Source organism: Rosa rugosa, chromosome 7 (genome assembly GCF_958449725.1).
Source record: "Rosa rugosa chromosome 7, drRosRugo1.1, whole genome shotgun sequence".
In the NCBI taxonomy this organism is placed as follows: Eukaryota; Viridiplantae; Streptophyta; class Magnoliopsida; order Rosales; family Rosaceae; genus Rosa; species Rosa rugosa.
The window spans coordinates 10,859,952-10,920,899 of NC_084826.1; the positions used below are offsets into that span (position 1 = coordinate 10,859,952).

Below are 60,948 nucleotides of genomic sequence, written 5' to 3' on the forward strand. Positions count from 1 at the left end.
GGGAGGAGGAGAAGAAAATCATATTTTGGGTACCCATATTTGGGTGTCCAAATCAAATCGGGGAGTGAGGGAGAAAGAAGAAGGAGAAGGGTACCCATATTTGGGTATCTGTATCAGAGAAGAGAGATGAAAACTCAAAATTACTCTTTGAAAATTGAATAATTGCATAGGTTTAACGGTGTTATTGACGCCATGTACTAAAAGTGGGTCGGGATTGCAACTTCATGTACCGAAGTCAATTCTTTGAAACCTGATGCACCGAAATTCGGAATGGTCTATATGTCATGTACCATTCTGAAAATTTTTCCAAGAAATTAAACATAAGTGAAATTGACACTCTATTTTTTTGTCAAAAGACACCTCCCTCTTCTATTTTTTACGACTGTTTTGACAATGCACATGTGCATGAAAAAAAAAATAGTGGGAAAAAAAAAAGATGTCAATTCCCCTCCGAAAAAAAATGATCCGATATTCAAATTTTGGTTATCATTATATATAAGGAAGAATATCACAAACAGTCACTCAACTTTTATCTGTTCGTCACTTTGGTCACTCACTTTTTAAATATATCACTTTGGTCACTGAACTTTAACTCTGTTATTCACTTTAGTCACTCTGTTAATTGTTTTCATTAAAAAAATCTTCATTTGCCATAAATATCAATGATATTTTTGTCCAACCAATCGTGAAAAATTGATAAGTCTGAATTGGAATGATTGGGAGAAGTGAGTAAAGTGAGACAAAATACTCATTCGGTAACTAAAGTGATTGACAGAGTAACAGTTGAGTGACCAAAGTAATATATTTGAAAATTGAGTGACCAAAGTGTCGAATGAATCATAATTAAGTGACAATTTGTGAAATTCTCCCTATATATAAAATGAGAGACCATTTAGGATATGAAGTTATGAACAAAGGAAATATGGCCCTTGGGTTTAGCCCTAGTAGTGTGGGGAGAGGTTAAATGTTTTATTCTCTTCCAATGTGAAAAAAAAAATAAACAAAGGACATGACACCAATTTCATTAACAATTGAACATACTTGTTCACCGTCGATAGGTTTCAATATATCAACGACTTTACTGTCTGATATTATGTTTCATAATTCTATGTAGATTTCAAGATTTAATTAACGAATTGAACCTTCATGCTGTGGAACAGACATTTATGCAGCTAGCTGGCAAATCAGAAAGGTCCCATCAAAAGTGGAAAAGGACTTTGGAACCAAAAATAAAATCCATGTTATCTGAATATGGCCTTCCTGATGAAGTGAAAAAAAGCATCGTCCATGTGGTAAAAGAGAAAGATTTGGATGACCCAGATCTTCTTCTGGAGAATATGTTTTCAATTTTTACCTTCAAGCATGAAGTAGGTGACCAGACGCTAGCTGAACTAATTTCCATCAGACAGAGTCTCTTCTTGGAGAAGTTAAAGGCAGTAAGTTCCTTTGATTTTGGAGTATAAGTAAAATCCACACTCGTGTTTTTACAAACAGCACTCACAAATCCTTTAAAAGAAAATTATTTTGTCCTCTTAATTACTAATTCTGTTTCGTGCGTGCATGTACACTTCACCCTAGCTCCATCGCACAGGGACTTACATGAACGAAAGGGACGAAAGGGTGTTGAAGGAGATCTGTAAGCACCTTGATCCAGTGATCTATCCTAGGGGAAGCTATATTATCCAAGAGGGGGAGCCTCTTGATATGATGTTCTTCATCACCCAGGGTATTGCACTCAAGTACACCACTGCCCGCTCAAAAACCACTACGCGTCTTGAGAAAGGAGACTGCTACGGTGAAGATCTTCTGAGCTGGGCAGGAACTGCAACAACCTCCTTTTCCGACTTGCCTAACTCACGCAGTACTGTCAAGGCCCACAAAAATGTCGAACTCTTTGTTCTCCAGGCTGCCGATTTACAGAGAGTTTTGTCTCAGCCGTCGAACCAATATTCCAGCAATAAGGGCACCCATTCAACAGATAGTACGGTTCAACAGAGTTGTCTGTCACAATTGCGCGATATTTTAATTAAACCAGAATGGCTCACTCTTGGCTAAGACAATAAAAGTTTGCTGTACGTCTACGAACGCCGTCTATTGAGTATATCAGTATAATATCCTTCATTATCTATTTTGGTATTAGATAACGATTTAGTTGTAAACCGTTGTACAGTTTACCGTTGTCGAACAAGTAACTTATAACGGCTTTTTGAGGCAAAGTAACTAATTATATAAGGGTTTTCAGAAAACGTTGCACGGCAAGCAACTATAGCAGTTTTGAGTCTAAATTAATTTAACTTGAAATTTAGCTCACTATATTTAACTATAGCAGTTTGGAGCTGAACTAAAAAAACTAGCTAACTATATTTCACTTTTCAGCCAAATATAACTAATAAAATAGCTATGCCTATCACTGTTAGAGATGTTATCTGGTTTACGATAAAGGAATATAATCTCTAGCTTTTCCTTTCTTCCTTCTAATGGAACTGTGATGGCTTTGCAACCGTCTACTATCTTTGCTATAAAATATGAAGTAACCGCATTTACCATTGGGCCGGAGATGAACTTTTGTGATTTTTGGGCTACCCTTGAGTTCTTGACAAGCTATTGGAGATAGCTGATGTGGTATAGCAACAGCTTCTAACCTGACAAATCAAAACCTTAATATATAGTGGGGTTAGATTCTCAAATAATATTCTATCTTTGTACCTAAAATTGTTTATTGAAGAGTTTCATGATATCTATAATATCACGCGTTGTGGACTATTTTGTTATTTTTGTTTAATAATATGTCAAATGAATAAAACAATCTACATATCATTTTGTGATGTGTTCTTGAAGACAAAAAATAATGAATCCAGATCCTCTGCAGTGCAGAAGGTATGCAGTTATGTAAATTTACTAAAATCTAGCTGGAGCTTCCAAGTGATCTAATGTCTAAAACATAGTCACATCAGCTCATATCATTGAGTCTTTTTCTTCTCAACTTTCCTAACGCTGCCGTTAACTCCTTGAAGACGAAAAACAAAAAAAATCAGAACGAACGAAGAACTGACGAACTGGGATTTTCTTCCGATGCAGTTGCAGTAGAGAACAAAGAACATAAATGCTAATGATCACCCTTAATTCCTTAAATCGCTTCATGAAATATATTTAAATAGGACCTAATATAAAATTATAAATCATGGCAACCGCCCTAATTCTCATGCCATTTCAAAACAGATGTTGTTCATTACCATCTTCATTTTCCCAAATCCACGAACAATTATCGAAGTCCTAAATATTCATAATATGGGTAACAGACAGACTAACAGCAGCTTTAAACCAATAAGCTTCAGGTATATTTCAATGTCAAACCCCTCTAATACCTTTAGAGAGTTTTCATCTCATGAACGTTCAGGTCTTTTTCACATGCTAATACTTTGGTTCTGAAAGGCAGAGGAGGAAAAAGAAAGGAGAAGGAGAAAAAAGACGATAGTGGGGATAGATAGAATTCAGTTCGGATTTTGGGAGAATTTTATAAATTGTCACGCAACTATGACTCATTCGACACTTTAGTTTCTCAATTTTCAAATATATCACTTCGGTCACTCAATTATTACTCTATCCATCACTTTAGTCACCCAATGGGCATTTTATCTCACTTTAATCACTTCTCTCAATCATTCTAATACAGATTTCTCAATTTTTCACAATTGGTTTGATGAAAATATCATTAATATTGTGGCAAATAATTTTTTTTAATGAAAAAAATTAATGAAGTGACTAAAGTGAATAACAGAGTTAAAGTTGAGTTACCAAAATGATATATTTAAAATGTGAATGACCAAAGTGTTGAATAAGTAAAAGTTGAGTGACCATTTGTGATATTCTCCCTCAGATTTTAGGTTTTCTTTTTTCTTTTTTTCTTGTGAAATTGTGGTATTTTAACGACGTTAAGATTCATTTGAGAAGAAGAAAAGTCCAAAAAATATTGTTAGCTTATGTGGCACAATTAAATTCATTGGATTAGAAGAAGGATTAGGATTTTATGAAATTTAGGTAAATTAACTTTAGAGGATCTAAATCTAAAAAGAATAAGTCAAAACACTATGGTAAAGATGACAAACATAAAATGACAACCCCAATATATTTGTCTAGATGATTTATTCAACATATTTACTTAAATTTTTTTGGGACTCTTAATAACTCAGTCCTTCCTGCCTAATAGATATTTTTCCCCCAGCCGCTCTGATCTTGGTCAAAATCTTTTTGTACTCCTTGCATTTTGATATATATATATATATATATATATATATATATATATATATATATATATATATATATATATATATATATATATATATTTTTTTTTTTTTTTTTTTTTTTATGACAGAAAAAAGTTTACAAAACAAAACCACGAGAGACACCCATTCCCAGCTGATCTAGATGGAATGCTGGGGACACAGAACAGGGAATACAAGAAAACCAAACCTTAGGATGTACATGATTATATGCCAAAGAGGCTAGATGATCTGCAACAAAGTTCGCTTCTCGGTAAATATGCCTAAAGATAATAGACTGAAAAGTAGAAGCCAGCATTTTTATGTCTTTGACCAACACTTGAATTCTCCAAGGAACAGCAGCGTTTCCAGAAAGACAATCTATCAACAACTTGGAATCACCTTCAACAATAACTTTCGATAAATTCTGCAGCTGAGCTGTGTGAAGCCTTCACGAAGAGCTGTAGCCTCTGCAACCAAAGCATTAGCTGATCCAATATTTCTACAAGCTGCTACAAACGGATTTCCTTGAGAGTCCCTAATAATAAAACCTATAGAGGCTTGATTATTTTTAACCGAACCATCAAAGTTCAACTTATAAAAATCATCATGAGGAGGATGCCATTTAATGTGAAAAAACTTAGAAACTTTAACAAAAGGCTAGAAGGCTTTAAATTAGCTTGAGAATAAGACTTATGAAGAGTAATAGCTGCAAATAAAGTACGGGACGGAGAAGTAATTGTATTTCTGAAAATCAAATTATTACGATCCTTCCAAATAGATCACAAGATAACTAAGATAGATTCCAAAAGATCCTTGGAATTCTGAAGTTTAGAAATATGCTCTAACCAAGAAATTAGAGAAGTAGAGGAGTAATCAGGAATTGGGAGAGAAGAAAAGGACCATAACTGAGAAGCAAAAAGCAACGCAAAAAAAGATGATCTAGATTTTCAATATGATCGTTACAGAAAGGGCACGAAGGATTAATATTATGGTTAAAAATTGAAAGTGAATCTCTCGTTTTAAGCCTACCTCTAATAAGCATCCAACCAAAAATCTTAATTTTTGGAGGAACATTTAATGACCAAACTTTGGAAAGTAAAGATGCTTTGGAACAATCCGGTATACCATTATACTGAAGCCAGGACGCCGATTTGACTATAAACAGACCTGAACTGGAAGGGCCCCAAACAAAAGAGTCTGGATAATTATAAATTGGAAGAGGAATAGCCCAAATTTTGTCCACAACATCAGGAGGTAAAAGGGAAGAAAGTTTTATTTTGTCCCAAGTATGATTGTGAATAAACTCTGCAACTTTAAGGGAATAGTTTAACTGATTCCTATCCTCAATAAGTATAAGACTAGAAAGAGGAAAAGGAAAAACCCAATTATAAGACCAAAAAAGAATCGATTCCCCGTTTCCAACTATCCACCTAGGGCCTTGAGAAAGTAAATCTCTAGCATCCAAAATTCCTTTCCAAGCAACAGAATTAGAAGACTTCTTTCTAGTTTCCAGAAAAGTAGACCTCAGTAAGTATTTTTTGGATACCAGTTGGACCCACCAATTCTGCGGTTGAGTCAAAATCTTCCAACCTAATTTAGCTAAAGCAACTTTGTTAAAACAAGAAGCTGTACGAATTCCCAACCCACCTTTGGATTTAAGCAGGGACACTTGAGACCAAGCAATAGGTGATCTAGAATGACCCCAAAAGAAATTACTACATTCTTTATCAATTCTATTTGAAAGTTTATTAGGACACTTGAAGCAAGAGAGAATATGGTTCGACATGCCAGTAAGATTGGATTTAATAAGAGTGAGCTTACCTCTTCTATTAGAAAATCTATGTTTAAGAGAAGTAATTAGAATATCAGCAATTTGGGATTGGTCATTGGTCCAGTAACCAAGATCATTTTTGAGTTTAAGGATTTGATTTTTCTTTCGTCTTATAGTAGCATGAGTCTGAAAATATTTAGTATTCTTATCACCTAAAGAAAGTCATTTATCCTTAGAGCGTTGAGCCTAAAAAAGCTCCTCATCTCTAAACAGAGAGTCTAAAGTTGTGAATGTAAATCTTTCATCCGCTGAAACAAATTACCAAAGACAGTGTAATTCAACATCCTTAGAGCGTTAAGCCCAAAGCTCCTTATCGGTAGAGTATAGTTGAGAATGTAAAGCTTGTTGTGTTTTGATATTTCTTAATTTTGATTACGCAAATCATTCTAACATCAAACTGACAAACATAATATAATGCAAAATTCAAAATACAAAGTTGCAAATCATGATATGAAGTAGGAATTCGATTAACCATGAACCTTTGCCCAAAATAAAATAAAGTTTATTTACACCATCGCTTCTATGTGACAAAAGGAAAAGAGCGGGTGTATCTTCATCCTTTCGGTCACCGTCATATCCCATTATCATCAAATAGAGTAACGCAGCTCCCTCGCCATTCCCCCAAACCTTTCATTCGCCGGACGGTAATGGCGGTGCGAGCCGTCAGCACCTGCTCAATCTTCCGCTCCGCCTCTTCCCCTACTCTCTTCGCCTTCCGCTGCTGCCACTTCCAATTCCGCCGCTTCTCCAAATTAGGCATCCGCTTCCCGCTGTTTTGGTCCGAGAAGCTGAGTCCCGGCCATGGCGGCGCTCAGAGAAGCTCCGTCCACAGCCTCGTCGATAGCGTCATGGAAGAGCTCCAATACTTGCGCACAAAAAGAGTTCGCGCCTCCGCCAAGTTGGTTCCCTCTCTCTCTCTCTCTCTCTCCATTTCTTCAATTTTTATTGCAATTGATGAGCTTGAATTGATGCAATTAGGAGCTTTTTTTGGTTGGTGAGAACTTCATAGTTTAGTTAGAGGCAAAAAAAAAAAAAAAAAAAAAAAAGGCCAAATGGCAATGTCACTGCTCTCAGTGAAGTAGCTTTTTGAGTTTATATCGGAATTTCTATGAAGAAGAATTGTAATTTTCCTTGATTACGTGCCGTTTGGTTGCTTAGAACTTTTAGGTGAGGAGACAGGGTTAGAGTTTGAGAAAAAGAAAAAGGATTTATATAGTTGACTAGTTTTCCAAGCTTAATTTGCTTGGAGATTGAGACTCCAAATTGTATGGGACAGACAGTAATAGGCTTAATGTGAAGATCAAAACCGCTAAGAATGCGTATTAAGGTTATACGTGTAATATAATAGTATAGTAATGGTGCAGGGTGGAACTCACAAGCAGTGGAGAGATACTAGAGGATAAGCTTGTGAACCGAACACTGCAGAAAGGGGTGCTGCTTGAGTTCAAGAAGGATGCTGAACGAGTATTGCTGGCTGTTGCTCAGAAACCCGATGGCAAGAAGAACTGGATGGTGTCCGATCAGGTTCTACTAGAAACAACTAATGCGGCATATTAATAGGTTGCTAGGTGTTGGAACTCACTGTTCTTTTTTACCTTATGGCATGCTTTCCTGCTGGGTTAATTATTTTATTGGTATTTATCTTACCTATTTCAGAATGGTGTTACATCATCCATCAAACCACAACAAATTACATATATTGTTCCCGGTGTTGAAAATTTTGACCATGCAGAGATTTCAGACTTTATTCAGAAAGCTCAGGAAAACTTGGTTCGTTCCTACCCAATCAGTTACAGATGTGGATATCTTCTCCCATCTGGTGGTTTGTGTGTTTGTTAAAGAATTTTCTTTTGATCTGGTGCAGGATCCAGCACTGCTAGAATTCGCTTGGGTTGAACTCCTTGAAAAGAATAAGCGGGTGAAGGTAGAAGAACTAGCAGAGGTACTAAACTCTCTGAGCTAAATATATATTTATATTATATATACTGTTGCTCCTCAAAATGACCATAGCTCATTCCACAGATGATATTTGGTAGTGTGGAGTCCCTAGAATGCTACTGCGCTCATCTTTTGCTTTCAGGAGACGAAATATACTTCACTGTCCTAGAGACGAAAGGTTCTCGCTCTGTATATGGACCTCGACCTGCTGAGCAGGTACATCTATTCTTTGGTTTACCATTGTCTTCTTATAGTTGGTTTCCAAGAAATGGATCGTTTAACATTTCAACATTTTAACATGCTCTGGTCATCCTAGAAAGGCTTGTGCATGTTGGCATTTAACATTTTCTTCTTTTCGTTTGTTTTATGCATTTTTATTTATTTGAATCCTATTATTTCCATGTTCTTATTCTTCCTCTGATATTCTTTGCATATATAAGGACAAAATGACAATTTGAGTAGTGAGCTGAGTAACTCAGATGTTGGCAACAGTGATTGCCTCCTTTTCTAATAATTTAACATGGAATTCTCTTTTTGTCTGAGAAACTAGGTTGAGGAACTTCTACGTAGGAAGCTTGCAAAGGAGGCTGCTGAGAAAGAGCAGCAGGAGTTTGTAACCCTGCTGAAATCTGCGAAGGCTATGCCTTTAGATGCTAAACCTCCTAAATCTTCTTGGATGGTTGAAGAGAAAATCAAACACAGAATTGAGTCTCTTGAATGTTATGCTATTGATGACTGCAAAACCGATGACCAAAGGAAAACAGCTGGAACAGTAAGCAAGTGTGACTTAAATGACAAGTTTATTTTATTGAGATAATAGGCATTTCTAAGGTGTGAAAGATTATTGCTTGTCAAAGATAAAAGTTTAAATAAAGAGATTATTTTTCGGAAGAGCAGCACTTATGTTGACAGCCTGGTATTTATATTGCTCTTTTTGTGGTACATCATACTTGTATAACAGCTCCATTCGTAATTGCTTATTCTTTCATATATACATTTTCTTTGTCAGATCTTAAAGGCAATGGGGATGGTGAAAACAGCATCATCAGCTCTGAATCTCCTCATAGATATTGGGTATTTCCCTGTACATGTGAATCTGGACTTGTTGAAGTTCAACATTCATACGGATCATTCAGATGAAGTTATATCAGCTGCAGAGAGTCTTCTGTCAGATCCATCAGATCCAGATGAGGTTAGCTGCTTCCTATTATGAATGTTATGCTCATGGGACTAGATATAATTCAGTAGTAGATTTTCAGATTCCTTATTCTACCACTGTATGATTATTAAGTGCGTTGTTGTAGGTTTATATGCAACAGTATAAGTGCGTATATATATATATATATATATATATATATGTAAGGTCAACACTCTTCCTGTTCTATATATTAGTACTTATGAGGGAAGATTAGGTTTAATAGTAGTAGTAAAGTTCTAAAAATATTTTTCTTCTTCTTTAGATTGAAAGGAAAGATCTCACTCACCTGAAGGTCTATGCTATTGATGTGGATGAGGCTGATGAGGTATTTATTACACTTGCCTAATAATGTTATCATGGTTTACTATCAAAACAATTAATGCTTACTCTTCCAAATTTGATATTTTTTCATATCACATTTTTTTGATTGTAATATGTCAGCTTGATGATGCCTTGAGTGCAACGAGGCTGCAAGATGGACGCATTAAAATATGGATTCATGTTGCAGACCCGACTAGGCTTGTTCAACCTGGGAGCATACTAGACAGGTTATCTCTTGAAACACTCAAGGCATAGTGATAGATTTTTGTGTTTCACTCATTCTGATAAAGTCATAATGTGTAGGGAGGCTATGAGAAGAGGAACTTCCGTCTTCTTGCCCACTGCTACTTATCCCATGTTCCCAGAAAAACTTGCCATGGAGGGAATGAGTTTGCAGCAAGGAGAGATTTGCAGTGCTGTTACAGTATCTGTTGTGCTGCACTCTGATGGCAGGTAAACAGTTATTTTCAGGCGTTTTTCTCCATATTTGAGATTGCACCCGAAATGGGTCTGGTTTCAGTAAGTAGTTTCTTTTACCGGATACTAAATAAAGTATCTGAGCTGTAAAACTGTTTTCCAGGGTCTATGGACCCTCACTTCCCGTCTAGATTTGTGAATATGGGAAGAGTTATGTTGGGGTTGGAGATGGATTGGATCAGATATGTTGTGAAGTTGGAAGGAATCCATATTTCTCTACAGACTGAAAAGAGTAACAGATCAGAGATGGTGGTTTCAATAAACAGTTTATTTTGCCAGATACTAAATAGAGTATCTTAGCTATAGAACTGTTTTGTAGGCTACCTGCCGAGATTTGTCAATATGGGTTTAGAATTATCTTGGGGTTGGAGATGGGTGGTATTAGAAATGTTGTGAAGTTGGAAGGAATCCATATTAAAGGGTAAGTCATTGATTCTTGCTTATCAGTCTGTTATCATAATATCAACCTGAAAAAAAATAAAAGAGACATTTTGGTTTTGTGCCACATCATATTTGTCTCTTATGAGTTACGAGCAATGAGTCAATTATACTTAAGTTTAGAATGTCAGACAAGTTCACTTCTCAATGTGATATCCCAACATAACTTTAGGGTCTTCTGGATTGCTAGATATATGGGTGAAGTGCTCTCACCTCTGTAGACAATTATGCCACAAAGTACAATCATCACGATCAAGAGCGGTGGAGAGTTCTTTGAAACATCATGGTGTTGGTTAATTTAAAGGATGTTTTTCTTTTTCACTCTTATACCAAAAAAGAACAGAAGAAATTTCACTAATGAACTCTATCACACATTCATACTCTCTATGTTATTCAACAGTATTGCAGAATATTCAGTGGACAACTCCATCATCAGACCAACATATATGCTAACGTATGAGAGTGCATCTGAGCTTCTTCATTTGAACCTGGAAGAAGAGTCTGAACTAAAAATGTTGTCTGAGGCTGCAACTCTCCGGAAAAAATGGCGTCGTGAACAGGTTAGACTTGATAATTCAGACAAAACTTAATCCTATAGTCTTCATGCTTGTAGTAGATTCCTGCGATTCTTCATGGTCCTGTTGGTTGACGATTCATTTCCATGGTTGTAACTACCCATAACTGTACAGAGATCTAACATAGATACTGATGTGACTATGTTTAAATCCTTAAAATCATGGAATTGAAAACCATGTGGCATATTTAGTTTTACCAATCGCATTATCTGTTAAAAAAATGTGACATAGATGTTTGTATGACATGGGTTTTGAATTTGTTTCACATTTTAATAGGAACGATTGGTTCAAGATCTAAACAAGGATGTGTTTGATACTTGGTAGGCATGAAATAAATATGTGTGTGTGTCTGTAGAGTGTAACCCCCCAATTCTTCTGTGTCAGTAACTATATCATTTTTTCAGGGTGGCATTGACACAGCCACATTGGAAGCACGCATAAAAGTTGTGAATCCAGAGGATCCGGAGCCTGTAATAAATCTCTATGTTGAGGACCAGGCTGACCCTGCAATGCGACTGGTCTCTGAGATGATGATACTCTGTGGAGAAGTTATAGCTACTTTTGGTTGTAGCAATAACATTCCTTTACCATACAGGGGACAGCCCCAATCCAACATAGACACATCTGTATTTGCCCATCTTCCAGAAGGACCTGTTAGAAGCTCTGCCCTTGTCAAAATAATGCGTGCTGCTGAAATTGATTTCAGGAAACCTATACGCCATGGAATTTTAGGACTTCCTGGTTATGTTCAGTTTACATCTCCTATCCGCAGATATCTGGATCTACTAGCTCACTATCAGGTGAGGTGTTTCTATTCATCACATGGCTCTTAATAAACTACAGTCCTAATGTTGACCTTACGTGGAACGGATCTTCCTGTCACCAAAACCATGTACTGATCTTGATCTTGTTCTGCCTTTCTCAAGCAGACAAGAAAGCTATGCATTCCTAAATTAGGAAGGGTAATCAGTTAAATGTTTTTGCAAGTGTGGGGAAAAATCAAAGTGTCTTTCTGTCTATGTTTCCTCTGTCGGTCATTATTAGCACTCTAGAATGTACTTGACAATCTAGATTTCAACCATGTATGCATTTACTAATTTTAAATCTTATATTAGCCACGTTCTTCCTGCTGGGAGAGTTACGCTGGAGTCTGGAGTAAAAATGTGCTTCAGCATTTTTTTTTAATATATTTAACCTTATCCATCAAATCTTTTAAATCATGCTTAATTGAGCTCAAATTTGATTAAAACCTCATCCATCGACTCTTGTGAATTTCACAAACCCAAGCTCCAACAGTTGAGTGAAGGTGACTGCGTCGAGAGCTATGACTACATGTTACATTACTACTAATACATGTTTTTAGTTTTTAGGTGAATTTATGTTCTAGTACTGTATTCAGCCAATCCATTGCTTAGTTGTTAATCATTTTTGAATGGATATGCAGATCAAAGCATTTCTTATTGGAGATTCTCCTCCTTTCTCAGCTGGTCAGTTGGAAGGGATAGCGTCTATAGTGAACATGAATACTAGAGTAGCAAAGCGGCTCTTTAACAGCAGTCTGCGGTATTGGATATTAGAATATTTGAGAAGGCAGCCAAAAGAAAAAAGATTTCGTGCATTGATTCTTAGATTCATTAAGGATCGCATTGCAGCCATACTGTTAGTTGAGGTAAGCACGTAATTATTATTTTTTTCTACTTCTTCCTGCAACTATACATGTCATACATTCTTTGTAGTATAAAACTGTGTGGATTATATACAAAGCTGAACTGCAAACAAACTGTCGGCCATGCTAAAAGTCTATCAACAGAATATATATAATTGGTGCATACAAGGCTATCTGGATTTGAATTCATATTATGTATCTCAATCAGAAGGAACAGTGTGCTGAATCATTGTTTTAGTCACAAAGCCCATACAACTTACAATGTAAGACATGGGGGCCAGAAAGCCACATAAAACTTACAAACCTGACACTTTTATTTATTTGATCAGACTCCCCCTCCCCCCCCCCCCCCCCCCCCCAAAAAAAAATGTTACCACAGTTTCTGATTCATTGATCTTATAGGCTCATGAATAATTTTAATGGTGATGTTTAAAGACTATCCCGGTAGTGGATGTAGCTCTAGTGTGAACATGTTATTGTACATGCCAATTGCTGAGGCTGCATTCTTTTGATTCTTTAGTATCTGTTTATGTTTTCTCTTCTCACCTGCTCCCAAGTGTTCTTTCATCTGATGTGAACTCTTAAGCTTTTATGGCTTTGATCACGTGCAGATCGTTGGTGTGTTGAAGTTGTGTTGATTGTTTCAAACTCAATATTTTGCAGGTGGGACTTCAAGCATCTGTGTGGGTGTCTGTGGGATCACAAATTGGAGATGAAGTTCTAGTTCGGGTAGAAGAAGCTCATCCACGTGATGATGTGCTTTTTCTCAAAGAGGTGGTCATTGATAGATAAAAATAGGCTTGTTCGACTGTATCTTTTCATCAGAGACGTCTTATTGCTGATATGTCAATCCATATGGGTGAGCACTGTTCTCTTATTACACAGCTGTAGGATTCTTTTACTTATATAGGTTAGTAGGCACTTACATGCCGCCCCTATTGTGTAACAGAATATTTACCACTGCAACATCTGCAAACTCAAGCTCACAGGGTTATAGATCAAATATCGGTGAGGAATTGTTGCAAGCATTGTCACCTGCGGCAGTTGATGTCCAAGCTGCACTCTTCTCCAACAGAAGTGTCAAATATGACAAGTAGAGATTTGCTTGAAGATGTTGTGGCCTCACTCCACTTGTTTTTTGGTGGGCTAATGGCATTCCAGTTCTTCGATTATATTTCTCATTGTGGCTAATTGGTAGGGGTCATGTATTATAGCAAGTATACCAGAGGGGTTTTTTGAGTTCCCAAATTTTGGTTAACCCTAGAAGTTAGCCTTTGTATATCATATGTTCAGTTAGAAACTGGCTCCTTATTAAATCAGTTATCAATACATGACATGTTTGCAATTAGCAAAAGATTTCAGTTTCCTATTCCCCATGTGGTTGTGGAATGGTTGAGACTTTTCAACAGCAAGTAGAATGGTTGTTAGAAATCAATCTGATTGGATTACAAAAATGAACTGGTTATGTTCATCACTTCATCTCATCTTTCATACATTCAACTCTTTTCGAGAGATTTTGTATCATAGTATCTAATCATGCATTGGAGTGGTCCGAGTGAACTTGTCACTTACACACCGACCCTGCTTTCCTTTTATTTTATTTTTCCTAATCAAAGTATCTAATCAATCTCATCGTTCAGTCTGATGTTTGGCCCCCATGTATCCAAAGAGTTTGATGTGAGGCGGGACGTGGCTACTTTGCCGACGAATTGCTCGTCAGAAAAGATGATATTTAAATCACGCACCAGACTATAACTTTTGCAGATAAAATTCCGTTTGGTGACTTTTATTGACAAACAGATCGTTGGGAGACACTGTATTTTGAAAATTTCGTTAGAAGAGTTTTGTCAATAAAATTTCATCAGTTCATTATGACAAAGAGTCGAGATAAGTTGTCTTTTAAAAATTTAAGCAATGACTTGTCAACAAAATTATTGTCAGGACAATTTTACTAGCGAAATTTCATCGCTTGACTTTTGCCTCCAGATTTTATTTATTTTAATCAAATATGAGATACCTTTGTTGATATATTTTCATTGGGAGGGATGTACCCTTATTTTTGTTTTTTGTTTTCCCTCAAATGTTACAAGCCTGAGAGGCTAAGACACCTTTGCTGATGCTCAATAGCAGTGTCACCTTTAGGGAGAGAGATGCATATTCTCCAATATTGTTGCACTATGTTATTGGATGGCGTTAACATCATGTCGTGAGATAGTCCCGTTACATTTCATTAGTTTTGTTCGTTGTAAAAATAACCACTTGACTAAAGGGGGGATAAAATTGGCACTTTTTAAAATTACAAACCACATCTCTTCCATTTATATTTTTTTTAATTGACATTTGCATGGAAATGGGTAGGGCTGGGCTCGGGTCGGGCCGGGCCCGAAAATTGGTGAGACCGAGACCGAACCCGAAACTGTCGGTTCGGGCCGGTTCGGGTTTTTTGTAAACTGAAAACCGACCAAAACCGAACCCATTCGGGCCGGTTCGGTTTTCGGGCTTTTTCGGGCCCAAAATGTCAGTTTTGCCTGTTTTGGTACCTGGAAGACTGGAAATCTGGAATGCATATCAAATTATAATGCTGCACTGCTATAATCAAATTATAATGCATCTCATTAACATAACTATAATCAATTTGCAATAATCAAGTTTAGCCACAGTTTACAGTTTACAACACAAACTCAAGAGTCCAGAAATCTAGAATACATTGTCCAACAGAAACATAAACAGTTCAACACAATTTGCAGTTCTGCACAAATAGTGAAACTGTCCAACTAAGAAATAACTGAAGCTGCACTGCTCTAGGCCTTTAGGCTCTAGTTGCTCGGCCTGCTGCCTTGCTCCACAAGTCCAAACCTCCATGACAACTCGACAAGTGCACAAATCTGCAAGTCTGCAACTCTGTGCATTCACAGTTCAAACTTGATCAGTTTACAAATACAATTATACAAAGTTAAAAAGTAAAGCAATAACATGTATCATGATGCACAAATCACATAGATACCAAAGCACAAAGATACTGACACAGCAACACAACATTAAAGCAGTAACCAATAATCCAATATCTTGAAAGCAACAAGTCAATAACCAATAAAATGCAGAAATTAATATCATTAAGGCCAAATGCAGAAATGCAAAACATTAACTAAATAAATGCATGTTGCTAACTAAATGCAGAAACGCACAGTTTTAAACAAAAACTGGGGCAGTACCTTATTTTGCTGCTTTACTTTTGCCTGCATTACCTACCCTTGAATTCTTTGAAGCTTTAGATGATTTAGACGTAGATGGCTTTTCAGGCTGATCAATTGTACTACCACCTTCCTCCCTTGCATGTTCTGCAAAAGTATAACCATTGCAGTGTCATTATAGAGAAATATTTGGAAAAAAAAATAACCAGTAAATTAACCAATATCAAAAACCAAACATGACTGCTAGAAAGTCAATTAAACACAATTAGAAAAATCCAATTCACATACCTTTTGAAATCAAACTGGATACAGATGGGACTATGCCGGCCTCGAATCAAATCCTTTTCATTTGTAAACGTTAATCACAAGAAAACAGAGCCACCGAAAAGCAGAGTAGAACCCTGCAAGCCACACAGTTATTGAATCAAAGCAGGTAATAAAGGAAAATGAAAAGGGAGGATTCAAAGAAAAATTGAAAAAGCAATGTAAACATAGGTACTAGGTAGTCAAGTTGAAGTGAATATGAACACAAACATGTATGTAATTCACAATGACAAGTTATAACTTAAAATTGCAAACCATTTGTATTACCGAATAGTTCTAGGGTCTAATAGTAGTGACCCCCACCATATGATTGATTGCGCCCATAATAAGATGAATGTGGACCATAATGAGACTGCAAAATGAGATTAAATAATAAATCATCATCATGATAACATACGATGAAAATCAGCAACACATAGGCATTAACTGCTTACTTCAGGATCATAGTCCTAAAAATAACACAGTTTCATATGACATGGAGTATCAATTCTAGGTACTAGGTAGTCAAGTTGAAGTGAATATGAACACAGAAATGATGCTACTAGTACTAGACAAGTTTGCTTGAAATCTAGTACTAGTACTAGTACTAAACGCATCGGAACGAAATGATGCAAGTTAAAGCCTCATAGGTAACTACTTGAAATCTAATCCGCATATATAACAGCATCATTTCAATTTCCACAAGATTAAGAAATCGAACACTACAATCATTGCTAGATCTACAATTCTTAATCGGCTCTTCACAGATCTCCAATCGATCAAGCTCAGATTAACCTTAGCTGACATCATTCACACGTATCTAACTTCCATTCGTTATTCGAGAAAAATCAAACTACAAAAATTCAAATAATTCCGATTCTTACACTCAGCTAAACTAATCTCCTAACTGGTTTAGATTCGTCTGGATCAATAATAATATACAGACCTTATCGTTATAAAAGTTGAGCAGCTAAATTTGATGATATAGAATCGAAGTTGTAAAATCGGAAGAGTGAGATTACCAGGGTGCGTAGAACTCGACGAGAGCTGGGCGATCTTGACCGACCTCCTTCTCGAAGTTGTCCTCCGTCAGCACGACAACGTCGTCTGCGAAAACCGATGACACAAACAGCAGAGCTGCTAGGGCTCCGATAGCGAATAGATAAAACCTTGATAGCACATGAACTGCAGAACACAAATTAAAAAAAGAAAAAGAAAAAAGAACCCAGCTTTGGTAAGACTGTCTACCAAATGAACTGCAGAACACAGATTAGTCACAGCGAGAGAAGAAGAAGAAGAAGAACCGAATACCTGGGTATTGCAGAGAAGAAGAAGAAGCTTTGATCACAGCGAGAGAGAGAGAGACGTTGAGAAAAAGTAACGGTCAAGCCTTGACCTTCAGTTTTGATTCCGTGACGGAGAGAGCGGAGGAGGATTTCGATATTCGGAGATCGAGACAACTCAGAGAGAGCAGGCCGGAGCTGAGAACTCAGAGAAGGGTGAGGGAGGGACTGAGAGAGTGAGAGGGAGATTTCATCAGATCTGAAATTTGGGGCAAGCAAAGAGAGGAGGATGTCGAGTGTCGAGTACTCGAGTTAGTGGACTGGACTCTGGAGGACACGGAGGCCTTTAGGTTTAGGGTTGTGTATTTTTTTTTTTAATATTTAACTTATTATTATAACACCCAATCATGGACTGACATGTGGCATGTGCTACAGTATTTGGTTCGGTTCGGGCTTTCGGGCCCTGAAAATATGAAACCCGAGACCGAACCGATTACATGAATTCGGGTCGGGCTTTAGACCGAACCGAAAATTTCTATTCTAAAACCGAACCGATTCGGTCTTTTTTCCTCGGTTCGGGTCGGGTCCTCGGTCTTTCGGGTCCGGACGCCGACCCCTAGAAATGGGTGTGCATGGTTTGTGAAAAATAGTTGTCAATTTCACTCTCCTAACTAAATGGTTTCTCCGCTTTTTGGTTAAGATCGATTAAATGTAGGAAAATATAGCTAGTCAGCCATACTTGACTTTTACGGTCAGTCATGTGAGAAGATAACAGATATTTTAACCGAGAAATTAACTACCTGCGGCATGGGAGGCATGCTCTTAACTTCAGTGCAGAGAAGAATATCGGGGAGTGCATAAGGTCTGCATTGAACATTTCAATTATTTTGCTCACGAGACTCCTTCACAGGATCCTTCATGACTTGCAGAAGCAAATCTTAGTTGGTTAAGACTTGTGGGGAGTTTCACATGTTGTAGAGGCTGCAATAGAACTGGACTGAAATGTGGTGCTCTAATATATAGTGAAAAGTAGGGTTTTCTGTGCTTGATGATCATGCACAAATGCACAATACATGTGGAGTGTATATTGATGTTTGCAATAATAATGCCTAGGGCAATTAGTGCCCTAACACATGATCGATCCCACTGGCCACCATATACATTACTTCTGTGATTCTGTCTCCATTTTGTGAGGCTACCAAACACTACTGCACTAGCCCTTTTGGGCATAATGAGTTGGGTTGTTAACTATAATGCCCAAGGACCCTAGGTTAGTTGCTGCGGCTTCATTTGGTCCTCAAAATCTCAAAAACATATTTGCATACATGACGAGTTAGCCAAGCTAGCTTAGCTACCAAGTACCAAGCACGTGAGGGTCTAAGCGGGTGTGCGCTTTAACTAAGGACTCTCTTAATGAGATGTTCTGCGGTGTTCTAAAGCTTCAATATTCTCTATTCTCTATCTCATGTGCAATCCTAACCAGTCATCCAGTTGGACTATTATGCAATCTATTATCCCAATTTGATGTGAGCTTAAGAATCTTTTGTAGTGCAGGTTAAGAATGTGAGCATCTCACTGGACCATTGCCCCTGCATTTCCCCTATGAGTTTAGGGTTGGTAAAGTTCGAATTGAATGCTACGTAGACCACATAATGACGGGTACACTAATAATGATGGATACATTAATTATTTTCTCCCAACTTGAATAATAGACCAACCAAACATTTCTCTTAAATTGAATGATACACAATGTTAGGATTCAAAGCATGCATTGAATATATTAAATATAAAAAAAGTTGCTGTGACTGCCCTCAAGTCTTAATTAATGAAACTGTCGAATACAAGAGGGGGACATTGATCATAAACTCCTTATTACAATAAGCATCTAGAGAACTTCCTAAGATGATATCAAAAGTAAAAAATGTATTCAGCTAGGCACCAACTAGCAAATACTGCTCTACTAGTTAATCTATTTTCTTTGACATAACAGTGACATATGGAAAGATAATTCGATATGTAACTCAATTACAACGTAGCATAATTACAAAAAGCACATCTTTCCTACTATATTGCCACCGAAGAATCAATCCAACGACACTTACATTCACCCTACCACTAGGCAATAGCGACCATTTGACGATGCTAAGAACTTGCTGCCTACCTAGAGCAGACGAGGCACGTTGAGTGCACACACAGACACATAGCCCAACGTGCCTCTCTAGAGCAGACGAGGCACGTTGAGTGCACACACAGACACATAGCCCGACTAACCCTACACAACTAATGTAGGGACTTATTACTCGCAAAATGTGCAACAAAACTAAATAACATAAATAAATAAAAACTAAAAAAAAAACAACCAAGGTTGGGCCCAAGAATTGAATCAAACCCAACAACCAACGCAGGTAACAAGGAGATCATAGTCCACAAGCCAGGCCCAGCCCAACTCTGGTACAGCCTCCATCGACATCCCACAGCCCATGTCGCACCACCCCTTCCGCGCTCGCCCTTGTCGCACCACCACCTCGATTCCCCAAGGCGATAGCTCCACCGCCAGCACAGCATCCACTCGGTCTATCCACCACCAGCGCTGCATATCCTGCATTCCACTTGTCAGGACATCGATCCTTCCGAGATCAGATCTCCAACCCAGAATTAGGCACCCTGAAAACTTTCGCCTCCGCCCTCGTTGGATCCTAACACCTGACCCAAATCCCCACCTTCGCCCCTCAACAACACTATTAGCCACCAACCCCACCAACAAGAGCCAGACCAACACCCAACAACGACCATGATCTCCTCCACCATCTCCCTCAAATAGCGGCAATCCAGATTGAACTCCCACAATTGAGAACACCACCTTCTCAGTCAACATAGAGTCATAGACATAGACAAAAATAGCCCGTCTGATGACATGCAACACCCCTAGGACGCGCCTCCAGATGGAGGGGGGGAAAAAGTGACAACGACTCTCTAGCGTGTAAATTCTTTTTTCTAAGGGGATCGGATTGAAATCCACACTCCACATCTCATAATCTACACTTCATGTTTAATCTTTTAGTATATTAAGTTTTGTCTTTTTATAGTGTGGATTTTAAAACATTTCATGTTAAGATACTAAAAAATGAAACAAAAAATATGGATTGTAAAATAGAGAGTGTGAATTTCATTTACCTTTATTTAAGAGTCTAATTCCTTATGATTACACCGGATAATTTCTGAAGAGCCACAGCCTGAAGTCCCTGAACCCTCATAGGCTTATAATTAGACAATTATATGAGAGAGAGAGAGAGAGTTGTGATGGATGATACGTCAGGGAAAATTAGTACCCCATGAGGACCCTGCAGACTCTAGGTTGGAGTATATTGTCTCTGGCTTCTAACAAGCTTTTACCCACATGACATGTTCCTATCAAATATCGATCTTTCTTGTCAGCCCATCCACTCTTGTTCCTAGTTTTGATGACATACCTCGATATCTCGCACTTTCGATCATATATACGTGTGCCTATGGTATGGTATATTATTGGGTTCATTTCTTCTGGGCTTTAATGACTGCAAGTTCAGCACAAATCATAATTGATGTATAGACATCTAAGAGAGAGTGGTCGTTTTATTGTTCTTGAACGACGAATGTTATTTTGGTTAGAGGAGAGATCGATCCAATTGTCTCATAGGTTGTATTCCTAAGGGTTCCGCTGTAAGTTCTAGGACCACCAGTAGATTTTGGCTAATAGTCTTTCCCAATTGTATCATGTCTTCTTGTTCAAACGCGAGTATTAATCTCCTAAGCTTCGGACATAAGTATTATCCTCCTAACTCGACTAAATTTCTATCCTCTCATTTCATAAACAAAGAGGAGAGGTAATCTTCGAACAAACTTTTGCTAACTATAAACTACATTACATGATGATGAAAAGAATGTCAAAGGTTGGTAGACACGATTACTTGATAGAAAATGAAAAAATAGTTTATAGTTATATAAACATTCCCTCTGCAGGAGATATAAGACTGAAACCCATGATAAGTCATGTAATTAAATCATGGCTTACGTGATATAACAGAGTCGAGTTCATGGGGTTGTCGTCTATACAAATCAAAAGCCTTTTTATTTAATTTGGCAACAGAAGCTATATAAATTAGCTTAACAATTCCATAGGCGATAGACCGTGATAATGCCCGCGTTCTTTGAGTACTCTATATTGAATAGCAACTAGCTAGTTCAATAAGAAAGGAATTTCCCATTAAAAATGTCAATCCTTGTAACATGCAAAGTGAGAAAGCTAGATTAGAGGGGAGTAGTCAATGAGAAATTTGTGCTCTTTAATTTATAGAAATCTATCAACTCACCATATAGAACTAGCCGTACACATGCATTGCTTGTGGTGCAAGTATCATTCTTTTTCGATTGTTAAACAAGTCTAATTTTATACCAAACATCAAATTATATATACACAAATCACAAAGTCAAGATTTGAGAATGCAGTTAGAAACTCAAAGTCAACAGATGAAGCCATTTAGGATTAAGTTTGTTTAGATCACGCAGAGGCATGTTACTATATTCTACGTACAGATTAGAGAAATAACCAGTGTTGTTTAATATAAATATAACAACCTTATAAAATGGAAATTTCCAATTATAGAGGTAGCTAGAGTCATCCATAAGCATAATTATTCATATTAGTTTAATGATAGGCTAACATGAGAATCCTTAATCTGGCTTATCAAAATGGCCAGTACGGAATAAATTTGGAGTACTCTTATCTGTCCTCTGCTTAGAAAATAATACAGAAGAATTAAGTTGTAACATGATTTCTGCTCCAGATCATAGCTCAACAATAAACAATATATATACTATATGAATGGTTTAGCTAAATATATGGCATTGGCCAACTGATCCCTTCCTTTCTGTTTGTACAGTTTGCAGAACAATTCTTCCATAGAATGCATGCATTGATGAAGATGGAGCCTAGTTGGCTTACGACCACCCACATTCAATATGATTTTAAGTAAAGATCTAAATTTGCGATTAAAAGCTTTAGTGAATAAAAAGAATACCCTCCCCGAATTTTCTCATATTTGAGTTCATGCATCTGTCGTTGAGAAGGAAATAGAAGAGGACATCATATTTCTTTCTTGTAAATATTTGGCATCCAAGAAATCTTGTATCAAAATGTAATTAAGGAATGGTGCTTCTTTTCCTTCTTTTTATTTTCATACGAAACTTCACCACTTCATATTATCGTCAAATAAAAACATCAATAAATAAATAGTTAATAATAATTCATAATATTGAATCGATGTTATTAGGTTGGACCCAATTGTTGTTCTTTTTGTGATCGGCGGCATCGGCAACATTCATTAACATTGGATTAATCTTCTGTTTGACTTTGAAATGATAGCCCGGTTTTTAAATCTTTGAAATGATAGCCCGGTTTTTAAATCATGAAACTCGAACCCTAGTTTTGAAGCAAAGTTCACACAAGCCCCAAGCCCCAATCTATTTTCATGATTGGATTAGCAGGCAAACAAACAAGTAATATAATCTCATATACACAACTGGGGGCAGCATGATTTTAAATATGTCAGTAGTGCATGAAAGCTCATGATTAGGGCTATCTTACTGGAGTGCAATTATTCTTAAAGCCATAAAAATATACAACGATACCCCAAAAGGTCATCATAGAATTGCATATGCAAATCGATCGAGCTTTGGATCCCTAGAAAGTAGAAACGTATATATATTCACCGTACACATGCATATCTATATTGCAAAGCTATCAAAGTCAAACATTAGCTCTTAGACATGTATGAATTCACGTACCCACCATCACGACCTAAATGAACATTATGAATGAGACAAAAACGACTTGAACAAACCCTAAACGAGCGGTGCTTAGATTTTATTAAATTTTTTATCACTATGCTTGATGGTGTGGAATTTGGTTGGTGTGGAATTTGGTTAACAATTTTCCAAGTACCTATTGATTTACCCTTCTTAAAGCAAATCCCAAAAGGCAAATTACCAATCGTAAGTCATGTCATCTCTCACTGTCTGTTTCAGTTTTTTTGGCTCTAAGAGTACTCTTTCATTTCCTCAAGATGCATGTTTTGTGCACTTGGATGCTATTAATATGCATCCACTATAACATACAAAGAAGATATAGAATAATCGGATTGATACTAACTTGAAAATGAGTTAATTGTTCCAGAGAAGGAAAAAAAAAATAGCTTCTTATACACTTAACTAATGAGTTATTGTTCATTACAAGTCGATCATAATTTTCCTGTAAACTTGATAATTTTTCATGATAATCTATCAGTGGGCAAAACAAGCAACTTTGCCTGCATAATTGTGAGACAAACTACTCTTTGGCATATAAGGTATACAATCGATTTAATTGACGTCAATTACATCTTCTTTTATTAATTTTGAAGGAAATCCGCACTTTAAAAACTATTATTCTTGTAAAGTATGAAACTTCATGTTTTTAAGAAAGAGATAAGATGTGTGACGAATTATGTTCATCTTTTTATACTCAATTATATATATAAGCTTCTATACCACATCTCTTTGGTGAAAACCCATGTTCTCGCCATTAATTAGATTAATGTTTTTGACTAATTAAGATGCTTAAGACATGTACGGCGTACGTATCTATTATATCATGCATCATTAGTGACAAGTCATGTTATCCGGCCATTTGATTACTGTTTTCGAGTTCAGTACACGTAATTAAGGACATGGCCTCTACTACTTTTCCAATTCGTACGTAAAAGACTACACATGTAGAAAAACGTACCCTACATACATATAGATCATAAATCACATGCATGCCCCAGTCCCCATCGAAACGAAACGTGGAAAGTTTGGAGGGGAAGATGAGGGAAGACGAAGACGAAGAAGAAGAAGAAGAAGAAGAAGGGTTCACATGTCTTGGCCTGCATGGCAAATTATACTGAATATGGGTACGTTCTGGTTGGTGCTGTAATTTAGTTGAGGCACCTAAACGCCACCTAGCTCATAACTAATCGGTGACCTGGAAGATTTGCTAGATCTGGTTGGTCGGTGATCCAATTGCGTGTCAAAAGTGCACCACATCACTAGCTACCACCACCTTCGCCTTTAATGGACCAGAAAGCTAGCTAGCCAGTACTGGTAGTGAGACCGATCAATGAACGCATGCATGAACAGATACAAGGGAATTCTGTATCTCCATCCTCCAAAGCACAAGTTGCATACCCTTATTTGGAGTGTTAATCGGTAAAAGGCCAAGGTGTGTTCACTCGTATGTCACAAAGGGGTTTGTACTTTAAAATTAGAACGGCAAATTTCTGTTAGTTTTCCACTTTCCAAAAGTCCAAAACAGATTTAAGAAAAGAAAATTACAATTTCAGCTTAAAAAACAAAATCATACTATATTTAGTTATAGCCTTCAAAGAGCATGTAACTGCACTTTCGTACTGAATTCGCAACATGTACATGTTATCGATTTGTATACACTGGTTCTGAATTCATTACGAACATTTACCAATCTTGATTTATTCAGTAAATAAAATATGGTCATTTGGTATACTAAATTTGCTATTTTTGCAATGTTTTATTGATAAAATCCCTTTACTTATTTCAATTGTAAAGTTAGCATCAAATTGACAAGTGAACAATCTCAAACAACATTTCACTCCTAATTCTTTAACAATCTAAGTATAATGTGAAAACATACATGTTGTACCCCGTCTAATTGGCGCAACATGTACAATTGAGAAGGGATGCAGATGAAAGCAACATATGTGCCCCCTACACGACACATTGTCATGTGTATCCTTGTGACAATTCGATGAACTTAACTAACTCCATATGTAGAACCAAAATAGATGCACAAAAGCATGGAGATTTTAAAACCCCACAAATTTAGTGTGCGGCCGATAAGTTTTATGTTATTGTCATTAATTTAATCTTATGATCGTGCATGTTACTTGTTTGGCCATTTAGCTCACGATGCTAGCTAGCCTATTTCCGCATCCAATTAATTTCGCAATATATATGTTTGTAGTTCCTTGATTGATATTCTTAATTTGTAGCCGATCCTTAAATCTCAATGAATGTTGTTCTCAATTAAGTGTATAACTTAATGAGGAATTCTGGTTTCTATAGCTTCGATCCTAGGGCATCCATAAACTAGTCTTATTGTGAACTAATAAGCGATGGAGATGGATAACAGACCCCATAAATTGGTCTAAACATTACAATGGTTTGCTAAAATAAATGCTCATAGACATCATATCACGTTCTATGTAGTTATTTTCCTAATTATGATAAACACTGATGCAAGATGATAGAGTTTAATATATCTAAATATATATTAGTTTTTATGTATACATTTTACACGCTTAAAAATGCTGCGTTCACACATACAAAAAGTATTTTATAATTGAGTTTATGTCGATATAATTTGATTATTGTTAATTAAAACTACAGTTTCGCGATTGAGTATTCATCGATGTGGAGAAAAACTTGATCATATATGGGTGGAAAGTGAAGCCAAGAAAGCACATGGTTATGGTGGTGGGTTATGGATTGAGATGGAGAGGAGGAGAGGAGGAGAGGGTGAGTCATCTGGAAGAAGAAGAAGAAGAAGAAAGAAGCAAAACCAGAAACAATAATAATTCTATTCACATGCATGCGCATCGAGTTAGCTAGAATTAGCCTTTTTAATTTAATTTGGATGAGCAAATTGGGCAGGACACCTTCGACTTTAATTTGAACTTTTAATCATCACACTTTTAGTCTTTCCCTCCTCTCTGCCCGCCCTTTGACTCACGACGCTTTTAAGTTTGGTCTTTGGTCGCTATGAAACATTAATTTCCAATAGGTTGCCTCAAAACCGTTCGTTAGGTTATTAAGTTTGAATTTCAATAATGAAATGCTAAATTTTTTGAAAAGATTGCGGATATTAATCAAATGCATAAATGTCATTTTCGAATATTGTAAGATGAGCGATTTCATTAGCTTATAATTTTATCAAGACTAGAGCATAGTCACCGTCAATCAAAACTCAACACACGACGTACAAAATTCAACATCCTTCAACAAGTTCTCTCGTATGCGGATGAACTTTATCCGATATGTGTTCGAGTTATGTGACATATTGCATGTGCGATTAAACTAAGCTCATTTCAATAAAAAATAATTAAAATTAAAATTTCTTCACAGTTTTATCTAAATTTTAAATTTTATTGAGATACCAAATAAAATTTTGATGGAGAAGAGCAGAATTTAGTATTTTTACAAAACATATTTTATTGTTCATTTTATTTCCTAAGTAGATAATCTTTTTCTTTCTTTCTTCAAAGTTAAGTACAAAACCTCTAAAATGGAAAAACACCAGTAAATGTAAATGCATACAAAGTCGGTGTTGGTGGGCGTGCCCTTCCCATGTGGGTACTGGGTAAACCCTAAATCAAATCAATCATAGGGCAGCTAAGAGTTAAAAAGGGCTCTGTTCAAAAAAAAAAAAAACAGAGTTAAAAAGGGCTCGGATCATCCACCCGGGAAATCCTGAACCGTAATTGACGCGGGTCCCATCCACTGTTAAAGCAGCCCTCGTCATCCACAGAACCCCCGTTACGATTCTACGGACGACCGGTCCTTCTTTCACGCGTTTTATCCTGTACTGACCTTATTTTTAATTTTTGAAAACTCCGAGTCCTTGTTTGCTAATTAGGGGCATGAAGTCTAAAACAGAACAAAAAAGGTCGTGGTTTCGGAGCTTTGGATTCCCACCTTCACTTTCTTATCGTTTTCAATTTTGCAAGTGTATTTCTGTTTGCAAAATTACAAAAAGAAAAACGGAAAGATACCAAGTTTCCTTCATCAAACAATCACAGCCTTTTGCTCATGCCTCTCTCAGCTTGTGATCCAAGCAAAATGGATTCCTCTCACCACTTCTTTTCTCTGTCTTGAACCAAGTTCATAGATATTATTAGATATTCTACATTTGTTCTTTTGATTGTGTTGTTTTGGTTGGACTAAATTCTTCGTAATTCCAAATTGAGAATAAAAATTGATATGTCGAAAGATAAACAAACATGGTGATTATACTCTTTTTATCTTTAAAGTTTAAATTCTTTTACACTTGTTGTATTTATTTACGACGTATCTTTCTTTATTAAATAAATTTTAGGGAGTGAAATTCACACTCCCCATTTTACAATCCACAATCAATGTTTCATTTTTTAGCAACTTAAAATTTTGTATGTAGTAACTTAGTTTTGTCTATTCATCAGAATGTCAATCAAAAAGAGAAAGAAGGAGTATGAATTTCGCTCCTATAAATTTTCTCCATTAAGCTTGAGTTTGATGATGAACTCGTCTGCATGTTTGGAGGAAGATCTAGCATTGAATTAATGTGTAACTGTCGAGCAAAGAGGTCGATCTCTCTATAATCAGACTATTGTTTTTTTTTTATTCATCGATGATGTAATATGGTCGCACTTCTGTTATGTTTGAAGGCCTTTGGGATTGAAATAGTTGGCATCATGAGGCACACTATGTTCACTTCTCACATGCGTTATGAAATTGCTTTGCTCATCAAAAGAGTGATGCTATTTATTTTTCACCGTTGCATTACATGTTTGCAAAATTATCTCATATTTTTCTTTCATGACTCGTAACATATATACAAAATTATTTCGACTTTTCAGAATTCTAAACATTAAAATAAGATGAAAAAACAGACCACAAAATATGTAACCGACGTCCGAAGATGACATATCACAGTTTAATCAATATTTGAAGTTAAAACGAACCAATATTTAATAATCTCTTACTTAATCCTCAATGAGGGGTCATCCTCATGCACATTAGATTCATTTCTTAAGTAGGTATTATTCAATCACTCAATTAAATATCTTCTTGGTATTAAAATTATGGCCAAGTGGGCACTGAAAATTGCTTGCAATGTGAGATATCCTCCTCTTGCCCAAATTGAAAGGGTGCCTTTCACAATTAAAGAAATTATCATAAATGAGTATTAGGAATTATAATACGCAATAGATCATTAGGAATTTTTGGACACTTGAGGCTTACACCATCGAAAATGTGAAAACTACAAGCTTGATTAATCAAGGCCTTAATTAAACTCTTGCTTCATATAGTAAGAGACTAATTAATATCCATGTGGGTGTCCCCATTTGGTCTTCAACTTGGCCAAACAAAATCAACATGAAGCCATGAACGTGAAGAAGTGCCCATGTGTGGTGCACATGCCCATCAATTCATTGCTTCCCACGGCCACCCCAATCCTCTCCCTTCGAAAAAAAAAGAAAGAAAGAAAGAAAAATACAAAAATTTAATTTGGGTAGATAAAAATAAAAAAATAAAAAGAGAGTGAAAGACTCCCCCTCTATTAATTACCCCTGATACCCTCCTCACCACCACCATAAGTACCCCCCCACCTTCTTCCCGCTTTTCTATTCGCCCCACACCAAACCAAGCCCACTACTCCAATCCTCTCTCTCTCTCTCTGTGCTGCAATGGCTTCCCTTCATCTTCTCTGCATTGCTTCACTCGCCTCTCTCCTCGTCCTGGCTAATGCCAGAATCCCAGGGCCTTACACCGGTGGCCCCTGGCAGGACGCTCACGCCACCTTCTACGGCGGCAGCGACGCCTCTGGAACCATGGGTAAACACCCCCATTCTCTCATAGTTACTCCTTTTCCGCTTTCGATTTGAACCCATTACGCCGAAAACCCCCCAATTTTTCACTTTGTTCTGACTTGTGTTGTGTTTCATTTTTTCTCAGGAGGCGCCTGTGGGTACGGGAACCTCTACAGCCAGGGCTACGGAGTCAACACTGCTGCACTGAGCACTGCTCTGTTCAACAATGGCCTCAGCTGCGGTGCTTGCTTTGAGATCAGGTGCGGCGACGACCCCAGGTGGTGCACCCCCGGAAAGCCCTCCATCTTCGTCACCGCCACCAACTTCTGCCCTCCCAACTTCGCTCAGCCCAGCGACAATGGCGGTTGGTGCAACCCTCCCAGGACCCACTTCGACCTCGCCATGCCCATGTTCCTCAAGATCGCCGAGTACAAAGCCGGGATCGTCCCCGTCTCTTACCGCCGGTAAAAAACAAAATTCTTTCACGCGCATTCTCTCGTATTCCTTGCTCTGCTCACTGTTCACTGTGCGAGTCGCGTCAGATCTTACACTTTTTCATACTGGTTTGACCGAAATGCCCTCGTTATTTTTCCACTTTTTTTTTTATAATCTTTTTATTAAAGCGCCGTTTGGTCGCCGGGGAAATCAGGTTGTTGGGTCAAAATTTAAGCGCCGAATCCGCTTCTCTTCCCGAACATTCTTCGTTTTCTCGGAAACCTAACACGGCACCCAAAACGGTGAAAGCTTTTTTAACAGTCACCGGTTGTTAGAAGTGTACTGAGTCGGGGTGAAATGACCGAACTAGCCTTACTGTACGAAACCCTTGTGGCTTGGTTTGGTAAATAGTGCTAGGGTAAAGGGTATAAGAGTCATTTGGGTAAGGGTTTGTTAGAGATTCTTCACGGCCTCCGATGCATTGTGTTGAAAAGGAACCAACTTTTTTTTTGGGGCCTCGCACCACTTTTCCCGCATCCGAAATTACCAGTCAAACAGTCAAAACCCAAAAACCCTAGTGGATTTTAACCGCGGTCATAAATGTTTAACCGTGTTTTTTATTTATTTATTATCTTTTACAGGGTCCCATGCAGAAAGAGGGGAGGGATCAGGTTCACCATCAACGGCCACAAGTACTTCAACCTGGTTCTGATCACCAACGTCGCGGGCGCAGGGGATATCGTGAGCGTGAGCGTGAAGGGCACGAACACCGGGTGGATGCCGATGAGCCGGAACTGGGGGCAAAACTGGCAATCCAATTCCGTCCTGGTGGGCCAGGCACTGTCCTTCAGAGTCAGAGGCAGCGACAGGCGAAGCTCGACGACCTACAACGTGGCACCAGCTAATTGGCAGTTCGGGCAGACCTATTCCGGAAAGAATTTCCGTGTTTGAGAAAAGCTCACCCATTATCTTTTCCGTTTTAACTTTTTTTTTTTTTTTTTTTTTTTCAATTTTCAATTTCGTTCCCGCCTTTCGATTTTTCCTCTATTTTGCCGGGAAAAATTGGAAGTGGAGGGGAGGGAGTAAAGTAATAGAGAATTATGGGGTGTAATGGGGTTCTTGGGTAGGACAAGAAAAGCAAGGAAAGGGAAGGAAGGAGATGGTGATAATATTAGGGTAGGAAAGTGACTAAGTCTAAGTGTGTCGGTTGCTACTTTTTTCTTTTACTTTTGTGGGTGATGCTTTTGGTTTCAGTGGGGTTTCTTTACTGGTCAAGTTTATGTAAACCAGTAAAATTGTGTGGGGGCTGAAGCGGCTGCAAGAACAAACAATGTTGCCCGCAGCTCTCTTTTTTCTATAATATATATATATATATATGATTACTAGCTATGTGACCTATAATTGTGATTTTTGAATGTGTTTTTACTTGGTCTATCTGGGTATTTACCCTTTGTAACTTCTTTCAAATTGCCTATTTTAACTCATAAAAGTTAAAGCCTTGATGGGGTTGTTGCGGAAGCAATGGTGCACAAAAATGTGGTTAATGGGCATGGTGACGGTGCATCTCGTGTAATCTATACTTGTATGCTCACCACACTCATGTGATACAAATTACAATTGATGAATCGGAACCAGCATTATCCTTTAGGTTCCCTCTTTCATTATATTGAAAATCATCTTGTTAGTTGTACTATCTAGACATAAAAAATCTGTTGAACAACATTGATGTGTTCATTGATGATGTAACCAAATGACAAAGGAAGATGTCGTTTCAATTGATATTTTTTGTTGTTGTAATGACCCAAAATATGAATTGTTCTGACCATTATGACCCGTGTTTTCAATAAAACTAATTGCGTTTTTCTCATTTGTGGTGAGAAGGATGAATGACCACAACCTCATGTTTCATCTTTAACTACTGATCAAGTGTTCGATAGAACTCCTTTGTCATGAGAATCATCTTTAACTACAACTCTTGTTTACGCCCATCTTATCAATGGTAGTTGAAATTTCCATTCGTATTCAATGCGGCAATCAATTTTACATGACGTTTCCCTCGAAAATTGTGTTGGACAAGAAGGAAGCAATGGCAGCATATGATATCTGATACCTACCAGATTACCTGGAAGAGTGGCTCAGATGCTCATCTGCCTATTGCAGTCACACATTCATGGTTTCTTACTTCATTGTTCTTTCCCAAACCGATTGAGCTAATCCTCTGGAAAGTTGAGTTTCACATGCCTAAACGAAGAAAGCTCCACATGAATGAAGTTTACCCAGTTTTTCTTTCTACCCAACTCTGTAACTGCCATTGTGACCTTGTTACCATATCCATCAGTCAGCAACACGATGAGGATCGGTGATCATGTCCTTGTCATAATATTAAGGGAACAATTCTTAGGTTCACCTTTAGGGTGAACGAGCATATTCACCTCTATTATCGATTAACATACTTTTACTTAATAAATTCATAATCTAAACGGTCCATATCTTAAATAAGCCTTTAAAGATCATCTCTATAAAAAATCAATCGAATCAGAAATTGTTTAATTATCTAATTGAATCAAACAAACGGATGGTTCTAACAACACTTATTACTATTATGATGAACCGTCCATGTATTTCATAGAAATGAATAACTAAAATGTCTTCAATTTGATTGGTTTTTTACAGAGCTAATCTTTGTATTACGTTATACAACATGAATGGTCGAATTAGAAAATTATAAAGTTATCATGTCTTAATCGTAAAATAGTGTGAATTTAAGAATTGTCCATATTAAGGTCTCTAATATTAATGTCTGCGCTTCTGCGGTTCGTTTCTCTTTGGCTATGAGTCAACATCATTCAATTCATTTTCATCCATCTATTACCAAGAAGCACTGATAGAAATTTTTAATGGATTTTCACAACTTCCTATCGTTTATAGGAAGTTTTTCTTCAAGATCTAGATCATTACCTAAACCCTAAACCCTAAACTCGTATTTGTCAATTTATGGTAAACGATTGTGTATGTAGGAAAATGCTTTCGTAGAATGCTAGTTACTTTCTTTACCAATTTTCTTATCCTAAAAAATAGTTTTGTTTCGTAATTGTAATTGTTCATTTCCTAAATCACGCTTTACCGATTATTTCCACGAGATTCAACCAAACGAAATTCATTTAGTCATTGAACAATATATATCAAGAATATATAGATGATTTTGGTAACAAATAGATTCTCGTGACAAACTGTCCATTTATTGGGTAACAATTACATGACTAAACGAATTTCAGTTTTGTTGATGAAGGTTCTCAAAAACTGATGTAGGAGTCGATCGGTTCCAATGACAAAATAAATCTGTGGGACATAATGGAGAATATGAAAGACTGGTGACTGGTGACTGGTGAGGAATGTGAAAGATTGCTACTCACTAGTATTTCTCAATAATTTTACAGCAGTCTTTCAGTGATTGATATTTTGATTGGGAATATTGGCACTTTGCACTTTGCACCAACCATTCTTCTAATGTAGACCTCCTATTTGTCAGTAAATGCATATTCTGGGTAGCATCTGCCTGCCTCTCTCCCAGTCTCCCTCTGGCACTGAATGACCTATCTACATTTGTTCTTCTCAATTCTCATTACCCCTTCTTTTTCACCCTTCCACTCTTTAATTTGGTACCAATTTTTGTCCTTTCAAAAATCAAATTCCTTCCTCCTGGTACTTAATTAGCTCCTTTGACCTCTCTGTACTAAAAGCTTAAAGCACCTCCAAAACCATGTTGCCAAATGTTCCTATCCTCAAATGGTCACAATTTTAAATGCCCTCTTCAACTTCATATCTTAAAGGCAATCAAGTTTGTTGGTCCAGCTACTTGTCTTCATCTTCATCGTCATAGATTTCAATCTTTTGTGGTCCTTCTGCATAATGCAAATTCAAATAAACCCAAGAAGGGTTTGTATCAAGTGGGATAAGAGCTTTAATTTATTTGCTTCCAAACTATGCCTCAAATGGAACCCTCAAATGGAACCACCCATTTTTGGGGTTTCCAAAGGCTTGGAGATAGTGAATGGGTGCCAACTGCTAAGCTAAGGTTCTGTTTAGATATAGTAGATACTTTTGGAGCCTAAAAAGAGGATTACTCTATCCAGTATCAGTAGAGAGAAAAGTATGTATGATATACCTTATCCAACTTTCGGTGAAAAAAAAAGACCAATGAGGCAAAGATAGAGGTCAAAATTTTGAGGATTTATTCCTCAGAGTATTGATGTTGTTATTCTTGTGCTATCACTTTCATATTCTTCTTACTAGTCAAGCACAGATCGACAGATAGTAGTAGCCTGGAATCTTATGCAAATGGGGTTTTGAGGTTATATGGACAGATGGTGATGTTGAGGATAATTCAATTTGAATATATACTTGAGAATCCTATCGAAAACTTGTTCAATTTTCAGGGAATTTTTGTCACCTATTGCAGAGGCCACTGACTTGTTATGTTTTGGTCCAGAAGAAAAATGATGATACTGTATGATATTATTCTGAACAAAGGGGTTTTTTTTTTATTGTTTTATATTTTATTACATCACAGAGAGAAAATTGAACCTCTAACATATCTTAATCGGTTAAGTCCAATTTATTTTCACACTACCTCTTAGAAGAAGAAGAAAAACAATAAAATGCTTCTGAAAATCATATTGCACTTCTTTTATGTGAAGGTCTAATTTAAGATAAACCCTAAAAAACATTTTTATGTTTTTATTGTCTATGAAATTAGAGAGAGAGAATCGAACCTCTATTTCATTTTCTAACCATCTTAAAACAAAAACAAAAAATTTGTAAAAATCATATTGCATTTCTTTACAGGTCTAATCTAAGATACACAGGTTAACCAAAACAATGAAAAATAAAAACTGCATTTCTAATCTAATAGTAATAAGATACACAGATTAACCAGAACATTGAAAAAATAAAAAAAAACGCCGTCTGTGGGAATCGAACCCACGACCACGTGGTTAAAAGCCACGCGCTCTACCAGCTGAGCTAAGACGGCTTGTTGAATAATGAAAGAATTAATTTTTACAAATATAAAGGCATAATTTATTATAAATACAATGACAGAGCACAGCCTTTGATAAATAAGGTGCTCTATTGGTTTATGGAAAAAGATAAAGCAACAGAGATCTCTCCGGCATAAGTCTTGTCTTGAAGAACAACTCTATACTTGGCGCTTCGAAGTTCAGCATTCCCTCTGTCCGTGCCCGAAGCTATCAAATCCTTCACATAAATTCTGCACACAAATATGTTGTTACTTAATAAAGTAACAAATTTAGTACAAAACTGCTACATGAAAACTGTAGAGGTCTTGCCATCAAATGCTGTGTAGTGTGTAGGTATACTTATATGAATACTACTTACGTAGATTGGCCAACAAATACGTCGTGGTCCAAGATCTTATGTGTATTCATGATACGAAAATGAAGCATGTACTTGTGATTTTCATCCCCACCCGGATACTCCGCCTCGAATCTAAATGTTTCATTCCACACTGGTTTCGTTCCTTTTCCTGCATTTCAGTAATTTTTCACATACCAATTAAACCAGATGCTGTCTTGGTACACATACTTGTGGTGTGATCAGACGTTGGGAATGCTAACCTTTAGCAACGCAGCTTGTATGCCTTTGATTTCCATATTCGATCACAACGTATGTGTTCATCTTCACTGCAAATCAATTTCATGTATATATGATCTCAATCAAAGACTTTACAAATAGTTTCAGGTAAAGCAAAATGTATGAAACTAAGCAAAAGAATGTTGCAGGTAAATTATCTACCAGCAAAATCCATGTTTTTGAGGTCTCTTGCTTCAATCAGCTTCACCTCCAGTACACCAGCTCTATCTCCCATCTCTATCTCTCCAAACTCTCTCTTTGATGAGTGATTTAAAGACCTGATTAGAAACATTTATATCAAACTGAAACTAGTTCAATGTTTTGTTTATGGAGAATGGAATTAAGTCTGGTCGTCTCATGCAATTGGTGTTATAATATATATACAAGCAACTACGTCAGAAACTCCTACCTTCTAATTTGTTCTTATCTAGCTGTTATCGATTTCGGTACGTTAGAAACTTCCACGGTGTAATTCCTTCTGGTTTTGAATATTGTTATCAACGAGAAGAATTTTATAGCATCTATAGACTATAGTGTATTTCAATTATGCATTATTCGCTCAATTTCAATTATGCATTTTCGCTCCCTCATATATATTTGGAAAGTAATCAAATTGCTGATGTACTGACTAACTTTAGGCTCTTGTGGTATTACTTGTTTAGATTGCCTAGGCGCTTATTTATTCTTACTTTCACAAAGCTGTTTCAGCACTTGTCAATTTTCGTTTTCGTTGATTAATTGATAGTTTCTTTAGTTTCTTCCTTACATAAATTGGACTCGTTCTTACGAGGTTTCATGATGAAACCTTAGTTCGTCAATCGTCAATCGTCAATCGTCAATCGTCATCATAATCTGTAGCTGTCTACCTACTTCAAGGTGATTTGATTAGAAGATGTCCAATTTGGCCAGAAATTAGTACTAAACTTCTATACGCTAATGGAACATAAACTAATATGATTAATTTCCAAACACGTCTTGTGGCCTTCAGGCAACTGGCAATTGACTTGGATTTAAATTAATTCAGTTAGCTGGTCAATGAAGAAATATAATTAGTTAGACGCCTTAATATATAGTTTAAGAAATTAAGCTTGCATTTGTTGCATCACTTGGTAGAACAAGTCTATACACCTCTGAATTCTCAGGAAATGACAGGGAGCTGTATCCTCATTGAGAATTAAGGTCTTCTAGATATATGCATGAAGGTGACACGAAAGTAGCCTTGATCTTGTTTGAACTTTCGAGCTGTGTCATGGTTCATCAGTATCAAACGTTTCAGTGTTAGGTTTTGTTAATTTCGACCACATTTGGTAGGGTCGTGTTTTGTTTATTCTTCTTTGATTAACGGAGAAGGGGGTAACTGAACTTCAGATCCATCCGACTTCAAACAAAGTGAAGAGAAACATAACAGCATTGAGTGCATCACACTAAAATGGAATGCCAATGAGGCTAGCCATTACTTCTGTATTTCAAAAGAGTAACAGTATTTGATAGGTAATTCTCATAATTCCTGTGAAAGAAAGAAAGGGGAAGACTATCTTCTCAAAATTGAAATGAGATGGGCTATATATACATTGACGGTGAAGTTCTACAAGGTCACACGAGTTACAAAGGAAACCAAAAATACTCTCTGAGCATCACGTACACCAGATGTCCTGGTTATATATCCACATTGTTTTTTCAAGTAACCAGAATTCCATAAAACATTTGTAAGGTAGGCTCAAATACATTCATATATACACAATCACTGCATACTTACTACTCCAACAATCTTGGGTATGTACAATTTAAACTCTCATGACTTGACATAACACTTACCCTAAACCTGTACTTAAAGTAATAACCGCGGCATGGAAACTTTCTCCTGTCAAGCAAAAAGTGGGTTTGCAGAAGGCCTTGGATAATTAACAGTTACTCTATTGGGAGCATCATTGGTGCTGCTTCTGTGAGACCTAGGTGCATTATTAGAAAGTCCATTACTAGTTGCATGGTGCTCTTTCTGAGTACCTTTGGGCATGTCCTTTGTTGTGTCCTGAAGCTGCTCCAGTGTAGTTACCACTTCATTCATGTCCGGCCTGTACTTAGAATCAGTAGAAAGACATTGAAGTGCTAGGTTGGCAGCCTTTTGGGCTCGATTGAATGAGTATTGGCCTTCAAGTCGAGGGTCTATAACACGTAAAACTCGCCGTTTGTTAACCAGGTACGGTTTTGCCCATTCTACCAGGTTGTGTTCACCAGTTGGCCTGTTCCTATCTATAGCACGTCGTCCAGATAACATTTCTAGAAGAACAACTCCGAAGCTGTATATGTCACTCTTGGCAGTAAGATGACCTGCCGAAGCAAATTAAAGATGCAATTAGTGATGAGCACTGACGTACTGTAGGTCTGTCCTATAACATACAAGTCTGTAAATTGAGCCACATCCCATCATATGCCAAAAAGTAAAAAACTGACAGATTCGTTTTAGGCGTTTAATGCATATTTTCACAAGAAAGTATCCCTCGTATAATAAAATAGAGAAAACTGGGCATTAGAGAATACTTCATTGGAAGCAACTACTGGTTTTTGACCCACGCCTATTCACTTTTAAGGTTGATAATGAGTGCAATAGGCTAGAAATTCATGAATTTAAAGGACTGCTGTCCTTAAAATTTCTTAAACAGAATGAGGTAAAACTTTCAATTACTTGGAACAAACTAATCATTAGCTCTGTAAGACTACAGTAGTACACCTTCTCGAACTGAAATATCATCCGAAAGATAAAGAGAAAATGGCTTGTTTCTAAAAGCCAAGATAAAAATAAAAAATGAAGTTTTAAAGTAGTACCTGTGGCTAGATACTCGGGAGCAGCATATCCTTGGGTTCCTATGACCCTAGTAGAGACATGGCTTTTGTCGCCAGTTGGTCCATCCCTCGCCAGCCCAAAATCAGCCAGCTTCGCATTGTAGTTCTGAAACAAAAGTAAAACAAGGATTGAATGAACCCTGAAACTTGGCAGATCCAACCATATTGAATTTGAGTTAAATGCAGATTGAAATATGCCAATGAGTTACCTACCGAATCAAGCAAAATGTTGGCAGGCTTGAAGTCACGATGTATGACTTGTTGTTCAGCATTGTGCAGAAAGGCAAGTCCCTTTGCAGCACCAAGGGCAATTTTCATTCGCAGGGTCCAAGAAAGAGGCTGAAAGTGAGTACTTCCTGTTGAAATAGTAACCAATGCTTCAATATAATGACATAATATACAAAATGCAGTAAACTTTCTAGGAAGGAAACTCTGAAACGTTCAAAAATGATTGTCATTTGCCACTATAGAGGATGCTAGGAACTCACTCCTGAATAGATGATTTTCCATGCTGCCCTTAGGCATGAACTCATAAACCAGGAGCCGGTGCTCATCCTCTAAGCAATAACCAATCAATTTCACAAGATTAGGATGCTGTAGCTGTCCAAGATAGTTGATTTCTGTCTGTACATCCAAAAACCTTGAATTAGTTACTCCACTAATGCTCCGAAAACCATGCCAATCCTAACCATACAATGTTGCAATACAAATTTCTCCTAATCTTACAACTTACAAGCAATATGAAATGCACATAATTCATGCCATAAAAACTAATGAAGATGAAAAGGAGGTAATTCCACTTACCAACCATTCCTTGTGGCCCTGGAAACCATCTTGGTTGAGTCTCTTCACAGCAATTACCATGCCAGACCCAGCCTTGGTAGCTATAAGCGTACTCTCGTCGATCCAACCTTTGAAAACGGAACCAAAACCGCCATCTCCTAGTACACTATCAGGACGGAAGTTTCTTGTAGCATTTTTGAGCTCACTGAAGCTGATACTGTTCAAATTGCAGGATTGCAAAATCTCCCCCTCACTCCGAGGAGTTGTAGGCATGGAGCTCGATGAGGCCTTGCTACTTGAACCATTGTATCCTACAGAAAAAGCAATTGGACATTTCACCAAAGACTTAGTCAGAGCTGAAAACATATTAAACTTTCTATCAGTGATTCAATCCAGTTCATCACCAAAACAAGTTCACAAAACAAAACCTCGAATCTATATCTATCATGGTGTTACCAATTTGATAATCCCCTAAATTCTAAAAGTACAACCAAGTATACAAGATAGGGGAAAATAAGAATTTATCAATCACTATTAAAGTAGCTAATTTAGAGACTTGGCAACTAAATCAAGTAAAACTTGCAAGTCCTAGCAACCAAAACCTGTAAAATTAGCTCTAATCTAGCAAACCCTTCAGGAACTAAAGATACAGTCTTTTTCTGAGTGAAGCAATAAACAAGTTGTCTCCAAAAGAAGAACACTAACAATACCTGTATTAGAAGGACTTACAGACTTGATCTTGTTACTCCAGCAAATACCCATCAAAACAAAACTTTCCCAATTCTCTCAAACACAAGTTCACAAACTTAAACAAAGCAAAATCTTGACTTGAATGAAACCCAAACTCAAGACCCTTGAGAAAAACAGAGAGATCTCCTGGCAGAGTGATATTTTGTTTTCTGGGCACAACCACACAGAAAAGGTTGCACCTTTTGCTTCACATGGATCCTAGCTACCCATAGTTGACAGTAAATGATTTGCTTTTTCGGTTCCCTCCTTTGTTTTTCTTTGCGTTTGGATATTTTGGATGAGAAGCGAAGCTAGCAAGAAGTTGAGAGAGAATTAGAAAAGGGTGTTGTGCGCCTTTGCCATTGGAGCTTCCTGCAGGTTGCCTTTTTAGACCTTCGGGAAGGACAGAGGTAAAGACGGTTGACTTGCTTTCTAGCTTCTTTGTCTTTTGCTCCAACTAACACACATGGTGACATTTATAATTTGGAATAGATCATTTTGAACAGTTGGAGATTTGTTCTTATTGAATTTGTCATAGAATTTTCTCATATTACTGAAGTAACCGGATATTCGAAATTCTCTGTTTTTGACCAGCAGGTACCGCTATATGCAGTGTAGCCAGACAAACAGTAATGGACACAAGAATGAATCTTTCTGTTCTGTTAAAGGAAAAAAAGAAGAGTGAGTTGTTTATTGGTGGAAGAATGATAAATTATAAATCTCACATTGAAAATCATAAATTATATTATAGTTTTGAGGTTGTGACTTGATGCAGAGGAGAAACAAACCAATATCAATGCCCTCTTAGGGATAAAACAGTACACACATGTAAGTGTAAATTAAGGTTGTTAAATGAGATACTAAGTATTGGTGCTATTTGTTACAATGTTACTCTACTAGGAAGTAGGAAGAGGTCATGGGGGATTCCTTGCACAATAATTGTTAGAGCGCCGAAGGTGGGTCGGGATACCTGATCAATAGACTTGTGGTCAAGGTGACAATTGACAGCTCAACCATGCAAAGTGTAGAGGGACAACTCAAAGATGCAAAGGAGAGGAGGTAAAGTTGAAAAGTCTTGATCAAAAAGTGTAATAGCCAATGGACCATGATAATGATGAGATGAATGTTAGAGCAAGTGCACCCGTAGTCAAGAAAATGCAAAGTTGAGAAGTCGAGAATTCGACCAGTCATATTACTATTCACTGTCACTGGATATGGGTTTACACCCGTTGTTTTTCTTGCTCGGTCAACACTGTTCATTATTATATAATTTTAGGGGGGTCTCGAAAATCGACTTTTTACACATACATAATTTGGGAAAACTTCCTTCATGAAAGTTATAGAGATCGTCGATACGAGTTCGTGCATATGTGGAATGCAAAAATCGGAGTTCGTATGAATTAGTTATAAATTTTTGAAAATTTGAAAATTTTCTATAAATAGCAAAAATTTCTGGTCCTTTTTCATAAGGACAGATTTTTCTGCTTTTCTTCACTTTCACCCCTGAAACTCTCTCTTCTCTCTCCTCAGCCGAGCTGGCAGCCCTCACCCCAAGTCAAGAATTTAGTCATTTGCTTGCCCGTTTCTTTGGCCTTGGTCATGAAAAGGCAAGGCTTGCCTGGTCAAAGATGGACCGGTGGAAGCAATAAAATGACTTTGGCTGGTCAACACATCATCATTCCCCCAATTTGCCCGGGCAAAATGCAACCGCTGCACTTGCTCTTAGGGTTGTTGTGTCACTTGTGTGACCACACCATCTCTGTTTTGGATAAAACCTCACATCTAGTTGAAATGTGGTTAAGTTTGAACTAATAATAGTGTTAAGCATTACTAGTGAACCACATTTGTCTCCTTTTTATATGGTATCGGAGCAATAGTTATTATATTTCCGTTATGAACATCATATTCTAACCTCCAAACTCGTTTATTTAAACTAAGATTTTAATAAGATGCACTGATTCCATTTTGAGTGTACTGAGTGAAATAGTAACTAGCTTTCAAAAAATGAGTTTGCTCCAGTGAATTGACAACAGATGAGTAGTTAAAAGTTTGATTTGACCACCAATTTTTTTAGTGTGAAAGTTAATTAATTGTGCATTCTAAATTAAGAAGGCAGCAATGAAAATATAATTTTTTTTTTAATCCAACCCAAATCGCCGATTTCTTTCATCTTTCATCACAAGCCAAAGTGACCATTACATACCTTCATGCTACCTTTTTTTCAGACAGATTAAGAAGTTTGTGGTAGTACCCACATGTGGTATATAGAAATAGATCCACTCATTAGACATCCACTCATTAGACATCAAATACGTAGATATAGCGGGAGTCCTCTTTTGGTACTATTCCAGAGGCGCTAAAGGTACATAGAGTGCACAAAAATGCTTAACTTCCTAAAGCTAGGAAATTGTTGTAAATAGGTAAACTAAAAACATAGAGCCTTTTCAAGCCCATAGCCCAGCCATATGACCTCATCTCCTGTCCGGCAGCGACTCCAGGATAGCAAGCCGATCACGATCGACGCTACTGCCAGTCGGAGCGCCATCGGAAGAGCGCAAGATTTATCGCCGCCGTGGGTTTGTTTTCTCTCTCTCGAGGGAGAAAGTTAGGGTTTCTAAATTTGTTATGTTTTTTTTCCGGTGAGAATATAAATAGATAATGGAGCGAAACTAATTAGAACTTTGATTTAATGAAGATCTTTTTATAGTGGAATTTGGTGGGTTTGATGGGTGAGCGTGCTTGTTATTCTAATTAATCAACAACTTGATATTTACATAATCATGTACTTCATGGCTATTCCTTGTCGCCTGTCGGCATATTTGGTAGATTCTCATTCATTACTAATCAATTTCTGTCGATTCCATGTTTTTTATTAGGGCATCTCAACAATGATTAGTCAAATTGAGCTCAGCATTTGCGTATTTCATGGTTTTGTTACACCTTAATTAGTTTATCAAAGTAATTAGTTTCTGAATTCTGACCATTTCTTACTCCAATTTGTTTGCTTTTCATCAAATTAGGGTCTCATTTCTCCATTTTTAATAGGAAAGAAAGTTTCATGAATTGTGAGAAGACTCGTTCGTATGTAGAACGAGTTGACTTGCCAAGATTTTATTCGTTTATGATACCGATTTTTCAAATTTTCATTTATAGGATATGATTATTAATGATTCCTTAAACTGGATGACCTATATGAATATGTGATATATTCTTTTGAGGAATAAGTCAGTGTACGTTGTCGTTGCTTCTATCTGGAAATCTAGAGCGTCCAGAGAGGCATATATATATATATATATTTAAATAGGGTCAGTACGGATGCCCTCAAGTCTTGACCATTAATGAAAACTCAGAATACATGGGGGGACATGATACCTAAACCCCAAATCACAATAAGCATAAAGAGAACAGCCCGAGATAATAACGAGAGTCTCTACAGAAAATATGTATTCTAACAAGCATCAATTAGCGAAGAGTGCATCATTGGCTACTCTATTCGCTTTACAAAGGTGGTGACATACCGGAAAAATTTTGCTCACGCAGAGCCATAATTTACTATTACTATCAGCTTTCCCACTATGTTGCCACCGAAAAACAATTTTGGTGACATTAAGTTTCATCCTGCCACTGGGAGGCTGCGACCATTTGACAAAGCAAAGAACTCGCCGCCTAACCAGAGCAGACAAGGCACACAAGGTGTGCAGTCCGGGACAGAGCCCACGTCGCCCTACCCAAAAGTGGTAGGGACTTATTACCGGCATATAGCCACGTCGTACTAAAAGTAAATAATAATAAAACATAACAGAAAAATAAACTGGGTCAAAAGTCAAAGCCCAAACCAACAGAAGGGTCAAGGCCCAGACCCAAAGCCCATCAGACCCAAATCTGAGAATCCGGGTGCAGAGATCACGACGGCGCCATCCAACTCGCGCTTCCCAAACTGTCTCACCACCACCAGCGGCGACACCATCACCAACCTGCCGCCTGCTAGCCTGGTCGTCTTTCCCCAGATGAGCCCCAAACCACCCAAATCGGATCGGGTCTAAGCCCAATGATTTGCAGCGATGCCACCGCCCGGTCACCACCCTCAGGCGATCTCTGATCCTGCAACACCTCCTCAAAACACCTACCATGCCTTCCACGTTCCTCCCTAAGGCAAGACGACACTGGCCCCAACTTCCAGCCATTAACTCGTCGCTGCCCATCACCGTTAATTCCTCCAAGCGCTCTGGACAGCAGCATCGCGCTCCCGCAACCTTCTCTCAGACCGGGCCAACCACAGGACACATGGTCCTTTCTAGCCCGTCCGACGACGCCGCCGCGAGGGCGAGCCGTCGGACCGGGTAGCCACTCTTGCTGGACGATCAGATGCGCCGCCTAGGGTTTGAGAGAGAAGTTTCTCTCTCCCCGAGTTTTTTTCCTGAAGAATTAAAAAAATATATACATATATTTTAAAGGAGGTATATTTTTCCTTTAAGCTTTAACTCCTCGTACAGTTCCCAAGGATTCCTTACTGAATCTTCAAAGTTGTCTAAAAATAGGACGTTTTGCCTATATGCAAGAATCATTTTGCTATTTACTAAGTGATTAACTTTCGACAGGTTGATATTGAGATTCTTGTAGAAGCTCAATATCTGATCAGTCGTTTTGTTTGTAAAATTAGTCCTACATCTGGGCTAAAATGGTGGTAGGCAACTTATGAGTTGATAAGCTCCAAATGGAGAACATAACTCTACATTAAAGAATTTTAAAAAAATTGTTATCGGCTACTTATGCACTTATCTAACTGTGTAAGAACTAAGAAGCTGTTATAGTTGTCGTTTGACATTATTTTGCACACATGCATAAGATCTTTTTTTTTTTTTTTTTTATAAGTGAGATTGATAAGAATAGATTATGCAATAACAATATATCTTTTAACAAGACCTAGCTATAAGAAATTGAAATACAACTAGTCTTTCACGTGTGCTTAAAAAATTGTGCATGTGCATCAATTTTCATGATACCTTTTAAGATATAAATAATTTTGTAACTTATATATATGTATGCGTATGCTGATTTGGTTCTTTTGCAAAACTAGTGAGAAAGACTTGGCTCTATGATGACTTGTATCTTCTATTAACCGCACGCTCGACTTTCAACTTTTACCTTGTAGTTGTAGCCTTTTGCTCATAAAGTCATAAGCATTCTTCTAATGGATACTTACAGGTTACAAATAATAGAAGCAATCACGCCTCGTTGGGTCTAGATTGATTGGAAAAGTAGGGATTGTGGTTAGATCACCGGCCCACGTTAATTTTGTAAATCAATGTCTGAATCATGTCGGAACCACCACATGGATTGGTGTCCTCCCCGTCACCAAGTCTCATATATCAACGAGTTGCAAGGTGGGTGGACGGCAACACCAAACACACTATCTTATATATCTTGACTTATTTTCATTATAAAACAGGTTAAGAAAAACAGTTTCCAATAACTTTCGTGGTAAAGTAACTAAGAAAAATACATTTTAAAACTTGCTTATTAAAATAATTTATTAGTTACTTGAACTAAAACATAAACAAGTTTGTTGGAGTTGCTCTTAGATTTTTTTTAATTATTTGCAAATGAGTTTATTGTACCCATTTAACTTAATTAATACTTATTTCGTTTCTCAAATATGTTGTAATGTTTATGATGTGTTACAAATTGTTGTCTGATATGGGATCAGTGTTGGCTTCCTCTTTCGTTATATAAGATTTGGGGTCTAACTTAGTCTAGAACAATTCCATAACATAAATAGTTCAGTCTGGATTTATGAAATTGGCAAACGCTATTGAAATTGGTATAAGCTTTCTGGTTTGATGGAGATGGAATTTATCATGCGGTTCATCGTCACATGTATAACACATGTACAATGGTATTGTTGCCATTTTTAGTTGCGAAAAGGCCATAAGATACTTTGTTTACATATTCATCGAAGTCTTTTGAGTACTCCGCCATTCAATCCATTCGGCTTTTACTCTTCTCGTTCATACACATTTCCCTTTGTTTAGAATTCATTTGGGCTCAAGAATTCATACTCTTTAAACGTTTGGGTCCAAAATTACCAACCCATTAGGTATTAACTGCTTAAAAGTCAAAATGAGTTTTTCTGTCTGGCCCATCCACTCGGGCTTTGATGAATTGCACCTATATCTGTCTCTTTTTTTTATTTTTATTTTATTCTGGATTAATAACAAAGTCATATGCTTTTTTTTTTTTTTTGACGAGACTGATGAGCATTCATTAATAAAAAGTTTCAATAGAATTTTGATAAAAGGAAAGAAAACAAAAGTATAACAGTGTTTAAATGAAGAAAGGAGCGAATTTGTTGAAAGTGATCTGAGATGTTTCCCTTTCACCGAACCAAGATGGTGAATAAGTCTGTAACCAATAGTAGGTCACTCAATTGCTCAGATTCAGACTCAAACTGAGACAAACCACTCAGGTAAAATTCACACCCACATTATTTTTTAACATCTTCCTTTTCTACTCGCTGATCCCTATACGATATAATGATATATGCAGCTTCTTTTGGCACAGTAAATTTTTTTTGTTCATTTGTAATTTTCTAACATAAAAAGTACCGAGCGCAATAAATCAAGCAGTGTGTTTTTATGTGACAGTTGCAATTCTCTCTCTGGTTTCTCACCACAGAAAAACTTCATAGCTTTTTTCAGAGAGAATTTAGAGGTGGGATCAGAGTCAGTCCCCAGTGGGGGAGATTAGGAAGGGAGGAGGAGGATCTCCCTCAATCTTCACGATATTATGTCTCATCCCCCCCGATGGGTCACCTCAGCTGTGCATGTACTGTGCTAGCAAAACGATAAAGAAACCAGCGACTTTTTGAAACAGTGATTCTTCAATATCTATTATCTGCACTAAAATGTTGAGTTCTACTTCTCTCTCTTCTCAAATGGAATTCCAAATTTTTAATTTTCTTACAAAAATTTGTGACATGGTAGTAGGTGACAATTAATACAACCCTAGCATACAAAGTTAGCGAATTTTGTTTTTGTTTGACACAAGCGTGAATGGTGATTAGACAATTTAAAATCATTGAAAGGTCATTGTGGCGAGATATTTTTTGTCGATATTTTGAGTACTCACAGTACCAAGCATCACTTGGAGAGGGAACACATTATTTATGTGAACTATATATGGTTTTTTTTTTACTTTGTCAAGAGGAACTTAAAGGCTTTCTAGGCCCAAGATAAACCCATTCGGAGCATGTGAAATGCTCCAACTGTGCATTGCAGCACAGTGCCTAGCCACTTTGACAGCTTCGGGATTCGAACCTAGATTGGGGAGCACACCCAATTAGGCAAGAACTACTAGGCCACTTGCAGTGGTTGTGAACTATATATGGTTTACATAACGATACACGTATTTGATGTCCACTTCATTGAAAGGCTGTGTATGGTGTTTCATGCTATAATTAGTTATATAATGTTATTCAATTAGTCCCTAACATGTTTTTAGGAGATCATCGAGAGTGTTGTTGATCGTCTTAAGTTGTGTGCGAGTCCTTTGATTATTAACCTTGGGTGGTTCATGAGGCAACTCAACAATGAAATTTCATGACACTTCTTTGAATTAGTAGCCTTGTAACTGTTTCACTTAACCTTTATCTTGCTATATGATGTATATCACAGTGTATTATGATTCTATTTGGAGTTGTCTAGTCCAAATAAGTTGGATTGTGCACAAGTCTATACTATATAGTCATTAAGTTTTAGCGTATTTTATAAGTGATCGATATATTTGGTCAATAAAGAAAAAAGTGAGTATAAACTTATTGAATTTTTGAGCACTCTAAACACAAGAGGATTAAAAAATATGAACTGATTGAATTGGTATTACTTTATTAAGTTCATCGAAACAGATAATTATGTATATCAAATATTGGTGATTGAGTAATATGAAAATGAATTTTTCTTATACTATACTTCATTAAATGAGAGAATTCAAGGTCCGCATGAACTCATGAAGGGAAAAGGGGCAAAACTAGGGACGTAGTTACACGAAGGGCAACCCAAAACTCTTGCAATCTTTTACATAGTATAAGTGTGCAACTTAATTGGGTGTATGACTTAGGTTCAGTTAGCGAAGTTACAAGCTTCGATCTCTTTCTCAAGTTATGACTTGAGTTCGAGTCCCCTAATTGTTTTTTTTTTTTTTAGAAAATAAGAAATTCCATTAATCCAAAAGATTACAAAGACAGGGATGACATCGTAAAATCTCAACTACTCCAACTAGAGAATAGGACCTACTCATACCCCTATTATAGAACCGGCGGTTACAGATACCATGAGCCGATAGGGGCTTAACTCTAACCATATGAATCGCCCTTTCTTCTAGGCTACAACCGATCAACTTTTTCCAAGAGTCCCGATACATCCTTACAACCAACCTCAAGAAAAGACTAATCCCCTTCCGCACCATATACCAATACCGCCAGTATCCGTGCAGGGACATCTCCCAATTACATTGACAACAAGAAAACATCGAAATTAAAATAATTAGTCCCTGGAGATGACACCATAACAATGGCACAACCAATAGGGAAGACCACCAAAACCCTCACTCAAAGGAGGAGGGACTTATTAAAACTAACCAAAAACCAAAACATTAAAACCTAATAAAACAAAGTACTAAGCTATGTTGAACCACTTCCATCTTCCTCACCATTGACAACAAACCGCCGGCAAGCCACCATGAGTGTAGCCAAATGAGCGCGCCCCATCGAAGACACCCAAGGTGCCATGACAAGCTTGGGATCTTAGGCCACCCCCATCCTCTTTGGCTGAACTCATTACAGACCCATTGTGCAAATCCGTCCCAAACTGACCTGAAACCAAACCGGCTTCCCATCAATTCGAGAACCCCTTTCAAAAACTTGAACCTCCACCCCCATGACCTGCCGTCGCCACGATCTGGTCACTGACCACCTTCCCGTCACCGATAGCCGAGCACCCGTCACCAACGTCTGCGCCGCTGCCTGAGGTAGATGAAAAGGCATACACAGCCAAGACCACCAAAAACCATAGAAAAAGAAGAAACCTAACGCCCCAGGAACCCGTCTGACCACACCCACCACTCGTTGACAAGGCAGGAGGCCGCCGGACAGGCCACAACGCCAACCCCTGTCTTTCCAAACCCTAGATCTCTCTCGCCTGTTTTCTAGGAGCAAAACCCTCCTATAGGAATCTTCCTAGAGATAATATAAACTAATCAAGAATGAAAATTAGGTCACTAGGGTATCCTTCTAACCAAATTTAATGCACAAATATATTCCGACAATGGTCATTCGATTCATAATGGCATCAAGAACCGTACCCAAGGCTTTTTAAGGCTCATAGGTCATTAGATTCCTTAAAGAGTATTTCTACTCCAGATCAAGGGTCGTAGAAACTTAATTGGGACAATCTAGAGCCTTGTTAGGGCCTCTAGTTGCACCAAAAGGCAAAGAGTCCTAAAATCAAGGTTCTCAAGCTAGCCAATACGGCAATCGAAATTGGTATTGTAACTAACCATGTTCTAAACAAGTGTCCTAGCTATAAATTAGAGAAGTGATTAGGTCCCCTAATTTGTTATAGACATGCTCATCTACACATTCAAGAGTTAATCAAGCTCCTAAGCATGCATCTAAGCCAAATATTATAGAATAGAACATATGCTAAACACGAAATTGAAAACCATTACATCAAAACATATTTATTACATTAAATCCATGCTAGGGCTCAAACCCTAGCTTCCTAAATAGACTACTCACAACCCATCAATAAATCAACAAAAATATACATCCATTAAAGAGGTAAATGTGAAGAGGAGTGAGAAGCAGCAAGAATAAGTCACAAATTGCTATGGAGCAAGTATGACTAGCCTTGATTTATATGATTTCTCACTTTTACCCAATCTCAAATATTGATGCTCCTTGAAATCCCTTGAGAAATTGGTGACAATTTGATGTGGAGTAGTGAAGATTAAAAGAAAATATAAAGTGGGTATGGTGGTGTGGTGTTTTGGAGAAGAAGAGTGGATGGAAAGGACGTGCGGTTACTGTTGAAGAGAGGAAGAGGAATGGGTCTTGGTGAGTCCCCTAAGGTTGTGTTTGTTACATGGGATTGGACATCCTTATGTAGTCTAATCCCAATTATCCCATGTTTGGTAGCAAGGAGGACTATTTTTAATGAAACTCCACAGTCCCAACAGTAGCCCCAACACCTTCTACCACAAACCCACCAAAAACCATGGGATTGTGCAAGCCTCCTTCTACTCTTCGCAAAGGAGCTCTCTATGGTGTCCAGGGCTCTCTCCGAGTCGCATTTCTTGAAGTTGGCGAGAGTGTTGATCAGCATCTTCGGCCGACATAGCTTTCTCACGCATCTGCTTCACCAGGCATAACACGAACAAGGCTTTGATTCCGATTTTCAGAGCCCGCGGATGAGCGATTGGGTTCCGGAGAATTTCGATCACGCCCCGGCTAGGAGGTTCTCAATCAACGCAACGCTGTCGGACTCTGCGAGGGGGAAAATTACCAGAAGCACGAGCGCCTCGCTGTTCAGCTCGGGTCGGGTCGGCGGGTTGTTTGGCGTCGAAATTCTCTCCATGCCGAAAGAGCGGTTGGCGACGCACCACTCCTGAATGAGCCTGTGGAGAGTGTGGTTGGGGATGAGGGTGAAGTCGGCGAGTTGGGTTCGGGTGACTGGGCAGGTGGTGTTGCTGGGGGCGACCCAGGACTCGATGCTGGGTCCACGGCGGCTACTTGGAGTTGGAGGCCATCGTTCGGGGTGGTGCTGGTCTGCTCCTTAGTCCCTGTCAGCACCAAACACGAGTGAGGTACTAATCTAGCTTAAGCCAAGTTATGGTAGTCCTGGACTTCTATAGAAATTTAGGTTGGGCATCAGAGTCCTATGAAACAAACACAACCTAATTGTTTTCTTTGTATCCTTCTCCCATTTTTTTGCATCATTTTCTTTTCTTTTGTTCTTGTTCTTCTTTCTTTTTTGTTTCTTTCCCCATTTTCTCCTCAATTTTTTCTCTTTTTTTTTTTTCATTCTTTTGTTATAACTTTTCTAGTAGTATTTCTTAAAAATTTATTCTCTTAAAGGCAAATCTTGTATGTTTTTTCTTGCTCTTTCTACATTTTTATTCTCCCTTTTTTCCTTTAGTTACAATATTTTCTATTAATCTTTCTTCTAAAATTTAGTCTCAAAATCTATTTAATTATTATCGACAAAATAAATAAAAAATTCTTACAAACAGGTCTTAAATCTCAAAACTGCATCCTGACTGCGTCCCTGGGCAAAACCAGTTCCTCTCATTTGAGATGGAGGGAAGATTGGGTAACTCTGGTTGCAGGGGAAAAAAAGCATGTGAGAATTTATGGGAAAAACATCACAAACCATGTACCAACTATTGACATTTCTCTACTTTGGTATACCAACTTTCATATATATCACAATGGTATGCCAAGTTTGCTCAAATCTTCCACTTTAGTGTACACCGTTCACTTTTCCGTTAAATATCCCTTAGAACAGTTATTTTTTTTTTTTTTTTTTCCGTTAACTTTTGTATGATATGATTGATATCTTTTATTTTATTGGCCAACTTAACAGCAAAAACTTAACGGTGTTAACCTGATATATCAAAATGATGTTGAAATGCAAAATTCATACACAAAAATATAGAATCATCCATACTTCATACACTGTTTATGAAAATATCCCGAATTTATGAGATGAGATGTGGTGGCAAATGCGGTAACTGTTTTGTAAGGGTTTTTTTCCCTCACTGGCACTATCGACCCCAAAATCAGAGAGAGAGAGAGGAGGTGGCCCATACCCGGCCCAAAACGACGTAACGTATCACTGACAGCACTGCGGAGGGGTTTTCTGAGCGGAGCAGAAGGTCGAGTCTCTATCAGACTCGTCTCCTTGTGCCGCGAAACCCGGACTACAGTCCCCCCCACCCACTCTGGGCCCACCTCCACCGCCCCTTCCCTTTCCTAATCATCACCTCCTCCTCCGATCCTCTGCTGTGCCCCTTCCCTCCTCTGCACTACCCTATAGCTAACTCCATCAGTCACCTCAGCTACTCGCTTCGTGTAGGGAACTGGGTGGTGCCGGTGCTAGCTCCATAGACCTTAAAATAGGCTTCTGTCTCTTCTGTGATCGTGACCTACGTAAATGGAATCTGAGTTTTATTCATCCCCATCTCGGAACCGACGGTCAGATTCAGAGCATGCATGGGTGGGTGCCCTCATTATTGCACCCCCAGTATCGTTATCATACAGAACAGGCGTTTATCTCAAGTTTAGAACGAGGCCAACTAAATGTTTACTAGTTATGGGATGATTGCAATTGCATGTTTAGCAGCCTGTCCAATGAATGAGCTGATATAAAAAAGTTTCTAATTGGTAGTCTTAATTTGTTGTAGAATTATAGGTCAAAAACATGTCTTGTATTGGTTCTAGCTAGGGTGTTTGGAGTTTGCCCTTGGGTATAGTAAGTTACGATCGAGGGTAAAATATTGAGTCAAGATTCGACTAGATGAGATTGGATTCAGTCGAGCCGGGGAGGAGGAAGTGAGATTTAGTTCTCAATGCTACTCAGCCTACTCTATAATAATGTTAAAGTGCACACAAGGAAGAGACACTCCACTTTTGTCGACTTCTTGTTTAACATTTTGTCACATATTTGTTAGAAATTCAAGCAAGATCTCGTACTACAATTTTATTATTGATAAGAATTATTTGTCATTTCTTACGTTGAGTGTAATTGTTGGATTCAGAACACCGACGTCTACTTGCGTAAATATGAATAAATAGCTGGATAACATCAAATATAATTTTTAATTATTTAAAACAAAAAAATTGACTACAAATAGCAAGAGATGTGATCATCAAATATAGATGTTAGATCAATCACTCTATCACTGCATACATTTTTTATATATTATATTTCATGTTTGGAGAGGCTTTTCGTGCTAGATATTTTCTGTTAAAAATCATCTCTCACTAATTTAGATCAAGACTAAACTACATGCACCGAAATGATCAGCTCCATAAAACCGTTAAATATATAATTATTTATTCTCCCTAATAACCACCTACATTTTTTTAGAAAATTGAGGATCAGACTATGGACGTAACGCCATTGTTAGAAATAATAGTCAAACCGTTGAAAAGAAATAGGAAAAAATCAGTATTTTTTTCGGGGTCAAAAACATTGTTCGCCTATTTGGCAGAGCTTGTCCTCTGAATATATCCTAAAGTAACTAGGGTCCCCTATATATAAAAGACACTGTTTGGGTAAAGCGTCCGATCACCTAAACCCAGTAGACGACACGTGAACGTCATGGCCCGCATCTCAATAATGCAAATCGGGCCGTCGCATGGTACCTTGATTCCCCTGCCCCAGGTTGCATCATCTAAACCCGAATCCGGTTAATTAAACCCATCCGGTTCGGTTAGACCTAATCACTCACTGCTGCAATCCCCCTGCTCAGCTAATTTAGATTCAATGTTGAAAAAATATTTATGACAATTAGAATGCTCAACTCAAATTGTTTATACACAATTAAATACAAATTAATTGGCTGTCCCGACCATAAGTCCTGACTGTCGTTTTTTTTGTTAAAGGTGACAGGCAGGTGATTAACGTTCCACGTCGGAACCGATTTAGCTTTAATACTGGCGGGATTACTCCCGCAAAACACTGGTTATATAGCTGGTTTGGCGAAACCCAAGAAAAACCCGTACAGAGAGAGAGGAGAGAGAAGAGAGAAGAAGAAGAGAGAAGGAAGGGGACGCAATATAAGCGCTGAAATCGAGGCCCCAATCAATCACTCACACTCACTCATTCCTCTCCCTCCTCTCTCTCTCTCTCTCTCTCTCTCTTGTCCGCAGTAGTAGTGCAGGCTTTTTCATGATAAGAGGGTCGTCCGACTCTGAAGGTGTAGCGAATTCACGACCTGACGTCACCGGCTGCTTTTGCCGCTCTTGCCGGCCATTCGCGTGCCCTTGTTTCTCGCTCACTGTCAGATCTCTCTCTTTCTCTCCTAGTCGTCTAGTCTCTTCTCTGTTTCTCTCTAGGTTGGGATTTTTTTTTTTTTTTGGTTTCTCTCTCTAGGCCTCTAGGGTTGCTCAACTCTCTGCCTTGGAGTTTGAGTCGTCGTCCCCCCCAGCCTTTTTCATTCTCTCTCTCTCACAGTCGCATTTAATTTAGTTAGAGGAATATAATTAAATTTATTTTCTTTTTTCTTTTCTCTCGGTTTTTATTATCCCAACGTCTTAGTGGAGGAGGAAATGCGTCGAAGACGAAGCTCGGGTCTCAGGTGGAGGAGTTAAGCACAAACGTAAGTCTCTCTCTCTCTCTCTCTCCTGGTCGCCATTGATATATTCCAAGCTTGTTCGTACTTGTTTAGCTGTACACCTGCTGGTTCATACCTGAAACAGGAAGGTTAGTTTGGTTATCATATTTTGAACGATTTGCTTTTGGTGTTCTAAGCCTTGTCTTCAAGAATACCGTTTTTGATGATGATTATCAGTTCTTTGTAGGACTCTGGATTTCTGATGTTATTTATTTTTGGCTTTTTGGTTGAATGAGTTTTAAGTAGGATGAAGGCTAGATCTTGAGGTTTTTTATTCTTCCTTTTGGTTTTCTAAGTGGTTGATAATCAGTACAAATTGTATATAATTGTGATTGAATAATCTGAAAGTGTTGTGATTGTTTATATGCTACCATTATAATTTATAAAATTTGTTAAATGGCGAAAATATGAACTTAATGATCCTTTTACTTTTGATTATCCATTCCTTTTATTGTTCTGAGCCTTAGTTTTCATATTGTTCCTGTCTTACAATCGTCTATTAACGGGTCAATACTAACAGGTTTTTTTTTTACCAAGAGCAGTTTCATAGACAGGCTAGTCTGTGACACAGTCTGCTCTGTAATTTTGGTACATTATTCTTATTTGTTCACATTCTTTTCTCTCATTCAAGATCTTAGCTCTGGCTATAGAGATAGGAAACTGTTCTCTTTGAGCCATGGTACAATGAGATCACACATCGGTCTAATTTCGTGGCTTTCTTGTATTCGGCTATTAGCCACTGAAGCAAAATGTTGAAATTGCTATGCTGGATCTAAAGGGAGCATGCAACATATTTGCTGCAATTTGAAACGACTTTGGCTTGAATTGTTGTGAACCTTTGACCGTTATAAAGAATTTTATTGGTTTGGTGCAGGTGCCTTATTATTTCTATCAGCTTAATCTCCTTGTTATGTGCTCATACTCTGCTTTCACTTGGGTGTCTTTTAATTTTTAATTTTTCATTATTATTTATTCGCATCCCCCAAGCAAACATCTTACATATGGTATCATAGTAGAAGCTTGACTAATATTATGACATATGAATTCCAGATACATTATGAAGAGTTTCGGTTTGAAGCAATGGACAGTGGTATTTGCTCATGGAAATGAAGGAGAGGCAGCGTTGGAGACCTGAAGAGGATGCATTGTTGCGTGCATATGTGAAACAATATGGACCAAGGGAGTGGAGCCTTGTATCACAGCGCATGAACACACCCCTAAACAGGGACGCCAAATCTTGCTTAGAAAGGTGGAAGAATTATCTAAAACCAGGCATCAAGAAAGGATCTCTTACTGAAGAGGAACAGCGTCTTGTCATTTGCCTTCAAGAGAAACATGGTAATAAATGGAAGAAAATCGCTGCTGAGGTCCCTGGTCGTACTGCTAAAAGATTAGGCAAGTGGTGGGAAGTGTTCAAAGAGAAGCAGCAGAGAGAACAGAAGAACAACAAGACAGTTGTTCAGCCTATTGAGGAGGGCAAGTACGATAGGATTCTTGAAACTTTTGCTGAGAAGCTAGTGAAGGAGCGTCCAGCCCCAGCTTATCTCATGGCCACTTCCAATGGGGCCTTTCTTCACAACGAAGTGTCTCCAGCGCCATCGATGCTTCCTCCTTGGCTTTCAAATTCAAATGTTACCTCACATGTCAGGCCACCATCTCCTTCTGTTACCTTAAGTCTGTCCCCTACAGTTGCACCCTCTCGAGCCTCTCCTCCAATCCCCTGGCTGCAGCCTGATAGAGGACCTGAAAACAGTAGTTTTGTATTGAGCAATCTGCCTCCTCCTGGTTCAGTCCCTTGTGGAGAAAATTTCGTGATATCTGAGTTGGTGGAGTGCTCGAGAGAGTTGGAGGAAGTGCATCATGCTTGGGCAGCACATAAAAAGGAAGCCTCCTGGAGGTTAAGAAGGGTAGAGTTGCAACTGGAATCGGAGAAGGCTTGTCGGAAGAGGGAGAAAATGGATGAGATTGAGGCGAAGATGAAGGCTCTAAGGGAAGAGCAGAAGGCTGCTCTGGATAGGATCGAAGCAGAATACAGGGAACAAATAGCTGGACTAAGGAGAGATGCCGAATTGAAGGAGCAAAAGTTGGCTGATCAATGGTCTGCAAAGCATATGCGTCTCACTAAATTTCTTGAGCAGATGGGCGGCAGACCCAGGCTTGCTGAGCCTAATGGCCGGTGAGAAATGCATGGTCATAACTCGTTCTAGATTGTGTGAGGTCTGAATTTCTGGTTTAATTTTCATCTCATGTGTATTCTCTTCTGAAATGCTCTCATAGGTTCCTAATTACGTCTACTTTCTGCGTATTGCCTGGACTCATGAATATAAGGTAGTATTAACTTACATTATTTCTCCTTTTAGCAGCTATAACAATTATATTTGAATTGTTGCCTGGAACCTTATCCTTCCACACATTAGAAATGATTCCCGTCATGTTTTTAGCTCTATTCAGAAATTAAATCAACTTTTAGCTTTCACGAATTGACATGATTATCAGATGATCCCTTAAGCAAGTCCTGCATTAGTTTAATTTGGTTCTTAAAAACACCAGATGTTGTACAAGATAGCCACTCCTACAATTGGTAACTCTGCATTAAAAACAGTGACAAACATATAAACTCAATAATACTAGCATTTTGTCCTTGCCACAAACGTGCCATTTATATGTGTTTAGCATTCCTTCAACCATTTAAAATGTATCTGGGATAGAAGAGAGTTACAGTTTCTGCCATGAAAGTGAAAATGGGAGTTTCCTATGCTTTCTTCGAGTATAATGGGTCGTGATGTGGTAAATTTGTGCCTAAGAGCTAATGTCTTCAACGGTTCTTAGTGCAGCTGATATATAAGTGAGTAAACTATCAATTGACCGATTGAATCAAACCTAAATCCGGAGTAACAAATAAAATTTCATCTGATCCAATTCGATATTTCAATAGAGCATTAATAGTCAAATTCAATTCCGTATCCGGCTGACTATAATCTAGTAAACAATTTAAAGATTTTTATTATTGGCTAGACAAAACCTCCATACAAATCCAAACCTGTCAATTTATAACCGATTTGATCAAAATTTCGTCCACCGGCAAGTTTAGAACTGAACCGTCTTGGTATCCGATGGCTCCCACCACGTCAATCATGGTTCCATTATGTCAGCAACATTTAGAACCATTGATGGATCTATTGAAAATTTTCAGCTTTATATCATGTTTTCAACTCTTCACAGAGGTCATAAAAATAAGAAAAACTATATATTCTCGACTAAAACCACATCACATAAAAGTTTATGAAACGTATTTTTCTTATGAGATATTTATATCTCCACATATTCTTCGTGTTAGAACCTATTGGAAGATGATACCAAATTGAAGACACGGCTCTAGTTTAGTCACTTTATATATGTTTACACAAGAAACATATTAAATGGACAAGCTCAAAGGGAAGGCCCATTGGATGGGAGGCAAGCCCATTTCCATTGGATGTATTATATATTTATTTAATATATCAAAGATAGGGCATTGGGGCGAAATTAAAATTTCAATAAAATATTTTTTTTCTTTTTATAAATTTGGATAAAACTGATCCAAAACGGTTGTAACTGTCCAAATTAAATTCAAATTGAACGAACAGTTGCGTCTTCTTGTTCGTCCTCTATATAAATGGCGTGAAGGTTCATTGCATATATATATATATATATATATATATATATATATATATATATATATATATATTTCGACATCACTTCTTCTAAAAACACTTTAGAGAAACACAAGTGCAGTTTGCCAGGTTTCAAGGCATCCGTGCAAGGCCTTGGAACGAGAATTGTATCCTACAGGGCAGACGTCTACAATCAACCACAGCATCGGTGTCGGGACGAATTTCTGTCTTAGGACATTGCGCTGCATACGAATTTCTCTCACAAGATCAAGTCAGTGAATTCTAATCTACTTATTTGTATTCATTTACATATTGCTTTACATATATAAATATATGTATATTTGTTTATATAATTTTATCGTAGTATTTTGTTGATTGTAAATTTTCAGCGACTAAGATTGATCAGGAGTTATCAATCCTCACTTAAAATAACACTTCGTCAACCAATAAATTTTCATTCTAAATATGTGGTCAGTCAGTTAGTCATTGGAGATACTGTCATCCTACAGCCCCGTTCACCTGGTCAGCTACTGACCAGGGATGATTTGCTCATTTACCTACTGATTGAAATAGGACGGTTGATAAATCTCATCCCCAAAATCCAGATACCTGTCAACCGTCCGATTTCAATCGGACGGTAAGTGAGCAAATCATCCCTGGTCAGTAGCTGACCAGGTGAACGGGACTGTTTCATCCTATATATGTATATATAGATAGTGTGTGTATGTGTTTATGGATCATCTCATTTTTATCAATATATATACCCTAATGTAAATGAATATGACTGACTAGTGAGTTAGAAAAAATAAGTTTCGTATGAGAAATGAAGACACAGGTATTTGGTTGATGTAGACCAAGGCACCAAGCCTTGCTGGGCCTAATGGCTGGCCGGTGAGAAATATCTGTATGGTGCCATTGATGGTCATTCTAGATTCTAGATGTTACATGTAATCTGAATTTGTGATTTTAATTGTGTTCATCTTTATCCTTATTTGATCTTGTAGGTATTCTCCTCTGAAATGCTATTTGAGTTGCGTTATTAACTTGACAGAATGAAATGTAATGTAGCATCAACTTCAATTCTGTTTGTAATAGCAATCTTTTCCAGTTATATTTGAAACGTGACCTGCAACCTTGAATTTTCACATTTTAAAATAGGCCACAGATAATGTTGGGCAATATTTGCCACAGATGATTCATTGAGTTAAGACTGATTCACATAAACGGATAAACCCATACAGATAGCACACAAGATTGGGTTTGTATTTCCATATATGGTATCAGAATAATTGAATAGCTTAAAATGAAATGGGAGAGATTGCTCTCAATGCTAACTGTGCTATTGTGTCACAATGGATCAATTACATGATTAAAAAGAAAGGGATACAAAACAAAGGCTTTATATGAAAGCTCATAACAACAATCTAGCTAACTTATTACAGCCTAACAACATACCTATAGCAGACCCAATATATGAGGCTAAGAGCAAGTTCACCGGGCTCAGTTTTGCCTGGGCACCACGTCAGTTTTGCAGCTTGGGACACCAGAAACTCACTATTGCAGCTTCCACCGGATCTGGGGCAAGAGCACAGTGGGCGGCCCAGGTCACAAGCTCGGGTAGGAGGGTGACTGAGCCCGTGACCCAGGTTGCCATGCTGGCCCAAAAAGAAGAGGAGAGGGGAGACGCGCCGGCTTGGTGGAGTGGGAGGCAGTCTGACAGGACCCGCCCCGGATTTCACCCTGAAATCCGAAGTGGCCTTGCGGGGTCCACCTTAGAAAAAATTCTACTAAAAATTTGGCGAAACTTCCTCTAAAAATGGACTACCCAAAACCTGTAGAAACATATTTACACTTCTAGATCACCCATCCTTATTCTCCTGGAGCCACCCTGCTCCCCCATATCAACATCAACCAAAATCACATGACACCAAAACACAACTTAAATAACATTAATTTCCTCAGGTAATTAGAGCAAATCTAATAGCAAGGGTAATCAAGGAAAACCTAAATCAAATAAAAACGCGGAAGCCACGCTGTTGTCTATGGCTCAACTCCAATGTACGCCCGACCTCAACTAATTTCGCCTGCAAACTGGGCATTTGAAACCGAAGGGCCCAGGGGAAAAGTATATGAAAACGTTAGCGTGAGTGAACAAAAATAAACAATTTAAAAAGAAAAAGATTTCATACTTTCCCACATTTATCTCTTAAAAAACCCGATGCATGCAACAATTTAAAGAAATACAACAAATTTAGTTCAGCTCAAGAAAACCGACTAGCCCCGCTAGCCACAACCAAGCATAGAGGAAAAAACTCTGATACTCATGAAAATAAGACCAGCCCCATTTGAGTAAAAGTACGAGGGAAATATGCCGCTCTTTTTTTTTTCATTCACACAACAAATCATTTTTGTAATTGTTGTGCAATCACCTTCCAGCTAAAATCTTTTTAATTTTAACAGCTTTAGACAATGAAGCTTTCTTAAAAGAGTTGTATGATTCACTTTCCCACATCACACAACAAATTTTTTTTTTTTTCGTTGTGTAAAAAGCGTCGTGTGTTAAGGTTATTGGCCTAGTGTATAATATGAAGAATGATGTCTACTATCAATATGGACATCGATTTACAGTTTGGGAAACAATGTCTAGTATCAATATCCCACTTATATTAGAAACGATGTTTGATATGGTGTCATATAAAACATCGTTTCTAATATGAGTAATGATGTTAAAATGAATACTTCTGCTATTGGACCTATACTTCATTAAGCATTAAATGCCAAAATATGAAGGTTTAACAATATCTAAACACACTAATATGTCATCATAATAACAGTTTTACATAAGTTCTTGTTGCTTATCCGATGTATATTTTTTTACTTTTAACCGATGTCTGGAAGTTCGTGATCTTTAACATCAACCACTAATACATCGGTATGTTTTTTTTTTTAACATCGGTTTCTGACCGATGTCTAAGGCCAAAATTCTAGTATTGGATTTTGGACATATCAATAGGTAGAGGTCATGAAACAACAAGAGTAAGCATCTAAAACAACAAAATCAACATCAACATAAGATGTTCTCAACTTGTCATCTAAGTAGAGAAATTAAAATGAGATCATGTACACAGATGACAACAATACGTTCTACCTAAGGCTCACAACTCTACTTAAGGTTCAAATACATTTAACAGAGTTGCCAATTTCAAATGCAGTTAAGGGAGTTGCCCAATTCAAATGCAGTTTAGGGGCTCTACTTTTCTCAAAACATCTTGCATCTAGGAGAACCCACAGAAATAACTGGCTTGGGACTTGCGACAGGAA

General features: G+C 37.7%; 6 protein-coding genes, 1 long non-coding RNA gene and 1 other non-coding gene across 10 annotated transcripts in view; 4 read left to right on the forward strand and 4 right to left on the reverse strand.

Moving 5' to 3' along the window:
• The window catches only part of LOC133721960 (cyclic nucleotide-gated ion channel 1-like), a 10,477-nt gene extending 8,248 nt beyond the window's left edge, over window positions 1-2,229 (forward strand). Inside the window, exons 6-7 of the mRNA XM_062148738.1 lie at window positions 1,161-1,436; window positions 1,579-2,229. Of these exons, the coding sequence (XP_062004722.1) occupies window positions 1,161-1,436; window positions 1,579-2,055 (753 nt within the window). The 3' untranslated portion in view covers window positions 2,056-2,229. The remainder of the gene's footprint in view (window positions 1-1,160; window positions 1,437-1,578) is intronic.
• Window positions 2,230-6,606: 4,377 nt separating this feature from the next.
• Window positions 6,607-14,177, forward strand: LOC133721957 (ribonuclease II, chloroplastic/mitochondrial). Of its 2 annotated transcripts, none has more exons than XM_062148735.1 (15): window positions 6,607-6,991; window positions 7,458-7,617; window positions 7,750-7,863; window positions 7,958-8,035; window positions 8,116-8,247; window positions 8,582-8,803; window positions 9,041-9,223; window positions 9,492-9,554; window positions 9,671-9,777; window positions 9,854-10,003; window positions 10,866-11,025; window positions 11,445-11,840; window positions 12,485-12,709; window positions 13,370-13,565; window positions 13,656-14,177. In XM_062148735.1, the coding sequence occupies exons 1-14, from the start codon at window positions 6,741-6,743 to the stop codon at window positions 13,496-13,498; spliced, it is 2,370 nt and encodes a 789-aa protein (XP_062004719.1). In that variant the 5' UTR covers window positions 6,607-6,740; the 3' UTR covers window positions 13,499-13,565; window positions 13,656-14,177. The 2 variants fall into 2 exon arrangements, with proteins under 2 accessions (XP_062004719.1, XP_062004720.1); XM_062148736.1 differs by having other exon boundaries at window positions 6,851-6,991; window positions 7,447-7,617.
• A 1,196-nt stretch (window positions 14,178-15,373) lies between these two features.
• LOC133720326 (uncharacterized) lies at window positions 15,374-16,697 on the reverse strand. Its single transcript, XR_009851810.1, has 4 exons — window positions 16,656-16,697; window positions 16,489-16,573; window positions 16,186-16,298; window positions 15,374-15,607 (listed from the first exon to the last, which is right to left on the reverse strand). It is a non-coding gene; the product is annotated as an uncharacterized LOC133720326 (long non-coding RNA).
• A 12,241-nt stretch (window positions 16,698-28,938) lies between these two features.
• LOC133720569 (expansin-A6) lies at window positions 28,939-30,964 on the forward strand. The gene is made up of 3 exons (XM_062146939.1): window positions 28,939-29,165; window positions 29,286-29,604; window positions 30,217-30,964. Exons 1-3 carry the CDS (start codon window positions 29,018-29,020, stop codon window positions 30,524-30,526), a joined length of 777 nt encoding a protein of 258 aa, XP_062002923.1. The 5' UTR covers window positions 28,939-29,017; the 3' UTR covers window positions 30,527-30,964.
• Window positions 30,965-34,534: 3,570 nt separating this feature from the next.
• On the reverse strand, window positions 34,535-34,607 carry TRNAK-UUU (transfer RNA lysine (anticodon UUU)). The gene has a single exon. It is a non-coding gene; the product is annotated as a tRNA-Lys (tRNA).
• LOC133720406 (16 kDa phloem protein 1-like) lies at window positions 34,608-35,544 on the reverse strand. The gene is made up of 4 exons (XM_062146689.1): window positions 35,390-35,544; window positions 35,212-35,277; window positions 34,973-35,120; window positions 34,608-34,844 (listed from the first exon to the last, which is right to left on the reverse strand). Exons 1-4 carry the CDS (start codon window positions 35,517-35,519, stop codon window positions 34,703-34,705), a joined length of 486 nt encoding a protein of 161 aa, XP_062002673.1. The 5' UTR covers window positions 35,520-35,544; the 3' UTR covers window positions 34,608-34,702.
• A 1,219-nt stretch (window positions 35,545-36,763) lies between these two features.
• LOC133720736 (receptor-like cytoplasmic kinase 176) lies at window positions 36,764-40,002 on the reverse strand. Its single transcript, XM_062147193.1, has 6 exons — window positions 39,562-40,002; window positions 38,873-39,162; window positions 38,557-38,692; window positions 38,282-38,424; window positions 38,051-38,174; window positions 36,764-37,555 (listed from the first exon to the last, which is right to left on the reverse strand). The coding sequence occupies exons 1-6, from the start codon at window positions 39,611-39,613 to the stop codon at window positions 37,092-37,094; spliced, it is 1,209 nt and encodes a 402-aa protein (XP_062003177.1). The 5' UTR covers window positions 39,614-40,002; the 3' UTR covers window positions 36,764-37,091.
• Window positions 40,003-53,318: 13,316 nt separating this feature from the next.
• On the forward strand, window positions 53,319-56,328 carry LOC133721412 (transcription factor AS1). 2 transcript variants are annotated; one of them, XM_062148016.1, is made up of 3 exons: window positions 53,320-53,696; window positions 53,899-53,959; window positions 55,025-56,328. In XM_062148016.1, exon 3 carries the CDS (start codon window positions 55,075-55,077, stop codon window positions 56,152-56,154), a length of 1,080 nt encoding a protein of 359 aa, XP_062004000.1. In that variant the 5' UTR covers window positions 53,320-53,696; window positions 53,899-53,959; window positions 55,025-55,074; the 3' UTR covers window positions 56,155-56,328. The 2 variants fall into 2 exon arrangements, with proteins under 2 accessions (XP_062004001.1, XP_062004000.1); XM_062148017.1 differs by having other exon boundaries at window positions 53,319-54,063.
• Window positions 56,329-60,948: the final 4,620 nt, after the last annotated feature.

Coding starts and splice junctions, on each gene's coding strand:
- LOC133721412 (XM_062148017.1), top strand. CDS start 55,075: ATGGAAATGAAGGAGAGGCAGCGTTGGAGACCTGAAGAGGATGCATTG.
- LOC133720736 (XM_062147193.1), bottom strand. CDS start 39,613: ATGGGTATTTGCTGGAGTAACAAGATCAAGTCTGTAAGTCCTTCTAAT. Junction 39,163..39,561: donor TGTAAGTCCTTCTAATACAG/GTATTGTTAGTG, acceptor CTTTTTCTGTAG/GATACAATGGTTCAAGTAGC. Junction 38,175..38,281: donor CCAACATTTTGCTTGATTCG/GTAGGTAACTCA, acceptor CTTTTGTTTCAG/AACTACAATGCGAAGCTGGC.
- LOC133720406 (XM_062146689.1), bottom strand. CDS start 35,519: ATGTTTCTAATCAGGTCTTTAAATCACTCATCAAAGAGAGAGTTTGGA. Junction 35,121..35,211: donor TACAAGCTGCGTTGCTAAAG/GTTAGCATTCCC, acceptor ACTGAAATGCAG/GAAAAGGAACGAAACCAGTG. Junction 34,845..34,972: donor GTATTTGTTGGCCAATCTAC/GTAAGTAGTATT, acceptor ATTTGTGTGCAG/AATTTATGTGAAGGATTTGA.
- LOC133720569 (XM_062146939.1), top strand. CDS start 29,018: ATGGCTTCCCTTCATCTTCTCTGCATTGCTTCACTCGCCTCTCTCCTC. Junction 29,166..29,285: donor CGACGCCTCTGGAACCATGG/GTAAACACCCCC, acceptor ATTTTTTCTCAG/GAGGCGCCTGTGGGTACGGG. Junction 29,605..30,216: donor GTCCCCGTCTCTTACCGCCG/GTAAAAAACAAA, acceptor TATCTTTTACAG/GGTCCCATGCAGAAAGAGGG.
- LOC133721957 (XM_062148735.1), top strand. CDS start 6,741: ATGGCGGTGCGAGCCGTCAGCACCTGCTCAATCTTCCGCTCCGCCTCT. Junction 9,778..9,853: donor CCTGGGAGCATACTAGACAG/GTTATCTCTTGA, acceptor CATAATGTGTAG/GGAGGCTATGAGAAGAGGAA. Junction 11,841..12,484: donor ATCTACTAGCTCACTATCAG/GTGAGGTGTTTC, acceptor ATGGATATGCAG/ATCAAAGCATTTCTTATTGG.